The sequence below is a fragment of the Myzus persicae genome, unplaced genomic scaffold (genome assembly GCF_001856785.1).
Source record: "Myzus persicae strain clone G006 unplaced genomic scaffold, MPER_G0061.0, whole genome shotgun sequence".
Taxonomy (NCBI): Eukaryota; Metazoa; Arthropoda; class Insecta; order Hemiptera; family Aphididae; genus Myzus; species Myzus persicae.
This window is the reverse complement of record NW_019103878.1, coordinates 495,289-557,528: the sequence shown is the minus strand read 5'-3', so window position 1 is coordinate 557,528 and position 62,240 is coordinate 495,289. Positions and strand designations below refer to the sequence as shown.

Sequence of the window (62,240 nt, the reverse complement as noted above, 5' to 3'; positions counted from 1 at the left end):
TATTGGGTTAAAAATGCAGTAAGTAAAAATCGGCTTATGAGTGAATCGACCGGTTTTTTGTTTTGTTTCGTTTTCCTACATATTTTTCTGTCAAAACTTTTGCCCTCTCCATCACTATTGAAATGTACAATGACGCCACTGCATAGACAATTCAACTAAAGGTTAAAAAGATGCCCACAAAAACTGCACTTAAACATGCAGTACGTCTGTACCGATAAAAAAATATTTTTAATGTGGATTTACTTTATGTCGTTGGAGAGATAAGGGCGATGGCAGTAAAAAAAATATAAGAGTAAAAAATAGCTATTAATTAAACTTAATAGTTAGTATTATAACTATACTTTTATTGCTGGACATTTGAATATAATAAAGTAATAATCTCTATAAATGTATTGTTGAAATGTTAATTCAAAATTGTATTTCATATTTCATAAAATTCTGAGTTGAATTTACACAAAAATGTCTCTAAATATAATACGTGGAATATGTTTAAAATATTACATTTTATTCAACTAACTCTTATAATTCAATTATTTATTTAAATATTGTTATCATTTTATTTCTGATAACTTGCCATTTATGGCATCTATTAGGTATTTATATAAGAATCGCGAAAAAAAATTGGAGTTTAGACTGTGATATATTATTCGTTCGGGACGCTCCGGTTTTTGACTAGCTGTTACGATTTTTATACGAGGATACATAAATACATAAATCTGGTGATTTCAAAGGAATTTCTGAATATTAAAATTTTTGTTACGACTATTTAGTATTTAGGTATTTATATTTTCCCCAAAATGTCGACGTTTATGATGTATATTATAGATCATAATAATTAATGAATTTCAGAATAAAAATATCCCCGATCCTAGGAAAAAAATCCCCAAACTACGATTTTTTCTCACAAACACATGCAAATGATTGAACAAATATTTTTTTAAACTCTTTTTAGTGTAATTACCAACATTATGAATATTGAATTACAAATGTATACATGTAGTGCGGTAGTATATACTTAAAATTAAGAAAATGTTGGATTAGCGTTAAAAAAAATTTGTTCAATAATTTGTATGTGTTTGTAGAAAAAGTCGTAGTTTGGGAAATTTTTTCTTGAGAATGATTTTGTTCTCTAGAATATGTACACCTAAGTACTTATTTTGAAATATTGAAATTGAAGCAATAATATTATTGTTTATTTTTTGAGCGAGAAACAGATTTTAGGCAAACAAATGAAAATACTATTAAAGGGGAGAATAAAATGGTTTAGCAATACCCCACTGATTATAAATTGTAATTTATGTACCGCCCATATAAAGGCTATATTATAGTGTACACCTATACCGTGTCCAAAGTTATTTTTTTAACCTTTAATGCCATTGGTATACCGCGCATAACAAAAATAATATTGTGTTCAGCGACCGTGTTGTACTCTGATGGAACAACACTACAACAGTGTGTAAGTATAGGTACCCGGCGGAATACGTTCCGTACCAGGTGTTTTATAGAAAGGGACCTTATTCGTAAATACGAGTACAGGCGTACGGGCACAACTGGAAATACCTGTGGCACGTCGGCAAGGATCCAGCTTCGCTTTATTATGCCTTTCGACAGCTGGGCCGTGTGGAGTGAGTACACACACACACGCGCACACACGCACACACACACACACGCACGCACGAGTGTTATATTTTTTAGTCGATCGGTAGGTATAGGTGGGTTAGTATACGCATTTAGGTACTATATAATATTATACGTACGCGGTTCATGCACGAACGGTCTCCCTCCTTAAACGCACATAATAACGCATGTATGTGCGACGATACAAAGAGTACGTATGTGTATGGGCACACACTGGCAATATGAACGCGTGTGGTGTTGTACCTACTGTAGCTGATACGCAACTATAATATTATATTATTATTATTATTATTATTATTATTATTATTATATTGTATGTAGCCGGTAGTTACCTACCTATACTGCCTATAATACATGTGCCGAGTCAAATGACCAAGAAAGCCGTACCTAACAACTATTGTTGCATTTGCTCTTCATTAAGCCGATAATAGTTTATTATTATTATTATTATTATTATTATTATTATTATACTGTCGGGTAGTACGAAGACTTTTTTAATGGATTTAACCGAACCAGGCCGAAGAACACTATATATTATATGTAGTTGTTGTTGTTGTTGTTGTTGTTGTTGTTGTTGTTGTTGTTGTCATTAATTATATTGAAACTCACGAGATAAAGGCAGTAGTATATAAAATATATATTCTACTACAGAACCCTAAAAGCGGCAATTTGGACACATCTGAATTCTTAAAAAAAAAACACAATATTGTCGTATCAACTTCAGCGTGCACCTCTAAACAAAGATCGTAAAAAAAAAAAATAATAATAATAATAACGCATCGTATGTGGTTGTCGTATAGTATTTCGTGTGATCCTCGCCTCCCATAGCTACAGGTAAAATTCCGTGAAGGTCATTCGAAAGGGAACTTACCTATATAGATGCCCACCACATATTGTGCTGCAAGCATATCCGCCGCTTATTATAACTGAACTGAATGCAATGTTGTTTAAGACAAATGACGTTCCGCAGTCACGAGTGTCATAAATCATAATGTTAATATTATTATATTGTACGATACAATAATAATGTGAGTATCGTGTTATTGTTTGTATTTTAATATTACGTGAAAAACGAAATGGGCAGGACGACGTCGTCCGGATACTTATATTCTTTGTGATATACGTAACATGGTAAATCAATACGGTTTTCAGCTTTCCACTCGAGAAGTTTCTGTGAATACACAAAAATATATTTTTTCAAACGACATGAATCCATATCGAAATCAAATAAAGTAGAAACCCCATATACCTGCTATAGGTACGGTTGTACGAATTATGTTGCGTAACGGGCAGTATACTCGCATTATAGTTTTATAATAAGCTACCTAAAGTTACAACGTGTGTGTGAAGTAAGAATGGAAAATATTCACAGTTCCTACCTATATCATAATACGTACTCGCGTAAAGTGGAAATCACCTTGAATCCGATACGTTCACTGACCGAATGTTCTACAAAACTATGTGATGGGTAATTACATTCCAAATTAAGTAACGTAGAAGAAGCTTTCAAAACAAAATAATATTATACATAACGAGAGAAGGCAATAATAATAATTACTAATTAATGTATAGGTACCTAGCGTCAATATTTCATGTGAAATTACTATCGACTGCGCAGTGGCCCAACAAAAAATGTCCGTTTTTTGATAGTAATTAAATCAATAATAAATACCTATTATTCAATATTAATAAATAATAATATGGATTATAGGTTGCTCACAAATGTTCCAAAAGAAAACAGGACGTGACAGCGGAGCGGAAAAAATATAGCTGGCCCCTCGACGGCGACGCACCACGCGTGTTTTTACAATAATGTTCGAAAAAAAAATGTTTCGTAAAATATTTTAATATTATATAATATTATTATAAAATGTTAATAATTATTAATTTTACCCTTCACAATTTTCAGTCGGTATACTTTCGTTCGAAAACTTTTTATACTGTTCGCGTCGTTGACGGGTTATTTATACCAATCTAGCAGTGTGCTCCTGTTGGCTACGTCTGCAGATATAGGTAATATTAATATATTATTATTGTGTTGGTCTCCGGGATAATATTTTTTCCTCGAGTTTCTATCGACGGGAAAACCACTAAAATAAACGAGCTGAGCTCTGAATCTAAAAAACTTAAAAATGTCCACGTTTATACAGCTCGGTAAATAATATTTTATAAAATGTTGTTTCTGTATTCATTTATTTTTTTATACATACCTATATAAGACACGTATAGGTAACCGATACTTACTAAAAAGGTTTTATATAAGTATAAAAAAAAATATAAAAAGGAATATACGCACCTAAATTAAACCTATACAGGGCGATTCACCAAACATAATAACGTCCATGTTTTGCTTTAATAATGAATTTATTAAAATTCTGATTTTTGGAGTTCTCAAAGTGACTCAAAGATCAGTTTTTCAAATCCTTAAATGTGTTTGTACGGAGAGAATCCTGTGACGATACAAATTTCTACTTTTCAAATGAAAACACCCCTTTTTTAATGTAAAATATTTAATGAATAATATTTTTGATAATGTTGATGTTATATTCTATTCAAAATTCGAACGGGGAAGTTTTTCAGTAATTAAAATGTTTATACCCGAAAAGGATAATAGTCTTAAAAATTGTTTATACAAAAATATAAAATAGGACCTATAAAATAAAATATAGAACCTATTTACTATACTTGGACCATTTTTACAAATTGTTTATGTTGTAAGCTAAAATTTTCAGATCACAGTCACCCAATACTACCAAACCATTTGTCTTATTGTCCTTAGTACACAAAATTAAATAACTCAAAAACTACCAGTTCAAATTTTGATTCTGATGCGTTAAAATTTTCAGAAAAGTTATCCACAGTTATTGACAGTAAGAAATGGGACTTTTCATATAAAAAACAGAAGTTCCACAGGACTTTTTAAAATTCCAAAAATCGAATTTTGAATAACATTATCGGAGAAAAAATAGGTGGACATGCTTGGTGAATCACTCTGTATACTCCAACTACAACGTAGCCAGTGTATAATATTTTTTATTGTTCGAAGTCGAAACACAAAACGTAACATATTAATTTGTGTACACACCACAGGTTACCGTAAAATCTCAGTTTGAGAATTATGTGGAAAAAAAATCAAGAAAGTAAAAATAACATTATGCCACTATACTGCACAATATATGCTTGTACACACATATAGTAATAATATGCGCGTTTATGTACTATGTTCTTCGTCTTAAATATATTATATATTTTGTAAATATTACAAATGGCCATATAGGTATATAAGTATACGAGTTTACACCATAATATATTAATATAATATAGTGACTAACTATTTTACTTACTCTTACGAGTTTTTCTTCCTTTACATAATGTCATAATATAATAATGATATTATTATTAATAATAATACAAATATTAATAAAACTAATACACATCATAAACCTAACATTAAAACATTATACTAATTTGTATTCTCCATTAGGAACAGTTTTGACCAAAATTTGTTTAAAAAGACACACGTTCGACTGCTGCCATGAACAGATAAAAGTCAATTTTTCTGCAGAAACAGGCTTTTGAAAATTATTGTTTTAAGTTTCTAAACATAATAAGTTTAGAAGTTAGAACAATTAATATCCATTAATGTTTCCACCCATCCGTCCAACCGTTAGTTACCAGTACATAGTTACGATTGTTGATATTAAAATATTTATTTATTCATTATTTTTTTTTTTTTTATATTAAAGTTGAAGCCTTGATACAAGACCATTGGCTTTTATTACATACTTTATTCATTATTGTTTGTTGACTCGTTGTTGATTTGTTTGGTTACGATTGTTTGTGATTTGTATTAAGATGTTTGATAATATTACAATTGTTGATTTTAAGTAATTAGGTACTTATTTCATATTGTAGTACCTACAATTCTACTTACTTTACCTACTGTTTAAGTATTTAATATAGATTTGAAGTATTTAAAATATACCATCAAAATATTAATGCTACTATCAATAATACCAAATACTTAACCTAACCTAAACTCGTGTTTGAAATTATAGTTTTTTGCTTTGTATAATAAATTGTTAAAATATGTGTAGACACCGAGATTTACTATTTAGCATGCTCACAGAGTGAGGTTTCCAGGTTTCCTAACTTATTTGTTTAGTACGACGTATTTATAACACTACATTTTAACAAAAGCACAAAACAATCAAATTGTTACTGTTTTTTGTTTATCATTTCGAGTTTTAATTTTTTTAATAACAATCTATTTGGGTACATTTTTAATATCATGATCAGAAATTGAATACCTATCGAAACATTTTGATGTTGGTACTATTGGTATTAAATACATCAAATTAATATTGAATTAATATTAAATATTTTTTTCTATTAATAAGTATATTTTATTGTTTAGATTATATCGGAGTAAAATGGTAAGGGATGCTCCATAAAACTAGTGGCCCACTTACAATATTACTTATTCAATACTAAGAACATTATCTTTTAAAAAAAAATACCTCTGATTAAGAAATTAAAAATTGAATGCAGGTTGCCCACTATAGAGGCCTAAATAATGGAAAAAATAGAATTTTCTGGAAAACTTTAGCATTAAAAACAGATAGGTAGGTACTTCACAAACTGTTTAAAAACATTTTATCCAAAAACACAAAAACTGACTAAATAATTAAAATAGCAATTTCAAATTGATTGCTCCGACGCTCCGCATAGTATACAATATAATACTATACTACGACGAGCACAATAAAGATAATACCTACTTGTGAGTTATAATTTAATAATGGTGATGGTGACGGTACCTAAAAGTCCCGTGAAAAAAAATCAGTAAAAAAGGCCCGATGAAATAAAAGTTCAAGTATAAAAGTCCGGTAAAAAATGTAAACATATATTTTTATAAGTACGTAATACTCACAAATACTATTTTTTAAATTAACACATTTAACTTGTATTTGACGTTGTTCAAATACTTGTATGTGAACAAATACATATAATCATATGAAAAAAATGTTTAAAAAATAATAAAAATTTAAACGAATATCTCTTATCAACTATGAACAATTTACAGTGTAGTGTACTTGTACCTACATAGATTATACATAATATCATACAGAGTAATTTAATTAAAATAAAGTATACGGCGTAGTTGTAGTAAAAAAAATCTTTAATTTATTCTAGCGAATGGGGATGATTATCTTGGAGGACGTTTAGTAATTAGAAAAGTCACTAATAGTTGTTAGTGTGTTGAACATATTACAGAAGGGGAATGTCGAAATATCAAACGATTTATACACAAATATATTATTTACAATTTTAATGAACTCAAAATAATCTTATCGTTTATTGCCTCAAAATGCTGTTGCTATGGCTACCTCACAGTTAACACTGCAGCATGATAATCAGAATTATGTTACTAGAATCACTTAATCTACTTATAGAATCACTTAATCTACTTATATTATAAAATAATATAAGTAGGTCTGTTCAACATGATTTACCTAACTTAACAAAATCAATCACAAACAATAATTTTATATCATTATTTAATTCGGGTATTCGTAGATTTTTATTCCATTGGACTTTTTTTTCACTGCACTCATTTTACTGGTCTTTATTCATTTTTTTCGTCAGACTTTTATTCAGGTGATTCCTTAATAAGTACCTACGTCATATGACATTTACTACGTGATCCTGCACTGCGTTTCTAGTGACAAATTATAAATGCCCGTGGGCTTAACCCATCATAAACTCCGTCAAATGTAAACGGCACAGTTTTTTAACACAGTTATTTGAATTAATTTGACCGAATACAGAATACAGGTATAAAATTATAACCAATCTTAATAACTATTTTATTTTCTGTAACCAACGGCAACAATTTATAAATAAAAAATTAGAGTTTGCCATGAGTCAATAACATAATATTCAACACATGTGTTTAAAAGTAAAAAGTAAGTGATAAAAACGACACTTTGGATCTTTCTGAATCTATTGAACATTTTTATAAAAAGTGAGCAATTGCTTATCGGTAAATTATTTCAGGCCTTTGATATTAATATATTTATTTATTAATTATAGCTGATCCTACGGGGCGTCACTCGTGACAAATGATGTCAATAGATTGACCTTATCTTAAACTCCGATAAATGTAAACTTAGCAGGTGTACGCATATTTTTTACACATTCGTGGTGTTTTGACCAAACTTAAAATATAGGTCTAAAATTATATCCAATTATAATAACTATTTTATTTTCTATAACCAATGGCGACCCTATGCAAACAAAGCAATATTCGTTTTTCTTTAATCCAACAAAACCCTGTGTGAGCCCCTCTTTAAAATGCAAAACGTAAAAAATTTGTTTTCAAGGTGCACATCCTCGGGTATAGGATTACCTGTGTACCATATTTCAGAACCATTAGTGCGATAGACTATTGGATATGGATCGCTTACACACACACACACACACACACACAAACAAAAATATTGCCTTTTGTTGAAGAATAATATATTATAGACCATATTGTATTACTATAATATAGTATACCTTGTCACACGTCTCTGCTGCAGCGCATATCCGTCGGGATAAATTATTAATTTCTTTTATGCTTTTTATATAAATTATGTACTTACCTAGATAAACACTGCACCGCCTTGCGCTGTACACGCACTTATGTAATATAATAATATTACTGTTGGAAATTGGTTAACAAAGTGTACATAAATGGTACGATAAGTACCTTGGTTTGAGTGGGGGTACATTGGTAAGGGATTTACATCCACAGAAAGCACTATCGATGCCGTTGTAAGTATTTTTCACTAAACAGTTCGTCGTTCGCTCTGCATCCTGCGAGTCGCGAGACATGATGCCTTGGCATCCCATTATATCCTTTCGTTGTGACTTTGGGGGTAAAAGGACACATCGTATTGTCTATATTGTTATTGATTTGCATATACCGAGGACACTTTGCACCATGAAAATATTTTATTTTTCATATAATAATATTAGATTGTTCAAGATTTTAGATCAATCTCACGCTATTATGTTCCTATACGGCAAACGAGGTAATAAACTAATGATCCAGAATGTAGCTGCCAGATCCCACTATAGCATGCGGAATTACCCATAAGGCCACAAAAAACTGCCTAGAAAGTTTCGATCAGTGTATCGAAAATGTGGATAGTTACTTCAGTGATATAATTTTTTTTAAATAATTCATATAAAATGACATTGTATATATTTCACAACTAATAAATAAAAAATAAATGTTGATGTTTGACTTGATTTGGTTTTTTTGGCAGCACAATATAATATATGTAATACAAAAGAGTTCCTTTCTCAAAGATATTTTATATTTGGTTACTCTAAACAGTCTAAACGCAAAAAAATGTAAAGATATTATATTATTAATCATACTTAATACACTGAAGACATATTATCATAATATGTTTGTACATTAGCCAATCTGCCTACCCGCCTACATAATACATGTGAATCCTGTTCAACAAACCATTCAGGGCAGTTAATACGTACCTACCTACTATAGGTTGGCTTATACTTAAAAATTTAAATATATGAGAACGGGAGCAATCGAGTAAGTTGTGGTATTCTCCGGTTAATAATAACATAATCGTGAGAAATTGTATGCCGGAGAGCTTAGTGGGTCTCGGTCAATCGGATTTGCATGGTTTGTATTAATTACCACTTCCCGAATTCCACTCAAAATTGGGAATTTTAAGATATGTGTTATGTAATACGATTTTACAGGTGTAATTTATCATAATTTATAACTTACAACTGTACAAACAATATTACCTACAGCTATGGCATAAAATAATATTATGGCTTGCAGACGTCGCAGTTGGTGCTAACTGCTAAGTCTTCGTAGCATTATTGTTTAAATTTTTTGTTCGTTCATAACGTTTCCAAACCTCCTATAATACTTGTAGTAATATTAGGTTTAGTCGGTTCCTATATTATAACAATGAGATACGCCATGACTCATGTGAACATTGTGTGTATATCAAATATGTGTACGACCGACGACCGCCTCGCCCTGACTTGCGCTGGCCGGTCCGTGTCGGAATAATTTCGACTGCGGTAAACTCGGCAGAGTAATAATAATATTATAATAATCATTCGAACCATCGACTATAATGTATAATAATATTATCCAGTTGTTTATACACGAACGACGAAGAACGTAGGTAGATATAACTGTATAGGTAGTATAATATATAGGTAGGTTATATTATATACTTATACATATATTATTATAAGACCGTCGAATAATATTATGTGGTATCCGCATAGAAAACGTGTTTCCATATTTACCTTTACGCATGACTTCCAGCTTCCACTATCGTTTCGAGTCGATCCATCTAAGGTAAGTACCTGCGTAATTCTTATCTCAAATCGTGATATCTCCACAACAAAGACCTGCAATGTACCTATTATGATTATGTCGGTTGTACAGGTAGGCCATCGTGAACAATTATTCGTGAAAAACAAAGCAATCAATTGTTATCATAGTTTATTTTATTATTATACGAAGTATTACTTACCTTCATATTATTAGTATTATAACATGACGTTGACATATTTAAAAATTAAATCTTGTAAGATCGTTGTTTTTTCTCTTTATTACACCATCCAGTCTTTTCAAGACTTGAAACATGACATCACAATCCATTTCCATATGATATTTGTCAAACTAACTACACTCAAATGGTCGTCTCATATTTATAGAAATATATCGATTATCTAGGAATACGGCATATGTAATTATTTGCAAAAATGTCAGACGTGCTATAAAATACTTGATCAAAAGGTTACAATAAGTACATACGTAAAAAATTAGATAAAGTCATACAACTGATAGATCTGTATAGAAGGGACTATTATTTTAAAAAACATATGCAATATTACAATAATAAACTTTTAAAAAAAAACCGATGAAAAATTTAAATTAATGAATTTTTCAGTTTTTAAACCAATACTTATTAGTATTTAAATATAATATTTTTATTTTTATTAAAAATTAATTCAAATTGCCTATACTAACCCCCTTAAAAACGCTTCTGAATAACGTCATTTTAACTACTTAGGTACATCTGACATTAGTTATATACATATTAATAATATAATATTATTATACCATATCAATTATATCGATATTATTAGATTCAGTTGCTTAAGAAGTACATTTTTAAAAAAAATTACAAAATAACCATGGGTAAGGTACTAATTAAAACTTCATTTGTTTCAGGCACATTTTTAAAATTTGGTCAACAAAATACGTCAAGACAAGTAGAAAAAATGTCAACATGAAGCTTAAACCAATAATTATTCACACTTAGTACCACTTTAAATTTGAATAGACTACGACAGGCGGCGGCATGGCTGATGACACTGCCGATCATATTGTTCACGGTAAGTAGGTACTCATGATTAACGAGGAACAACGGTCTGCTGGCCAGTCTAATAAAACAGTCGTCAAAACGTCTCCTAAAATGTGTACCCATTCGTCTCCACCGTCTGCGATTCCGATCACATCATTTTCGAGTCTTTTTTTGTGCGTAGGTACTGGGCAAGTTAAGTGGCCTGATCGTGTCTGTAATAAGGGGCAATATTTAGGCAATATGCAATTACATAGCCACAGCCTATAGCAATAATTGTGTTAGTCGTCAATGATGATTAGTGTGAGTGGTGATTGTATGTAGCTATCTACACATTAGCTGAAAACACCTCACACGTCAACTGCACAGCCAACCAAAAATGGAAAAGTGTGATATCTTGCTCAAAACAATATTTACAGGAAAAACTCACAAGCATCGTAGAGTGGTATGATCTGATTAATTTTTGCCATGTCCCATCTAGCCAATACGTAGTAGAGTGCAAAGATCTAGCCACTAGTATTTGAATCTTTAATCAATCATTTTCTTTTTTCTTTTTTTTTGGGTGCGAATTGTGTGTAGTGTTAAGTAGACTGTAGAGTCTAAGAAAATTACTCATTTATCTTACGTCAAAATTTAAATCGATGCCACACCCCAGTGTCCTAAGAGATAACTTACTATACACTAAAAGTAACAAATCAACAGGTGTATAATATTTATCCAATGATCAACAGCAGAAATCAAATAATATTAGTACAACGTGTCAATAAACTATCAAAATAATAAATAATTATGTAGTAGTGGATACTGATTTTGGGTTCTCAATATTTAGTTAGTAAACTCTATCTTTGGATTTTAGAAAAAGTGTTTGTCACTTTGTTGTAACTGTATTAGCCTAGATTCACATAAAGACACTTCAAAACACACTGGAACAACCAACTTGAGAGCGTTGGAAGTGCAGACATAAAGTAAATAGCTAAACGCATTGATTTTAATTTGGGTTTAAATTATAATTCTATTTATCGTCTATAAAGCGTAATGTAATAAGTCAAGTATTGTAATATCGTTACTTTGATGAAAATTAATAATCACATTCTCGATTATATCCGCCACGATGGGGATAAGTACATACTACCCTTTCCACAGTCTTCAGGCATCCTTTACTTTTACAACTGAAAGAACCAAAACTAATAAGTGATATCGGTTAATGTGTTTAGGTTTTCACTACCGTTTTGTACCATACATTTAAAAGCTTATAAATAAAAGGGCAACTAATTTTGCCAAAATGTAAGTGAATAAATAGTTTTATACGAATTTGGAATTTCTGCTTTCTATCTCCAGCAGGGTTTTCAAAATGTTTGACCCACAAATCTAAAACGTGAATCAAGACAAGTGTCTTGACATTCGATCTGCATTCAGAATAATTAAAAGCAAATACAAATGAGTAATAAGCGATAATATGACGTGAATACGTGATGAATAATAATATAATCTCTTAAAAATATAATGCCAATATATTGTTTTATAGATAAATAAACAAACCAATAATAGCAGGTCATACAGGCCAACGACTTTTCTGACGGCGATTACTGATTTTAAAATTATATACGTGGTCAGGTTTAAGGTCAAGATGTTAGTAAGCATTTTTGCTATTAAACTGACGTAGTAATTCTAACTTCCAACTTTGTTTTTAGAAATCGTAAAAATAACGTGACGAACGTTCGTTAGTCAAATATACCTAGGTACGTTATGTTGTCGAACATTTATTTGTATTGGTAATCAACCGTTATCATCTTTTACGAATATAATAAATAGGCATGTAGCCCAATAATATTATCGGTACCTACTTGTATTTACATCGTTAAAAATGTATTATAGCCATTATAATAATATTTATATAGTTTAATTTTAATGATTGGGTTACCTATTTAATAGTCAGCTGTGTATTAGTTTCTGAGTGGATCGATGAATGTTTTGATTTTACAATGATGTGTGTTATTTTATTTTATTCGAGTATTCAGTATGCAAGATATAAGTAGTCAGAATAATGCTTCGATTTTCAACTTCAATATCTTTTCCGGTGGTAAATTGAATCTAGTTGACATTTTTAAGTATGGGAACATCCAGTAGTTTTCAAAGAAGTCGAGGGAAACAAAAAAAAAATTATGGAAAAACTGACTTTTTTACTCAAAACAAGTTTTCAACAAAATTGATTTTGTTTTTTGGTTGAACGAAAAAGGATAGGTTAAAAATGTGCGTTAGCAATCGCTGGTAAGTTTCCTTTTATTACTATTGCGAAATTCAATATAATTCAATGTTTGAATACGGTTTAAAGTCTCCATAAAATAAAATATATTGGGATGGGAACTGTCAGATATTTTGTGACTTTATTTAAAGCAAGAATGTAAGTGCCAGTAGTTTTGTTCGGGGTATGCTGAAATGATAGAGACATAGTTAACACGCCAATATAACAATTTATTGCCATTGAAATTGCTAATAGCTATTGGGTACAGAGTGTTGGTACATTTTAATTTAATACTATCTAATTTATATTTTATACCAATTATACATACACATGATTTCTTATTGCAAAAGAATGCTTAAAATAGAACTGTAACTATTTGACTTGAACACAAACGGGTACCCATTCGGCTTAACTTCATGAAATACTTTTTTCAAACGGAAACTAATTCGGCTACTGCATAATGATATGTCTGTATAATATTATATTACATGTACATATTATAATTTTGAGAGTAGGACAGATAGCCGGTTCAATTTTCTCTGAACCAACATTGTCTGTAAAAAAAATAGTGTGATATCCCAGGGCACAAAATGTTCATATACTGCACTCTTTTTAGTCATAAGAGGTACATGAATAATCCATAATACACATGCCTACATGAGTGAAAGATTCTCGAAAAAAATTGTTCAGAACCTCTGATCTATTTAATAGTAATATGGTTATAGTAACGTGAGCTATTATGAGATAACAAATTATTAGATGAGATCATTTTAAAATTGTAATATTACATAAGTATATAACATTTTATGGTGTGCCTATTATATAAGTAGTTACCATTGTTATTTATTCTATAAAAACAATAATTCAAACACTAATAATGCTATTTCATATTTTTCGATAAACTGTTTATAATGAACATATAGGACTGAATGATAATAGTTGTTATTGCAGTGTATAATAAACTATAAATTATTATACTTTAATCAATTTTTTTTATTATTTAAAGATCGTCGATGAAAAACATTTTTGACCTCATGCGATCGATAACGAGGTACGACCGTATGGGTCGAGGACGAGGGTGAACACAATGTATAATAATATACTACAAGTCCGGTTTTGACATTTCTAAGTATGGTCACCATCACCACAGGCTGAACTGGTGCCACAGACACAACAGCACGCCATCACCATTTAAAAATCACTGCTAGCACCTACATTCGGGTCTGTGTCCGAATAATATTGGTAGGTAGAGGTACGTATAATTATTATTGCATTGGCGACGACGTGGTGAAATACAAATTGTCTCCTGAAACAGTTTGAAAAACATACCTATACCTAACCGATTAGTGATTGGCCTAACCCACCGTGGCACCCAGGTATACTGTTTATTATCTTATGTACACATTACACGATAACTATACAAGTATACTGCAACCACCTTATAGGTAGAATCTGCGACCGCGGAATTCGAACGCCAGACGTGCCTACTGCTGCAGCAGTGGTGCCCGGTTAGTCTGGAATCGTCGTATTTATGTCGAGAATATTTTCAGTACCTACCATAATATAATACCTATTACCTAATAAGTAATATGCTTATATAGTTATAATATGAGTATAAGTATTAAGCTTATATTCTTAAGTATATACTCAGTAATCAGTGCGTAAATTGAAAAAAAATTAAGAAGGCAAGAGTGTAAAAACAAATTTGAGTACCATCACCTGACGATTTAAATGTCTTAATGATTAGGATTTAGCAATGGAAAGAGTACGCTAAAATATTTTTAGTATTATATTTTTTTAATTATTTTTTTTAATGACCTTCCTCGATTTAAGAACTGAGCATGTAACTATGTAAGTGTCAGTGCTGATGTCGGTTTCAAAATATGGTAGGTATCGTATAAAACTGAAATCTGAGATAAGCACCACCACTATCTTTTTCCCAAATATACCAGTTGAACCTTAACTCCCTCCCTCACATTATTACATTTAAAAATTACAAAAAAGTGACTTGCAATAGTACCTAGTTAGTTTTTCAGTAATTTTTTATGTTTTTTAAACACAAACCACTTGAAAATCATATTGACCTCCGTTTTGTGTACTACGTAACTATAAATATGAGTACAGTATGCGGTCTATCAATGGTGTTCTACTTATAGCTGGGAATCCATTTATACTTATTATCTACCAATTTATGTTTCATCTTAATTGTTCATAACAATATATATTTTATCATGTAACAATACAGTTCATTCTGATTCCTGGCTTGGATATAAAGGTTTATCTGAAAAATGCTGTGTGTATGAAACAGTTAATCATTCAACAAATTTTGTCGACCCTGAAACTGGTGCCAATACTCAAAGAATTGAAAGTCTTTGAAAGAATCTTAGACTTTAAATTGTTAAGAAAATGTGTGGTACTAATGAAGACCTCTTAGAGAGGTACTTAGCGGAGTATTGGTGGTGAGGATTAAATAAAACTGATAACATTTTTGATGCTTTCCTTAGAGATATCAAATTATGCTTTGTGGATAATTTTGTAGATCCTTAATATATCAAAACATATTTTATTTATACTTTTAAGTTTTAATAGCTATTTGAAAACTGCGTTTTAATGTAAATTATAGTATAACAATTATAAATGAATTTTCTTAAAAAATTTGAATTTTTTTTTTTATACTTTTAATATTATCACGGTAGACCACTTTCATTTTGGTAGACCGCATATTGGGAGATAGCCATAATATTCCTAGCAATTATGTCTATATATACTTACCTGATTATGTTTCTGGGAAGTTGGAGTAATAATGTTTGAACATATTATTATCTTAAAATGCTTTGAAATAACAACAATAATTTTTTTTTTTTTTAAACAATCAGCTTTCAGTGCTAGAACTGCAATTTTTAAGCAGTCCGAGGTTGTCTCTCTAGACGAAGTTTCAAGTATACTTATATCTAAATAGCTATAACTTGTACATCCTGCGACCTTCGTATCAGTGTACCACTGTCCACCACGGTACCGCCCACAAAATTATAGCTTGACTTATAGGAACTTACATAGAGTTCGGTGCCATCACTGTATCACCATCTAACCGTATCGACGTATCCATTGCTCGCCGTTATATATAAGCCACCCGTCCTCAGACCAATGAGATTGATACATAGACCTAATCTAGAGGGTGTAATATGTTCATAACCTTAATCATAGACTGCACTTGTGCAGCATCTAATGTGTTTCCAAAGCATTTAAGTAAACCGGACTTAAGTACTTTTGACACTACCGCATGGATATTGTTTAAAAAAGTATCAACATTCGTGTTTAAGATGACTACCTATTAAATAAAAGAGTTTTAAATGTAACACATTAATTGTTGATTTTAAATGAAAACATATCTTTGAATATTTTTATTTATGCAGTTTGAGCAAATTACTATATAATATAAATTAACTTTTTTTATTTCTTTTCCTCATTTTGTAAATACTGCGAATTGATCATAAAAAAAGAAAATACACAATTTGTGGTATTTTCTATAAGCTAGAGATGATAAAACAAATAAAAAATATGTTACAGTTTTTTTTTTTAGAACTAAATCCATTTTTAAATATAATGTAATTATAATTTTTGATAACACTATAGAATATTATAGTTTAAAAAATATTTTATAAAAACAAATTTATTTACCGATGTTAAATTAATTGAATTAACATCTATGTGACTATGTGTAATCGCCATGACTTTTAACTTAAAACAACTGTAAAAAAGCTGTATTTATGTTAATTTTTAGAGTTTTTAGTGACAGAATCATCCACTTAAGTAGAACCTTGTTTTAAATTTTCAATCGTGAGATATAAAATTTGATCATTTAATAAATTTTTAACAACAAAATCATTTTTCAAGAGAATTTTTGAAAAATGTTGACAATAATTGAACTTTAAATAATTATAAAACGAAAACTTGCCTATTTATTTTTAATATTTTTCAATCGCTATTGTAAAAATATATCAGGAACCTTTTAATATAACATTTGTTATAGACATTAATTGAAAAAAAACTTATAATAATTGAAAATGTTATATGCCTATAAATAGTTAAAAATGAGTCAAAGTATTTTGAAAATTGTATGGTGAATAGAAAATTCTGATACAAATATTCAGTGAAAATGTCGTGTATCTATAATAATTTTTTTAATGTTACACTAAAATCCAAAATCGGTTTTTCAAAAACTGGTACCAGAAAAGTTGCTGTTGAAGAAAATCGAATGACATACACAAAAATAGTGAAAAAATATATAAATAAATACACATCATTGTAAAATCAATACATTCATAGCTCCGCTCATAATTTTAATTTCGTTAAAAAGTCAATAGATTCACTATATGGCCTATTTTATAATAGATAACTCTGAGGCTATAAAGGTCAAGTTAAAAGAAAAAAATTACAAATACCTAATAATATAGCATAATAGGTACTTCTTTTCAAAACTGTGTATATTGATCCCTTATTAGTTGCAATTAAATTAATGTAGGTAACAGTTTCGTTAGTGACAATTACAGTGGCAGATTTAAGTGTGGCCTCCATGGCCAATCCGATGTGTTAGAATATCATGGTGTTAAGTAAGCTAATGAGTAGATTATAAAAAAACATGATAAAAACATGTTTGCCCCATCTCCCCAGGAAAAAAATCCTAGATCCGCCAGTGGCCAGGGGGGAAATGAAGATACACCTAATGCTGAACAGTGGCGTAGTCAGAATTTCTAAAACCAGGGAGGACAATAAAAAGTATCAGCAAGTATAATAAATACAATTTCTAGTGCTATATCATATAAATTACATAATATAAAATAATCGTATTATCATAGGTACTGACGTGCTCATATTTTATAAATTACTTGTCTATGGAGTGTGGACAGTGGACGTACTGATATAAATAATCAATAAAAAATATATATAAACAGCTAATGGACGGGTGGCATAACCCCTCTGTCCCGCTGAATGAAGGAAGAAAAAACTTTAAGAATCCATATCTGAATATCTCTCAAAATCAAGCTAAATGGATGTTTCTAAATGTATATATTATACTCATTATTTAAAAAAAATACATTTAAAATTACTATTTTACTCTTTATAGTATATTTTGTAATCGTATTACAATAGGTATGTTTGCAATGTGTAACTGTGTAAGCATGTGAAATAATGTACTAATGTGTAAATAAAACAGGACAACATTTAAAGTAGGTGCCTATAGGTATATACGTAAGCAGTGCTAAAAATGATGAGTATGTAATGATATGTATTCTTTGAAGTTTGAATAAGTGTTTAAATAGTATGCACTATTGCACTTGTACTAAGTATGCACTCAATGGACACCGAGGATAACAGCTATTGTATATTATTATTTAAATATACGATTCTGTATGAGGAAAGTAATGCCTACGAAGTTCTCCCTCATAAAGCGACTAAAATATAGGGGGGGGGGGGTGGAACTAGGGAAGGGCAAGGAAACGCTATGCATTGCAAACTCTATGAATTGTATTTTATTTTGCGTTTGTGTGTTTATTATAAACTTATAATGTTTTTCTACAAGTTTGTGTACCTATTAATAAATATGGCCGTCACAATAAATATTTTGACTATACATTGTGTGCATAGAACAAACGTTGAGAATAAAAAAAAATAGTACTACCTCTATTATAGCAATGTTATAACATATTTACAGTCGTGTACAAAATAATTTTAAAATTGTAATTAAACACAGGTACAATTTTTATACAAATACATCTATTCAGAGAGCATTCAAATACATTTCAAATACTTGTGAGAAAAAGTATTCAAGAACAAATACAAATACTTGTCATTTATTATAATACTTTTCAAATACTTTTTTATGAGGACGCTACAACTGCAAGTTTAGTATTATAGGTATATGTTGTAAAAATGTACAACACAGCAAAAACTGTTTTGCGCTGGATAGAACCACTCGGTCTGTAGTCCTAGTAGAAATCCCAAAAGTTTACAAAATAAAAGTAGAAGATAATATTTTTTGTGTCGTAAATGTTTTATTTGTTTGATATCATTAGTAAGAAAAAAGTTACAATACTTTTAAAAACCTGGTATACTTACGTTTTCCAAACTTAAACAACTTTTGATATATTGGTCTTATCGAAAAAATAAAAACTCTACGATTCAGTCAAAATTCTTCTCCATTCATGACGATATTTGGTTTCTCAGTTATAAATGTAGTCTTCTCGGTTCTTTCCCGCGTGAAACACTTTTTGCTATGTTTAACATTTGTGGGACGGAGACAACAAATGTAGCGTCTTCTTAACATAAGTAGAAAACTAAAGTCAGTAGTAACTATAGTAAGTACCTACTTATTTAATTGTACATCAACTGTCGTCAAGTAGGTAAGAAAATTAATTTTGGTAATTATTAATAAATAATTGAAAACTGTAATTATGTCTCATTGCATAATCTACTATAAGATATTTGTATAAGTTATACTTAATTTTATACAGAAAAATAAAAATGTGTTAAATTTTAATTCTAAAATACTTTAATACTAACTAAACAATTAAAGGTTGTTATAGCAGGACGCCGCTACCCATGCGTTTGATTTCTCAGCCTCATAAAAGTACGACGTAGAATATTGTCGTTCGCTAGTTTCAATAGTGAGCTTATTGATATTAGAGTGAATTGACCTATCATCAAACTTTTAAAAGGAACATTAGGCGCTCTTGAGCTCTAGTGATTTGTTCGATAGCATAATTTTCAAGCAAGAAATGCAGGGTAGGCTTGTGAAATATCACGAATTAAAGACGACCATATTTCGCTTAAAAATAAAATATCGAATAAATCGCCGAAGGTGTATAACAATCAGTGGCATGATCAGCTTTTGTGCATTAGTTGAGGAATGATGAACTTAATCTTATCGATAGTTAATATGATTATACAAATACAGTAGGTAGGTATATAGATACAAATAATATAATCACTGGTACGCATATTAAATTATTTTGGGTGTAAATAGGTCTCCCATAGAGTAAGGGGTATGATACACTCACCACTCTCCCAACCACGACTCACGAGGACATCGTTCATAACAACTGCAAGAGTATAATCAAAGCACAATGCCACAATGTATTATGAAGTTAAACATTTTGAAAAATTGGTTATAAATGGTGATAAATTTAATGAAAAATTAAAAACTAAATTTTAATTATGTGGTTAATACGGTGGGGTTCTTTCAATGAGCTTATAAGCTTTTGGAATTATAAAATATAGACACACAGATGTATCATACTATCGTATATACTTGTATAGCTAAATTGAGAGCAAGCGGTGCTCAATGGTTTAACAAAATAGTTCTTTCCAAATATATTCATAATAGCTGCCATCTATGTAAGGTCCCTTACATGTAGAAGAATGTTTTAGTATTTTCCAGTTTATAATACACTTCATACAAAATTGTATGTCCATAAGATTTCTGAGTAACTTTCAATCAGCTAGTTTGAGATGTGTATTGCTTAGGACTACATGATTTCCATTTCCACAATTATACAAATGTAAAAACATTATAATTTATAACCGTACCTACAAGTGTAATGGTATGAAACACGCCAAACACTATTATAGTATTAATACATTTTTATTATTTTTATATATGTACCTACATAATATCTTATATTTACATAATAATATTATATTTTAGACGATTGTGTTTTCTTTTATTTGGTATTATCACAGTTTCACCATATTGATATAACTATTCTGATTACTTAACATTTTGTATAATAATAATCATTTGGTCTACCAGATTTATGTGTATAGAACTAGTCTGGTTTCATTACTTGCCCTGTTTATTGTTTCCAGGTCATCAGTACAGTAAAATGTATTATATAAACATTTTATTTCAATAGGTGTAAAGTATACAATTTTACCCTGTATAACTAAGTGTCTCATTTATATTATTGACATCTAAATCCTCTCATTTTCCCTCATTTGGTAAGTATTAATTTATTACTATTACGCCATACCAGATATAGACAATGTTTTAATAGTTACCACATACTATATCAAGTCACACAAGTAAAATTATTAAGATTTGTGACAATTAAATCTGATAAACTTCATTATTTTGAGCGGAGTTTGTCCGGGAAAGTAAACCTGTGTTTAAGGGAACTATTCAGACAGAACCACATTGGACACTACATAGATACACTTAATTTAAGTATACAACAGTGTATATTAATGATTAAAAAATCTTAAAAACTCAACTAGGTCATTGCCAGTGCAATAAGTCAATAATTTGTTGTAGGTACTGTTGAATAATATGTATATACTATTGTATAGTAGTTCTGAGTGTACCTTGTCATCGAGTATGTCTCCGCTCAGAATCGTTTTTCATATGCAATAGCTTATCATTGAATTTTAACTAACTCATATATTACAGTACTCAATGATGAGGTATACTTGAAGAAAGACTTTCATTAGATTATAATGTAAAATAAATAATAATTTAATGATGCATGATAAAAATATAAAAAATAGTCTATAACAGACATAATATGTGGTAAATAATATTATGTATTTAATGTTACACCTTACACATAATATTATAATATTTTAATTTGATTAAATATTGTGTACATAAAATAATGGAATGATGTTTATTAAACATTGTTTAGGTAACTTAATTATGTTATATTTTTACAATTAATTTATATTTGTAGCATTATGATGTTGACTAAAGGAGTATATTCTAGTAATCATACATGGTTAGTACTAGCACATAATACAATAAATTAATAAATAATACAAATAATACTAATTTAAACATGAAAAAAAGAAAATAACTTAATAAAATTGATAATACTTTTAACAATAGACTTTATAACATTAAAAATAGTTATCAGCTTTTTTTTATTACAATTAACTATTTATTAATATAAATTATTAATTTCTTAGTGATCTAATTAAAACTAATAGAAAATATTTATGACAAAGGTAAATGGGTAATAAACAATTTTTTTTTCATAAATAAGTATGGTATTAATAAATAATATACTATCACAATTATTAACTTAAATCATCTTTGGGATTGTTATTTTCATAGTAAGCTTTAATTATATATTTTAGTTAATATTAAATATACAAGTTTTATTTGTTTTATTAGTTCATGCACCGACAATATCGACAATATATGTTCAAAATATGTTTGTTAAATATTAATAAAACTATAAATTATATTTTTATTTATTCAGAAATCATTCTTAGCTATGAAAGTGGTAGAGTTAAATATATTTTCTTTTGCATATAATTGTATTATATATTTTTAAATAAGTGATTAATCCTTAATTCTGTAGTCATACAATTCCACTGAGAAATATAGAACACAGTTAATGTGGAAAACATGGATTCATAAATACTTGATTGATTACTGAAAAAAGTGTAGCTAAAAGAATAAGCATTGTTTTGCACAATAAAAGTATCAATCACTGCTATAATTCAAAACTATAGGGAAAATATGTAAAAAAATCAGTTCTTCTTTGATTAATAAAAATCACATCAGGTTCTCAAATATCAATTATATTAATAGGCAAGGATGGCCAAAATCGGTGTGCATTTTAGATATAATTTATTTGATCAATTGATAATTGATTTTGAAACTATTTTTTGTATTTTTATACTTTAACTTTTCATAATAATTGATAATATCGACTAGCGGTACAAATTATGTCTATAAAACTGAATGATAATATGTCAATTTTTTCAATTGGTTTAATTCTAACTCCAAACGAGCACACTTAACAGATAACATTTTTGAAAGACTCTTACTACTTATGACTAGAGACCAGAATTATATGAATTTGTATATTCAAACTAAGTGTATGCACAAACACGAGGGTGTAAAATTAATTTTATTTGAAGCAAATAAAAAAAATGTCATAGACAAAAGTTTATATTTCATTTTTAAAGGGTTAAAACATATTTTGTTGGTAGAGCATACAATTTTCAAATTTTATACAATCTTATTACATTAATAAACTATTTTCTTTTTTCTCTACTATAAAGATAAAAATGTATAAATGAAATAATATTTCTTATATATAATATATAATATTCTTAAATAGAATTAGGTAGCTACTACTGAGGTAAATGCTAGACTTTTGGTTGGATATGGTCAACTTGTCTCGTTATCAAAATTGATTAACTATTTATATTTTTAATCCCTAAACTGCATATTATTTTGAACATTTGAATGCATATTTTTTTCAACTATGTTATGCACAATTGTCAATTGAATCAAATCTGGCACCTTTTTAGTGCATATAATTCTGGTCTCTATAGTTATTTTTTCTATTTCAATGACTATAGAGTATTTACACATCAATTTCATATGGGCTATATTTTATTAATAATAATTAACACTGAATATTTTTTTATATATTATATTTCAAATATACATTTTCAAAAAATGAATTTTAAATTCATGTTTCTTATAATAATCTGAATAAATAATGTAACCATTTTGCCCAATCCTGCTATTTAATTAAATTAACAAATATTTATATTTATTCTTTACTAACATTTCACAATGAGATATTAATCCACATGGTTGAGTTAAATGTGCATAATTTTAATGATTTTATACTTTTGTAGACATTTTAAGGAAGTTCTTAGTTGTATTTATAGTTGGGCTTTTATATTTATAAACATTTAGTCTGGATACGACATAATAAAAAATATTGTAAATAATAATAAAACCCAGATAAAGGTAAATAATGATATCACATATTGTCAATAATAATGAATTCAAATATTATTCAAATTCGTTTGTGATTGTTTTACCAATCAAAATAATTTAAATCTATTAATAGGTGTTTAAACATGAGATCTTATGCTTTTTAAATCAAATTAACAATGATAACAAATCAAGAAATTTTATAATGGTTTATAAATTACTTTTAAAATAACATACAACATTTGTGAAATAGAGTTATTACTTATTTGATTTTTAAATGATATAATTATCATGATGTTTATTTATATGCTAGTTTACCATATTTTATTCTTGATTTATCTTGCCAGTTAAAGTATTCATTATAAATAAGTTTGAATAGGAAAAGGTGAAATATGACAATCAAACAACCGATTGCTACCCAGAAAAATGTTGGCAATCCTCCAAGACGGTGGCCATGTTTATGAAGTGCCAATACATGATGTTCATGTGCTGGAGCTAAAATATTATTATTATTAAAATTTGTTATTATATATAATACTGATTGAATAACAAAATAAGAATCAAAATTGATACCCTCTGAAACTTCTTTAACATGAATTGCATGCTTTAAGTCTTCCATGTGTTTTTTATCATAGGTCAAGTATAATATTCCAGTCACAGGATCTGTTAGCTTAACAGGAAACGTTTTGTATTCTGGTCTGTAAAAAATATTGTTTAGATATTTGATACAATTTTTCTTATAACAATGATTACCCTAACAAAACAGGTTCATCTAAACATCCACCATCACAAGCATAATAATTCTTATCGCTGCGGTCTATAGCTACAGAGATGATGGCTTTATTATTTTCTTGGACTGAAACTGTCACATTTATATGAGTCATATTTCCATAGTTGAGACGCCTTTTCATGTAAAAATCATAATTACATATTCATAAAAAATAGTAACATATAAAATCAATATATTAAATTGAATGCTCCAATCAAAGTGTACATTTTTGAGATAATAAGAATGAAGCTGTAAACTTGGATGATTTAAAATAAAGTACTAAATAGATTTAATTACATTTTTATAAGTACAATATAGGTCATGTGAATTATGTATTAAAATAATAAATAAAAATTAGAAATATAATGTGAAATTTTATTAATTAGCTTCTAGTATGACAACTGTAATAGCTCTACAATTTTATTCATATAATAGTCGTACAATGTTTGATTTAAATTTTGTATTTAATGGTATATTGTGTACATATAATACAGTATACACTTTTTAGTTTAACTAAAAAGAGACCAGTATCCAAAATTTATATCAAAATATTTAGTGTTGCCCATCTCTAATACTTTAAATAATAATCTATCAATGTTTCACGTATTGATTGAGCAAACATTTTGCAATAAAATAAATTTTAATTTTAAATAGGATGCATATTGAATATTTTTTATATTACCGGAAATGAAAATCTCTGTGTAAAAATTTTGGATGCATATTAAATTCCAAATGTTGGTTACTAAATCGAAAATTTCCAAAGCTTAGGACCATTGCTTGAGCTACTCCAGAAGCTCCTGCATTAACAAGATTATGACATCCCTGAAATAAAGATTATGATTAAACAACATAATGATCAGCTATAATAAATAGCAGAAAGTTGCTATTTAAAAGGATAAATGTATCAACATTTACTTGTTTTTCTAAAGTAATAATCCATAGTGACACAGCATTATAGATTTTTTCAATTGAAGAAAGATTTGACCATAAGCCTACAGCTTGTCTAAAATATAAAACAACTAATGTATAGTAAAATTTCATTTTATTTATTTTAGAAAATAAAATATAAACAAATACATACAAAGTATCATGGTTTGCACCATAACAACCTTCAACATATGAAAGACTACTTGCAACTTTAGCAAGAACAACAGGAGAAGATGTTATTTCATAGGAAGGTGCTCGAACACTTGATAGAACATTATACACAGTTGCGTTGATTAAATCACCATTTAAAACGCCACTGGCTTTTGACTTGCTTATCGAAAACCCAGTACTCCATAGTTTCTCCCAAATATCAATATGTGTTTTCTCAATGTTTTCATAATGAGAGATTTTCAATATTGACTGAGAATTATGAAAATAGATATGAAACAGAATTGCATAAGTATTAAAAATAACAGTGATAAAAAGAATAAGCAAACTTACTTCAATTGATTTTTTTTCTAAAGTTGATCTAACTCCGGAAAACTCTAAGGAATTTTTCAAAGCCAAATATTCTATCGAAATAATAATTCGTAATTTATATATAGAATGTGGTGCGACCTATGAAGATAACCATAATAAATATTTCATAATTATTTAGTCATTTACCTTGAATAAATAATTTATAATAATTACCTTAACATTTATTGGAAACTGAGAGTACGTGATTGAAACACCATAAATCGGGTTATCAGATGTTGATGTACTAATGCCAGACTCAACTATATAACTTTCAGCCGGGTCAGCTAACCTAGAGCAATATGATAAAACAATTTATTTATTTAAATATGAGTTTATAAACCAACTTACTTTATGGGACGTGTGCTATACATTGACCAACCATGTGATTTGAGAGAATGTTGCTTAAGTTTAGCGTATAGTACAAAATCTGTAGGATTTGTTAGTTCTATATCCTGAACAAGAATTTTTGGTAAGCCTCGGAATGCAAAGTATTTAATACTACTTTGGAGTCTGTTAGAAAAACATTCGTATCGGTAAGCTATACCATTTTTGTAATTGACAACTGTAGCCACTTGTGATGGAGCTTCAATATCTATTTTGATTACTGGATGCCAATAAATAGGTATTGACAATGCTCTGTTCCCTTTTACGTAGATAGGAGAATCATAATCCAGTGTTATTCCAAAATAACCATTTCCTATAAATTCTTTGTATGGCTTTTCATCAACATCCAGTGGCTCGTGCTTAATGTTGGCATCAAACATATCATAAGCTTGTTTATGAAAAGATAGCTTCTCAAATAGACCATTTTTCATAAATAACTCATCTATGAATAAAAAAAAATATATTTTTTAAAATATTTGATTGAAAATAATATTGGAGTATCAATTTATTAATAATATTAATATTGTTGACAAAGTAAAATTACAGTAGAATCTACTTATAACAATCATCAAAGGATCTAGAGAATCAGATCATTATATTCAAACGTTGTTATATCAGGATTACAAAAACATACTGCACGTGATATAAAACCAACCAAGTACATGGTACCATGGATGTGAATCGCTATATCTAGAATAATATTATGCTTGGTATTGTAATAAGCAAATTCTACTGTAAAGGTAAATAGGTATTTAATCAATTAATTTAAAACGAAATCTAAGTTATCTTTTTAGGTTCAGTGCTAAGTATTTAATACTGACAATGATCATGAAGTAACTATAATATTATATATTTGTTATAGGTTTAACATTTAAGATTTTATTATTTTAACTAAAAGTAATAATTATATTATAAGGAGATATCTCAATTTTTTAATATATTCGCTGTGACTATTAGTTATAGCCATTAAATCGATAATTTAACGGTACATCTGTCAGATATAGCTGAAATCAAGTCTATTGAATTAAATTTGTTGTGAAATAGTGACGAGCTACGGTAATGTTTTTATTCGTACAGACGCCTCGTCAGAAAATTCTTGGTACTCTACTCCAATCCCTTTATCAATAATTATTTTTGCTTTTTTTTCTAAATATTAATTATAATCAAATTAGTAGAGATCTTAACGAAATGTAACATGCCTTCAACAAGTCACAATTATGTTTGAGCTAAAAATTTTGAACATTATTTGGTAATGAGGATATTAATTAATTTACTCATATTTTTATTAGTAAATAAAATGACTCAAACCATCTGTAATAAGCGAGTATTCGTGGATTTCATAATGGTTAACCCATCATATAATATTGATATAAGTATTTAAAAATTGTAATTCGAATTGAAACATTTTGCAATTTTAGGCTGGTTTAGGATTAACAACACCTATCATCTGTCAAAAATATATACTTAACATTATACAGTTTATAATAAAAAGTAACAATTTAATAATAATTTCACAGTATTATTAATGTTACTTAAGATAGATGATACCGATTACGCTTATAATTAATATCTTGCACATTTTTGTGTTAATATAATTATAGTTCTCTAATTTTAGAAAATATTTACTTTATTTATGGGCATCTACCAAGATTACTTATTCAAATAGTATATTTTATTAAAACATTTTATTAATACACACAATTTATTATTAGATATGATTAAAAACGTACCATACTCTAGACTTCGGTTGTTGGATGATCTCCAGTAAGGACTAAGATAAAATATTAAAGTGACTATAAAAGTGATCACAATGGCGATTTTCTTTGATCTGTAATTAGGTACAATGCATAGATGTTAATTTATTGACACACACATGTTTACTTAAATAAACTACAGCTTACATTTTAATTTTTTCTAAACTCCTTCTCAACCGGTACAGGAAATCTCTAGGACTCATGTTGTTGTTGCAATGTGTATTGTGTGTGTGAAATAGCAACAACAACAACAATAACAACAATAATTCAAAAGACTATAAGTGCATTTAGATACAATATTACAGTTACATGCTCGCGTCACACGGCGTAAACAAAAGAAAATTTACTGGCGCATACCTGCGTAAGTGCGTAACTAGATACCTATAATACCAATAATGGTTTCACATTGTTCTTACTACCTAATATTTATTGATAGAATCATTTTAGGCGTTCTTCAAAATTTCACGAAATACAAATACAAATAATAATAAAACTCGTACACCATAGATTCCGGCGTTTAATGATACTGTTATCTTAACGGGTGACCGATAAGATAATGACTTTTTTGTATCACTTGTGCAGTTTGTTGTAAAGACTGGAGAGTGCGGAAGAGGTTATAAAATTATATTTTCGTATTTTAGTCTGTGAAGATAACAACTGGCGCACGTACATATTTTGTGATTTGCACTGTCTTGTCACTTCTCCCATCCTGAGTAATAAATAAATAACAATAAATGTGATTGTGAATAATGAATCTGTAATTTTAAAACAGTATTCATTATACTGCCATTGCATGCAATAAAGTAAAATGTGCAAAGTATTATATTATATTGTCGATAAAGTTATGTTACAATATTGTGTTTACTATGTATGAAACGCTATTTAATAAGAAAAAATAATATAATATTAGGTAATGATGTAACTTAAAAAAATATTATTAGCGTGATATAACAATAACCATATATAGTTGGTGCAACGTACCTACTTATAAGTTAGAGGTATCATTATTATTTACAATTTAACTGGTATGCATTATGCACAATATTTAATTTCAAACATTGTTACCTATTAACATATGGAACAAATGCACTTTACCCCCGCCCCTCACGAATATCAAAAACAATTTTTAAAAAACGATCTTCAACGCTGATTTTGAAACTGTTTGATTTATTTTTGTAGAAACCTAAAGAACCTATGACAAAAAAAATCTTTAAAAATGTTGGGTCTAATGTAAAGTAGGTACATTTTCCAAAAAAAAGTAGACTACCTATGCGTTTAGTACACCATACGTTTGGCACTCTATATACGCTCCGCAAACCAAAAATGTCTCTTGATTTGTTATGAAAAACCAAGTCGAGTAAATCTCAAAAAATAACTTTAAAAAATGCCCCCTAAAATATGATATTGGGATTTGAACATGAGTAAGTATTTTTATCATAACTTCTTTATTAATGATTTCCACAAAAAATTCTAACAGTTTCAAAATTAATGTCGAAAGCACGAATTTTAAAAAAAAAGATTGAAATTCATGAGGGGACGTGGACGCGTAATAAAGTGCATATTAGCCTAATATTTATTTATTTATTTTGTTTTTCATGTAAAGCTGAAACAGTAAAAAAAAAATGTGATCAAGCAGTTTTTCGATTGTATAGTAGGTGTTGAGTGTATATTGCCATTGAGTAATAGTCACCGTATTATATTATGTGTTTAATTTAAGTTCAATAGTTGATCATAAAAAAAATTAAGTCTATCCAAGTATAGGATATTATAATACTATACAATGTCTTAGCAATTCTATATGTAGGTGCATTTCTTAGTTAAATTTCATTAGTTTGTCTTAACCTGTTGTTTAAATGGAATTAGTTCTTTAAACGCTACAAATAAATGCTTAAGTACATTAATTTTTTCATTCAAATATCACTTATGGATTTTTATTCAGATTTTTTTACAATATATTTTGGTGCACAATAAAATGTTTAAAAATACCTTATACCTACCTATCAGATATGGAATATATATTTCGGGTTAGGTTAGGTTATCAGCTCGATGAAAAGTTACTTCTGATAAGTGATCTCAAGTTAATATGTTGTTATAACTTGCACTATTTTGTTACCTACTATACCTATACTTACTTGTTAGTTGTTACTTTAGAGAAAATTCAATTGTTAAAATAAATGTTTCAATAAATAAGCATTGTCGCATTGTGTATTTCTGTGTTAATACGTACCTACCAATCAAATTTTCATTGTCGGCAACGCTTCCTGAAGTAAATACGTAATATGTAAATATTTTGACTTACCGCACTCCACACCTGCTCATTAATTTGGTTTTAAATTAGAAATTTAAGTTCGTTTTTGAACATTCTGAACAAATTAATGAATTGTTTGTACCAAATTTGTATGTAAGACATTTTGTTTAACTAATTTCCATTAAATACCTAGTGTTATTTAAGAAAAAAAGCATTTATGTCATTTTTCGTCTGTACATCGATATTCTCCATTACTAGTTATATCTTTATTCTAAGAACTTTATTTAAACAAATATGTAAGGTAGGCATTGTTAAATAGTTGGTCATATACTTCGACACAACAATCTACTTGGAAAAATAATGAGTGGTTTAGGGATTACATAGAAAGAACAAATATCCGAGGAAGACTACATCTAAAATCATGAGCCAAGTATAGATTGTTAAGAATATAGGTTGTGAAACGTACTTGGAATTAAAAAAGAAAATTAGAGAAATGTGAAGAACGGAAAATTGTTACCAACCGCCACTAGCTCCTGAGTGAGTTAACGCAGGGGGAAATAGGTAACTTGGTATATTTATTATTTAATATATTAGCCATTAGGGAATTTTAAGTCCTAAGCATTAGTCTTATATTTTCATAAATGATGCGGTGGTTAATTGTTGATAGAGTACTAAGATAGGAAATGGTTTAAAAATAGTTATAAAAAAAAACATAATTTGCTCCACTAAGAAAGTACCTAATAGGTTATTTTTCATTATATGTACATGGGAGTATAAAGAAAAATATATTGTTATTTTTAACTTTATTCTACGAAAATAAATTAATAAATAACAAAGACAAAAATTAATTGTTTTCTGTTTACAAAAATATTAATTGTTTTTAAAATATAATGATATTAAAAAGCATCTTTTATGTTTTGTAGTTGTCGAATAGCTAAGTCTGCAGGTAGATCGAAATTATACTGATTCAATTTTTCCAGTGAATGCAATGCATCGTCAAAACCTGAAATAAAATTAATTGTTGATATATGCAATAAGTAATACTTAACTTATAATGTAATATCATATTTGTGTTATAAAAATATAATAATTGTATTAAAGTGTACACAATTTGAGTTATGACGCAGCCACTTTGTGAAAAGTTGTCCATTTCATGAAATAGAAACACCTTTTTCACACTTTGTGAAATTCGAAAACATTTTAACATATTATTATTGTAGGTATGCCTATATAAAATACTTTTTTCTGCCTTTTAGAACTGACCATTTCATGAAAGCGACAACTTTTTGAATTATTTTCATGAAAAAGACATTTTTATTTCATGAAATGGACGACTTTTCATGAAAAGATCGATTTCATAATTAGGCTATGACATATTACATAAATTATAATTACTATCACTGAAGTATCACAAATCTGAAATTATCTTTCTCAAAGCTTAGAAAAATCTCTGTTTCCAACAAAGTTGATGAACATTGCAAAAACTAACTTAACGAAGATTATATTATATCGTTACTAACTGTTTGTCATATTTTTTTCAATTCGGCTGTTTAAAGTGATTCCACTTTTTTACTACAAAGTACATCATTAAAAAAATCCTTTCTAGTATATTTTACATGCGAGACCGATAGTAAAATGTAGTACACATATTGTGTTCTTAATATTATAAGTAGAAATATAATAAGTAAAAAATAAATCTAACCTGTTTGCGCCACATAACTCCAAGGTTGATAGTAAAGTTCGACCAATGGTTGACATTTGAATATAAATTTTAACCAGCTGACAAACATTTTTGAACTGAAAAAGTAAATTGTTATTAAAATATAATTTATAGAACTTATAGTTTGCACTTCGCAGACAACCAAATTTGCTACTATTTTTAGTTTAAACAATACATGATAGCAGGTGTTCAAATGTATGCAACTTACTTCAGTCCAGCGCACACGAATGCTTTAAAGCACGAACCGTAACTTCTTTTATATCGGGAATGGGATGTAATTATATTTCCAATAATAGACAGTAGACACTGTAATAATAAAAAAAAAATGGTCGGTTGTAAAAAAATAAAAAAATACTAAATTCATAAACAAAATTGTCATGTGAGTAATTATACTTGTTTATAAGAAACTGACGATTTACAGCCTTCAATGTCTAAATTGAAACTCTGAGATAGTTTACGGGCTGGTGTCGAGTTAAAGTAATCACCGTTTTTGATCTCGTAGTATTTTAATATAAGCTCCCACGCGTGCATTGTTGATTTGGAGTTGTTCGTCTTTGGATGCAAACAGTCCACAAATGGCACGACACTCGTGCTTTGACCCACCTGCATAGTGCATAATATTAAATTGTTACGGATTTAAACATTTTTGTTATCGGCTAGGTCCTATCAATAATATACTAATGTATTTAATATATCAATGTCTATAGTAATGTGAATCGAAACATTTAAATAGATATATAATAATACATAATTTGTAATAAATCCTATGTAGAAGGTATAGGTAGGTAAAAAAAAAAACAAAAACCACACGAAATTGTAAAATCAATACATTCATTATTTCGCTCAGAATTTAGAAATATATTATATAATTACGTATGTATTATATAAATACACGGAACTATACAAATAAAGATTATAAAAAATCGTGCCTATGTATTTTTAATATTTTTCAACGGCTATTGTAACATGTTATCAAGAGTCTTGCATTACAATTTCATTTTTTTTACCCAACCAATAAAATTGTATAGACATTTATAGAAAAAAAATCTAAATTGTAAATGTCTGTCAACAGCTTAAAACGAGTCAAAATATTTTGAAAATGTTATCAAGTATATCAATTGATGAAATAAACATTTAGTGTAAATTTCAAGTGTCTAGGTACAGTTATTCGTTTTTGAACTACAACAAAATAAGAAAATCGCTACAAGAGAAATCGAAAGAATATCCAATGTCGTAAAAATTTCAACTTTAAACGCTCATAAAAATATAATTTGACTTTCCGGTAGAAATTTTTTTTTGTTTTGATAAAGGTAGACAAACTTGTTATGTATCTTGTATTACATTTTAAAATCTTAGATATAAATAGCAAAATTGTTATGATGTTGCCTACTCATAATAATCTGCTCATTTTTACGAATTTTGTCAAAATTCTAAGTATAAACGTTCATAAAGATTTATTGTGGATTTACACTCAATTTTTTTTTTTTTTAACTTCCATTAACAACAACTTACGAGGAACCGTATCGACCGTATTAGTTATTACTTATTAGACCGTATCGCAATAGTATTAAGTGGGTATCAAACTAATGTCCGCAAATATTCGAAATTCTGTAATACACAACGTACAAGACCCGCTTGAGAACTCGCTGAGTTCGCGTCGTTCGACTCGGTGGCACGCGAGTTGAGTTTGTGTAGTCTACGGAAACGAACAGAACGCAACAAAAACGCATGCCGTGATAGCGACGGTTGTCGAACGAGCGCCGAGCAGTTACAGCCGCCGCCGCCGCCGCCGCCGTCGAAACCGAAGAAACGCGACGACTAGTGCATGAGACCCTGGTACTCCGACCCCACATTTTTTGAATAAGGTTTTTACTAGCGCGATCAACGCGATTCAATCGACGCCAACTTCTATTACTATTACTATTCAACGCACGGATTGAAGCCGCCGTAACCGCAGAGGAGCACCGACTGCAGCTGTGTAATATTGTATTAAATGTTTAAATTATAGTTTCGTGTTTCGTGTTGCAGGTTTCGTGTTTGTAATTCCTCTGGTGCGAGGCCTTAGATAGAAACATATTTATGAATTTCTTACTATATACTTACTCTTGATATATACTTTGCTAATTTTCGTAATTTTCACGAATTTTGTCAAAATACTTAGTTTAAATGCTCATAAAAAATATTGTGGATGTAAATCAAAAAAAAAAAACGCTCACTTTTTTTTAAATTTCCATTAGCAACAACTTATAAGGAACCTTGTATTACATTTTCAAGTTTTTTGACCGAGAGAAAATTTTATCATCGACTTTGGTTTAAAAATAAACAAATAATAATCGAAAATTTAATATGCCTATAAATAGTTCTACACCAATCAAAATATTTTTAAAATATTATGGTGCATAGAAAATGCTTACACAAATATTCAGTGAAAATTGTTTGTATCTACGGTCATTTTTGTTAGAATAACCTACACTAAAAACCAAAATCGATTTTTTCGAAAAATTGTTTTGCTTAAAAATTCCCGTTTTCCTTAATTTTTTGTTTATTTTTCCTGTTGTTTTTGCTTGGGAATTTTAAATGTTGACCTCCCGAATGCACCAACTAGATTCACTTTCTTACGAGAAAAGTTGCTGTTGAAGAAAATTGAAGCACTTTTACAGCAAGAAACCGCGATGACAGACACAAAAAATAAAATTAATATAAAAACGCAAAGAATCTAAAATCTACACTTAATTATCAAACAAATAATTTACCTCCAAGGAAGTCGACCCTTTATATAATACTTATTTTAATGTTTACAAGGGCCAAAATGTTGAAAATTCTGACAATGATCAAACATAAAAATTATGATTTATGATTAATGATTTTTTTAAATTTAACCTTACCACCATGAGGCCATGTTGAATCAAATGTTGAATGGCTGGAGCTAATCGGTTCCGGACCATTAAAGCTATTTTCCCGTTGCATTCCATTGCAGCTATAGCTCCTTCCGAGTCCGACATATAATCACTATCAATATGAATTTCAGGTAAGGCCAGCATTTCCAATAGTTCTGCAACAACTAACTCCAAGTTGGCCCTGTAGTCACTAAAAAGAAACATCGTGTTTATGATAATGTTTAAGCATTTGTTTGAAACACAACTTAGCAGTATTTAAACAATTTTGTGTTTAACATTTTTTAGAATTTTTCAGCAAACATTATCCGACTTAATAATTATTATTAAAACCTTCACCTTTATAGGTATCTATAACTATAATTTATATAAATGTAACTAATGTGAATTGATAATGTGTGTGTATGCAAGTTTGTCTACAATATATTTACTTATATATAGGTCAGCGTAAAGTATAGACTTACCCCCAGTGATTTATTTTCATTGATTTTTTCAGCGTATTCATTTTGAAATGTCTTTGAGTACATGATATTTGAGTACCGATGAACATTTGTATTATTGCAGTTAACCGTCTAACTGCACCCACTGTTTTCTGTTAACATGTGAAATGTTAAAAAATATTGATAAATACGACGAACAAAAGAAATACACAAACCAAATTCATTCATTCATTCATTCATTTTTAAAACATATAATATGTATATATTTCAACACCAAACACACAATAACTAGGTAACTTAGTTAAATAAGTTATTAAGGAGTCCGTATTCATGATAATTAGGGCTCGGGACTTCTAGGAGTTTGCATGTTTTGAATAATCATTAAAAACATAGCCAAGTAATATAGGAATTTGTTTCATAATAATACAAGTTTATATTTAAAATGTATAGTTGCAAATTTTGCATATTTGACCATATTTAATTTATAAGTGCATATTTGAACATTTTTCATTTTATTAGTGCATATTTGATGATTATTTATATAAGTAGTAAGTTTTTTAATTTTATAAAAAAAAATTAATTTTAAATATATTTCCTGGACCGGATATAAATATTTAAAAATTAATGTTTACGTTTTTCTTGCCTATCGGCTATCACTATAATAATTGTACTGTTACTTATCGGTACACCACACCCGTGATTTCCGATAGGTGATACACCGATAATGATACCAAAATAACATTTTATTGACTATGAGTAGTTGTAAATAGACGGTCCCGTGAATAGTAAAAGTTGACAGTTGGTTTTATGCGTTCTTCTTATTTTGTCGTGTTTTTTTCTTTCGAGTGCACCCATAATAAAATAATTAAAAAATGCCTAGACCTAAACCAAAACCTTATGATCGGCTTAACGATTTTGTAAAAGAATTAAATTTTTTTAAATGCATATTTTAATAGTATATTTATTGATTCTTTAGGGTATAAATCCATGCATATTTTAAGGTTTTTAAGGCCATGCAGTCCCTAGCCCTAATGATAATTAATAAAGTAATTGACATTTAAAAACCTAAACAAGTGGGTATTGCTCTGCTGTGCTGAAGTTGTAGAGTACTTATGTCATTTTAATGGATGCGTTATATTTGAATTCAAATATAAATCATTGCATACTAAAAACGATTCTGAGCGAAGGCATTGTCATCCTAGCATATACTTGTATAAATAATCAAAATTAATAATTTAAAAACAATTAACTCAAAATATCTTATAGCTATAGGTTGGGTAACTTTCCGATGACTATTTTTTCGACAAAGGTAGACAAATTTGTTGGGATTTTCTTATTAAAATATCTAATTTTAGCTATAAAAAGAAATACTTTTTTGAATTTCAAACTAAAAATAATTTACAAAATTTCGGAACTTGATGATTTTTGTCAACATTTAAACTTTAAATACATATAAAATATATCGTGTTTATATAACTTTAATATTTTTTAACTGCTATTAAATTATCTTATGATGACTCTCGCATTAAATTTGCAAACTTTTTTACTAAGCAAAATTACAATAATTTAAAAATAGTATACAAAACATGGAAAATTTCTCATTGCTATAAATAGCTCAAAAAGAGTCAAATATTTAAAAAATGTTACTTTATATGTAAAATGTTAGTATAAATATTCGGTGAAAATTTCAACCTTCAAGTGTCTACGGTTATTGGTTTTTGGGTAATAAAATAAAATCGATTTGCTTAAAAATTACCATTTGTTTTTCTCTACACTTTCTAAAACTACTGAAAATTTTCAATTTTGACCTCTTAAAAGTACCAACTAGTTTTATTTTTCCATCAGAAAAAATACTACTGAAATCGGAACATTTTATCTACCCTAAATTTAGATGACAGATAGAAAAAAACACACATCATTATCGTAAATACAATACATTCGCTGCTCTCAGCATCTAAAAAGTAGTATATAGGGTCTATTATTACTACATTATCGTTACCTACATCGTTATTGTGGTAATTAAAATTTAAAAATTATTTTATAGTTATATTTGAGTTATTTATAGGTTACATGAATGTTGTTATAATTTTTTCTAAGTAAACATCTTAGACATATTATTTAAGGTTCGTAATAAGTTGTACTTAGAAAGTAGTAATTTTAAAATATCGAAAATAAATGTATATAATATAATTTTTTTATAGGTGTTTTAATTTATATTCCAGCGTTAATGGATATTAAACGAAAAATAGAACTTCTGCCTCTAAACTAGTTGGACTAATTTTAAGCCATATTTAATATTATTAGGTATTATATCAAAATATTAATGAACTTGAGAAAACTTAAAACAAACGGAACATAGTAATGTGGGTTTTTTACACTACACTGTCGATCTTTTACATTTCTAGATAGGGACATACAATTTTTTTTCCACGAAATTAAATGTATGTTAAGTACGTATTGACACTGCTAAAAAATAAGAATTATAATTCGATCGGTTATAAATTAAAGAAATTATTGTTGTCCTATAACGTTATCCTATTTTAGCTATATCTAATCATAAAATAAGGATTTTTATGAATAATAATATTTTACTCTGTTTTAGATTTTTTAAACACTTCTATTTTTACACTTTATAATATCCGTTGTGTTCTTTGATCCGTCCTTTAGTTAATAGTACTTAGCTACATTGTTACGGTTGTTTAAGCGCGGTTCTATTCAAAATAAATTCCTATTTCATACTAGACTATATAATAAAATATCAAAATCTGAGTATTTAATGTAGACTCAGAAGTCAGAGTAGTCAATATTAAAAAAGTGGGTAAGTGGATGTCGCTCTGCTGTACAGTAGGTTACAAGTGGGTCACTGTATAATGGATGGAATTAAATTTGAATTCAATGATACAATATCATTGTATAAGAAAAACGATTCTGAGTGGAGACGGTATGTCAGTCTTGGTTTAAGACATATTAATACCAATATATCTGAGTCAAAATTCAAATTTTAAATGCTTATAAAAAAAAATTGTGCCTATGTATTTTAAATATTTTACAATTGCTATTGTAAAAATATATCAGGAGCCTTGTATTAAATTTTCAAGCTTTTTCGCCCAACAAATAAAATTTTATTGGTATTTATAGAAAAAAAAACTAAGAAAATTGAAAATTGACAATGTCCGTAAACATCTCAAAAAGAGTCAAATTATTTTCAAAATTTTATCGTGTTTAGAAAATGCTAATATCAACATTCAGTGAAATTTTCAAGTATCTACAGCCATTCGTTTTTTAATTACAACAAAAACAGAAAATCGTTACATGAGAAATCGAGTGAATATCAAATGTTGTAAAAATATGAATTTCAAACGCTCATAAAAATTTAATTTGACTTTCTAGTAGACATTTTTTTTTTTACAAAGGTAGACAAACTTATGAGGAATCTTGTATTACATTTTCAAACCTTAGATTTCAAAAGAAAAATTTTTACGAATTTTAAACTCAAAATAATTTGCTAATTTTCGTGATTTTTCCGTATTTTGTCAAGATTTGAACTTTAAATGCTTATAAATAAAAACTGTGACTAACGATTTTTAATTTTTTTCATATGCCTTTGAAACAATATACTAGGAGCCTTCTATTAAATTTTCAAGCTTTTTTAACCAACAAATAAAATTTTATTGATATTTATAGAAAAAAAAACTAAAAAAATTGAAAACTGACAATGTCCGTAAACAGTTCAAAAAGAGTCAAATTATTTTCAAAATTTTACCGTGTATAGAAAATGCAAATATAAACAACCTGTGAAAATTTCATATATTTACGGCCATTTGTTTTAGAGTTACACTAAAAACCAAAATCGATTTTGCGTAAAAATTCCCGTTTTTCCTTAATTTTTCTTTTGTTTTTCTCGTCGCTTTTGAAAACTACTGAGAAATTTTTACTTTTGACCACCTAAAGTACCAACTAGATTCACTTTCCAATCAAAAAAGTTGCTGTTGAAGAAAATCGAAGCAGTTTTACTGTCCTAAAAGGTGATGACAGACACAAAAAAAAAAAAAAAAAAAAAAAAAAAAAACACACATCATTGAAAAACCAATACATTCATCGTTCCACTCAGAATCTAAAATAGGTACCAAAATATATAGGTTACTAAAAAGTTATTTTCAAATTGCGTATAATATGGAATTATTGTTTAATGTATTGTATATACGTTTAGAAACCGGAAATTAAGCTCGCTCGCAGAGTGAGCTTTCCTAGTTTCATAACTTGTTCACATTCATAAATGTGTAATATATTGAATCCGGGTGATGGTAATTTATTGTATAATAAACATATTCTGCTTGCATGACACACCAGGGCCATAAGACTATTAGTGTTTAATCTTTCGGGATTTGAATAGATATAAGGATTCTGAGTGGGAATATATGAATAATTAATATGACAGTCTATAATATTGTACTTAATGGAATCTCTTATAATAATAATAAATTATTAACAATAAATTACAATCGTTCTCAGATACAAATATTTGAATACTATAGTGATGACGATTTGGCAATCATCAATCAGTAATCACACTAGTCTAGTTTGTAACAACATTTTGCACGATCTAATAAGTTCTATCCAAAATAAATATACTGTTAGGACATGCTCGACAAAAGTTAGGGTAAGTATATTCAATATTCATACAACGTTTATACTTATTATTATGTCGTAAAGACGAAGTGTGGAAAATAAATAATATAAATATTTATAAACTAAATGGATGGTTTTTAAATAAGTTTGGTCACTGGTGTAAGCTTGGTGCAGCTTTAAATGTGAATATAGGTATGTGAATATAGGTATGTGACTACTGACAATATAAAATTAAATATAAATGTATATAGGAATCATAGAGAAGTATTCAAATTTGAATTTCCTTATTTATATAGAACTATAGTTTTTTTTCCAACTTGTATTTTACCTATACTTGGCTCATTTTTTAACTGTAACATAATATGTTAACAAACGTTGGTAACAAAGGTTCAAACTATAAGGTAAAAAACAAAAGTACATTACGTGATTAAATTATGTAATTACCACGTCTCTCGATTTTCGTTCAAAACATTTGTCTTTAGATACTGATATTTTCGCGACTTTATCTCCCGGTGTTTTCAATTTTATTTTACCAGCTGAAAATTGTACATAAAATAAAAAATATGTTTTAACACAATGTGTCAGCTCTGAAAATAACTAAGAAAATCATATTGGCATATACCCTGTAAAACAGTGGTCGATAACCGGCGGCCCGCGAGACTATTCCATACAATCATTATTTTTTTTAAATAAAACTAAAAAGTTTTAATTTTTATCTGACTTTGCCTGTGAAACTTTTTAAATTTTTGAATACGGCCCTAAGGTCCAGAAAGGTTTCGATCACTGCTGTAGAACAATAATTAATTGACTGATTTTATACTTACTTTGTAAATATTCTATGAACCTTTCAAGATCTGCTATTTGGGTTTTTAACTGATCGACCAAATGTTCTGTGGCTTTCATTGGATTTACCAGCTAAATAAAGAGATTAAATTTATTATAGGAAACAGTCAAGGCAAGACCCAATATTTATTGGATCGATTTTATTAATTATTCAAATTTTAGGTAGAAATTAATTATTAAATTACTTGATTATATTTATATTGTATAAATAATATAATATACACATGCATCTATTAAAATTAATTGAATTAGAACAAAACTTTAATGATCAATATATTCAACGAAAATATAATCAAATAATTAATAACTCAATACTTAAAGCTTCAAAGTTAGAGACATTCTTAGACATCTGAGTGAGTACTTGACATTATATTAATAACAGTGTAGTATAAGGTATAACATAATATAGGGTCCAGCATCTTAAAGATAGACGGGTGGGTATTGATTGAAGACCAACAATGAGTTAATTAAGTATTAATTGAAATACGATTTTATTATATTAAGAAACTTCGTATAGGTTAGTATATATAGTAGAAAGTTTCCCCAAAGGATGCGTTTTACTGACGGAAAACCCTTATCTACAAAATCCCATTATAACTGTATTAAATAATAATAAATAATTCAAAAACATATTTTATGGATACAACAATTTTATCGAGATGCAGCTTTAGGTAATAGCACTGCTCAATAACAGAATTTTGTATAATATATGTAGTATAAAAATATAGAACAGTGCATTGCACTTGATATTATAATAAAAATATGATATTAATACATTTGACAATTATAGTTTTATTATGTAATAGGTTCACCTACCTACTGTTACATAATACATCAGACCCATACACCTGGAACAATCTAATTTTACATATTCTTATGTAACGGGCATTTTCTAAGTATGTATAATATGTTATTAACTTAAATAAGTCGTCGATACAAAAATTATCTAGCTTACAATGTGAACTTCAAGTGTTATACCTAACCTGTAGTCCTATATTATAATGTTTGTAAATAACAGCATAAACTTACTGTTGCAATGAATATAAAGTTTTTGTTAACATTTATACTTCAAATGACCTACTTATGACTTATGAGTGTAATGTAAGAGTTTAGGCATTTAACTAAAATATAAAATTATAATAATTTATAGACGTAGATTGTTGATTATTAATATGATTGATTGATTACGTACTTTTTGAATTGCGTTATCAACTTCTTCTTTTAGTTCTTCTACAGACATGTTTTTAGAGTTTTTGATACTCAAATTTAATTTTTTTTCTACTTGATCTAAAAATAATATGGTTGAATTATGATTAAATGAATTACTTACGTACAAAAACTGAAAAATAATAGAATATAGAGTTTAATAAAAATGATATTTACTAATTATGTTGTTTTGTCTTTCTCGGAAAACGTCTACAAAACTTTCTGGAAGATCAAATTCGTCTTTATTGTTATATATATGGCTCTCTAAAGCTTCCAACTGTTTTTTCATTTCCTTGATTACTTCAATTTGAACTTGATGTTTTTTTTCCACCATATTGTCGTCATCGTTCTAAGAGTAAAAAGGCTATACATTTTCGTTCAAAAAATGGTATTAACAAGAATCTACCGTTGTCACAAGTAAGTGGTTCAAAGAGCAATTCGTATACACGTTTGGGATGCCTTTAAATGCAAATTCTTCTAAATTTTTAAGTAAATGTTTTTTCTCTTCATCTGGTGACTCAATAATTTGATGAATTCTTAACTGTACCTGCATATTAAACACACATGTATATACAAAACAAATTTAGGTTTCTTTATCTAAGTAAAAGAAGAAGAAAAGATTCAAAATTCGAAATGTGAATGTATTTAAAAAATAGTTAGTTATCAAACCAATTTTAGCTGTCAATATTAAAATATTATGGTGCAATTAATAAAGAATCAGAATAGTGGAATATGATAACAAATATAAGTGCTTGTACTCATAAACTTGCATGCTACCTGTGAAAAATGTGAAGTCAAAGCTATAACAGATGAATGAAGAATTTCATATTGTTCTTCTAAGTATCCAACTTTATTGTTTTCACTAAAAAACCAAATTTTGACATTTCATAATTTTGTTTTATGTATAATAATATATCAATTGTAGAGTTAAACATATTATCTATTTGTTAATTTTAACTAAGCAGCTATTATCATAAAACAATACTCCACATCTAATAATTATATTAGGAAAAAAGCAAAAATTGAACAGGCCATTGTTTAGCATAAATAAGTTATAAGTAATAACTAAAGGTAGTCAATCTTACTATTTTATTATATTAATGATTTTAAATGAATGAATAGGTTATAAATCAATTAATATCAAACAGAAAAGTATGTATTTATATTTGATGTCTATACATTAAAATAATTGATAACTTGATGAGAAATTTTACAACAGTAAAAATTATAATAACAATTTTTAATTGAATTTATAGAACATTTGATTGCAATCTTTAAATTTATAACTAACCGAATATTTCAGATTAAATGAATTTAAATTTATATTAAGAAGGAGTTTTCAAAAAAAAAAACTGCGCTGGCTATTTATTCCTCATTTACTCCACTTTATTTACACTATCAATACCTAAAGTAGGTTTTTACTATTATTTTAGTCAGAATACAGTCTAGTCTAGTTAAGGATCATAGATAGTGAATTGTATTTTTTAAAAAAATTAATCATATACGCTGAGCAATAGACAACATTTAATTTTTTTGAATGTTCTAAACTACCATACTTAAATCAGAAGTTAAGGTTTTACAATTTTCAATCAAGGTAATACAAATCATATGGTGGTACTTATAAATATAATAAACATATTGTATTTTAAGACTTGGTGCTATAAAATGCTATATTTTCTATAAGTACCTATAAGTCTAATTCAGGATTTATGCAAATAACCTGTACTTACTACTAATATTTAAATTTAATAATGGGATTATTATTATTTTTTGAACTTTCATATTTTAATCATTTATTTACCTTTTCAAAACATTCTAAAAATAATGAAACTAAAAACAAAATATTTAAATAGTTTGAGTAATTTAATCGTAGAACTTACTTCCAATTCGTGTGACTCGTTTCACAAAACGAGTAAAGTGCATTGTCGTGGTCATCTGCAGCTATATCTGTTCGGTTACAATTATGGAGGTTTATGTTGCTGTCATCATTTGCCTTTATGATTTCCATCGTACAATCAGCTGACATTAAAATAATTGTTTTTTTTTTTTAAATTAACTTAAGAAAATGTTGTTCAATATGGCAATTAAATGGTTGGATAGTTAAAAATTATATTTAAAAGTGTTTTGGGTGAAGAGTTAGTTATAATTGATTTTTTGTTTTTTTGCTTTAAATTGTCAGGCTTTACGAACTTTACCCTATGCGGCGGAAAAAAATAAAAGATATTTGTCTTATATTTTATATAAACACTGGAAATTGATGTTTGCTATAACAAGTTCGCTATCAAACTGTCATACATAAGCGATTCGGTAAAAGAACACTAAATACGCAACCCACACGTTTGTCAGTTGCAGCTGTTAACACTATATAGCAGCCTATGTGGTATAGGGAGGGCCTATCGATTTTTTGTATGACGTCAGCGACGGGTTCCCAAAGTTCGGATTCGACTCGATGCATAGTATCGTATAGTACTGCAGTAGGTACCGACGTTGTCAAGCACAATTTATAATAATACGATAGTTGTATGCAACCTAATGAAGTCAATGGAAAATAATTAAATAGATTGCACGCGCGAGGACTTAAATGGAATATTTTCGTGAATAAGTGGAATATAATTTAAGTAGATATATGTTGCTTTCGCGCTTCTAAAATCACGTCAAATAACATAATTGTTTATGTAGAGTAAATAATTTATTGACTAAATTATCGACTAATAATATGTAACAATATATAATATATGATGTATATAAGTATATTTCATATCATAACTTATAAGTAGATTGTCTATAATTATTACATTTTGCTTTGGGTTAAACAAATATAAGCTAAAATCATTAAAGCGATCAGAATTATTATACTATATAGGTTGTCCGCCTAGTTATACTATTCATTTTACATTTATATTAATTTAGAAATAATAGTTAAGATACTGTTAAGACATATTATACATATTTTTTATAAAAGTACCCATTTGTATAAAGGTACTTATAAATTATTGTGGTTGGATGTGATATACCTAATTGAGGAAAAAATATACTTACTTGCTAAACAATAACTATAATATCAAAGTAAATTATAAACTACCCGCATATGTCCTTATTTACATAATTATACTAGGTAGGTACCTAGGTATATAATTTTAAGTTAAATTATATTAATTTTAAAACTAATCACTATCCATAATATTTTGGGTTCCATCAACATAGAAATGTTTTATATACTTAATAGATGCATTCAATTCTTAGATTTTGAGAATTACAATGAATTTTTAATAATAAAATCACTTAGTGTCAACATAGTGTCACTTAAAATAGTTTTTCGATCTTGCCGATAAAGTTTTTATTTGAGAATCAGTAAAAAATAATAAACTACAAACCATTATGAAGAAACCTCAGAAAGTTAGATCCTTACGGAGTTACATATTTTATAAGTATCGTCATAGTGAGTAAATTATAATATAAAACCAAACCAAACACGGTTAGGTTATTGTATTGATTTACTTCGAATTGATAAAAAAATTATTATTAACCTACCTATCTAAGATATTACATTATTTATGTTCAAATTGCATTTATTAAGTTCACAAAAAAATTAAATTATAAGAACTAAAAGATAACATGAAAAGCAAACGACTACTATATGTATTTTATAATTAAGGATCAAATTAAATAAACATTTCACCGTTGTATTATTTATTTTGATTTTAGAACTCTTAACAGACAGCATTTGAAATTAAAGTTTATTACAATAATTGTAGTGTAAAAATCAGGAAAGCCGATCTGCTGTAAAGCAGGTGCCTTCAGATTTTGAGTATGTTTGAGAAGTCTTCATCATTGATTAGGTAACTGTAATGGATATGTTAAATTATAATACAATTATAAACTATTATATAGGGTACACGAAAAACGACTGAGTAAAAACGGTATAATAGCCGCTATTTTGTAGGAAACTTTATATAGTTTATTTATATTATAAAATATAGTGTAAGTAATTTTATTCTATTAGTAACACAGTAAGTTAAATTCATTTTTTCCAAAAAGAAAAAGTATATTAGACCATGTAGAATTATTGATATTAACTAAGTTAATTATAAATGCCGAATTGCTAATGTTCCGTAAAATTATGGTGTGAAAAGATCGTGGTATAAAAAGTCAAATCTAATTACTTCGAAAATGTCATAGTGCGGTGGTGAAGAGTTTCAAGTCTCTACGCATAATAATTTTTCGAATTACAAAAAAATAACTAAAATCAGTATTTTTGCTTAAATGTTCAAAAAAGTTAAGTTTTATTTATTCATAAATTAGAAGTACTAAGAGGAAAGGTGGAACTATAAAAATGTTATAAAATATACAAAAAAAAACATGGATGTCATAATAATATATTATTACGCCAAATAAATCAGAGGAACTACAAAACCTTGTTACGAACAGTTCAAATTAAATTTGATATATTATGGCCATACATTTTAGAATGAAATACAATAATATTTTAACAATTATAATAATATTTGATAAAAGATAAATTATATTCAAACCATTTTTACCTGAATGTTGAATTATAACTTATAAGTATGTGTCTATGTATTGAGGAACCTTTATTTCTTTACAGGCGTATTTTACACCTAATGTATTTTGAATGCGTTCATAAAAAAACGTTTATATAACGCAATAAAACAAAACATTTTTACTAATATATTATGTTTAGTGTAAAATACATAAAAAATGCATTGCGAAGGTTTTTTTTATATTTTATCGAAATATACTTCTAAACGTTGAGCTTAGCGATGGATATATTGGGTTAATAATATGTTTATTTTGTGTCTGTAGTCACATTTAGAAGCAGCAAAAATGCTTCTATCTTCAACTCTGAGCGGGATTTCTGCGGTAACATGTTGGATCTAGTTGGTATCTAGTGGTCAAAAGTTTAAAACTATAAGAAATTAGCATTAGCTATAGTTATGAATTAATTTAGACTATTTAAGTGTGTATATCTAATCTGGAAATCTTATGAATGAATAGCTTACTTTTAGTCGGTGCGTGACGTACGGACTACGACGGCCTAATTCAATGACATAATATTATTATAATCATTATTGTTTTCAAACAATTCAAAATTGCATTGAAGTATGATATCGACGGACGAAACTGTACGACTTCAATAAGATAGATTTTAATTTTAATTTCATTAGACCAGCTTGTCGTGTTTTTATTCAAGTAATTTTTAATAGATTATACAATAAGTGATCCCTATAAGCTATAAGTGTAAGTTTGTTTTTGTACAATCATCAATAATATTTTTCAATTAAAAAAACAAATATTCAAAATCATTTGGATTAAAACATGGTATCTATCCTTGTTAATGAATCAGAATCGTTTTCTCAAAATTAAATCCATTTTGCTGGCTACTATATTAGTGCTTTACAATATTGTCAACCTACAATATTTCCTTTTTTATGATCTAAGATCTACATAAGTAATTTGTAAGTTTATATTGCAAAACGTATTCAATTGTTTCATCAATAATTACAATAAATGATTGTATTACTTAAGTGTAACTTAAACTGTTTTACTTAAGTGCTTATCAAAGCATATTATTATATTATGTTTCTGAAATAGGTATGAATGTATGATAATAAAGTATAGATTACAGATATACTCAAATAGACGATTGCATTTTATTATTTAGGTATATTACAATTTATAACAACATAAATAAATCGTATTATTTATAATATATTAAAATTTAAAATGTACAGTTGTACAGTTTTGTAAAAATCGCACTATTTGTTTACATAATAAATAGGTATAGGTATAGTACATATTTTGTAAATTTACAGCAGATTCAAGTGTACCAACATAACATAACATAGGTGGCATAGTATCGCAGTATAGACAAAATAGGTAGTACAAAAAATACGTATTAATATAATTTGAGCGTAGGTATAGGTGTAATATACGCTGCGATGTTTACACTTTACACGTCAATACGTGCATAGGAAATCATAATTGTAATATACAGAGTGATTAACCAAGCATGCTCACCCTCATTTATTCATATATTTCAGAATTTATTCAAAGTCTTAGTTTTGGAATTTATAATCAAAGACAATACTTTCAAACTCAAGAATTTGTTTGTACCTACTTACTATAGGCACTTATGCGTTTTGGTGATACATCTTTTATAAGTACTTAAAACAAAAAAATTCTAGGATCTTAAAAAATGGTCTTTGCCCTTTGAGTAATACATTTAAAAATTCCAAAAATTATATTTTTAACTATATTTTTTAATGAAAGTAAAAGGGGATGAGCATTTTTGGGTAATCACCCTGTATACAGTCGTAGTACAGGTACTTCAGTGTCAAGAGGAACAGAATATTTTACTTTGAAATTATAATTAATAATTAATAATACACTTATATGCATTGTACTTTATATGTATAAACATCATAAAATTATAATTAGTTATATTGATAGAATGCATACAAAAAAAATGTTAAAGAAATAAAAAAAGTTTAACGGATAACTATTTTTAAAGTATTACCTAAGCAGATTAGCAAAAGACGAAATTAATTTCAATATACAACAATTTTAGTAAAATATTTATAACACAATCTTCAAACAATAAGTGATTATTACCATATCATATAAATGTGACATAATTTTTTCAAATATGTATAAATGTTCTTAATTTAGAAACCTGTGTTAAAAATAGTAAAACATCATTGTGTTATTTTAGTAATTTATCAAATGTGCATCATGACATTGTCACAGCCAAACTCATAAATATTTTAGAAAAATCTTAAAATGTTCTCCATTAAAAGAACCTAAGTGTATATAAAACAAATCCATGTCCATAGATTTTTCCTGAGAATTTAATAAAAAAAATTATTGTGAGTGTTTTTATTTATATTTATAAGATTTTCAAATAATTTAGTTGAGTTTTTACTCGATAATTTTTTAGTGAAATATTTGTCACTTTACAACCTGCAGGTATCACATATATTATCCACTAGTCACAACCTTAAACTGTATTTTTTTAAATGTTTAATATTGATCGATCTTAGACGCGTAATAATTAATAACTAATAGTCATAATTTATAATATCATTATTATTACTTTTTAAATACTTTACACGAAAGGTAAACCTACAAGGTACACCACATAAAGGATATCGAAAATCTAATGGCAAGTATTTTCGCGATGGTGGGTGCAGTAGATATAATAATAATTGAAAAAATAATATTCTAATGATGATATTATGGATCATCTGCAGTGTGCTGCAGCACCTGCACTCTGCTGCAGTTGTGTGCAACGCGTACTGCGCTTATGGTAGGTATGCGTCAGCTGCAGGTACCATCGCAGCACGGTCGCGTTATACCTACGCAGCGACTGCAGCAACCTTAGCCTACTTCGTAGCCGAAGATGTTTTGCAAGTTGTAGTTGAACAGCTTGAAGTCGAGCTCAAACGTGCTGTACAGCCTGAGCACGGTGTCGTGGTCCAGCGGTGTGAAGTACTTGACCAGCTGCGTGGATGTGTTGGAGTCGGGACCCTTCGGGAACCGGACGTCGGTCGCGCCCACGACGTGCCTGAGTAGGTAGTCCGAGTCCTCGAACAGCGACTCGTGTTTGCCGATGAAGTCGTAGTTGACGACGCACGGCCGGCACAGCCTGTCGATGGGCGCCCAATGTTCGTTGAACACCGTCTCACGTGTGTCGGCCACGAACGAGGCGAACTCGGCGAACGTCACGTCGTCGCCGTCCCGCAGCGACTGCTCGGTGGCGTTGGCTCGGTACCGCCTTATGATGCGCCGCCCGAACCGCGACTGGAAGTACCGGGAACTTTCTTGGTGCCGCTGCTCCAGCTTGTTCCGGTATGCCGACAGCAGCCGCTCGAACGGGTGCCGGACGAACAGGAACTTGGTGTATGTGGCCAGCATGTCGGCCACCTGGGCCGCAGGGTAGTCACTCAGCCTGTCCAGCGTGCTGGGCTTGTGCACCACGTCCGCCGGGATCTGCGACAGGTCCGGTGCTCCCGGCTGCGCGTTCCCCGACAGTACCATGAACACACGTTTCCAGTTGGTGCATGCAACCTGTAGGATCACATGGTTAATATTAATAATGCACACATATAGTTATACGCTGAGGATTAACAAATCAAAAAGTTGACTTGCTTTTAACTATTAGTTACACATAACTGTATAACGAGTTAAAATTTGATCCCTTAAAAAATTAACTTATCAATACAATTAATAGCTTCTGTTAGTTAAGGGTCTACCACTGAATGGCTTCCAGGCCTCTCCTTTTGGTATTTTTTCATTTATCCTTAATAATTATGAAATATGTTTACTTTATATATTGGATTCTGAGTGGAGTGATGAGTTATGTATTGATTTTACAATGGTGTGTGTGTTTTTTTATTTTTTGTATGTAAAATATTTCTAGTAAAAATAATGATTCGATTTTCAACTTCAGCATCTTTTTTGATAGAGAAGTGAATAAAGTTTAAACTTTTATGAGGTAACAATTTAAAAACCACGGTAGTTTCCAAAAGCGTCGGGAAAATAAAAACAAATCAAATGAAACCGGGGATTTTTAAGCGATACCAGTTTTAACAAAATCGATTTAGGTTTTTTGACTAATTAAAAAACTAATAACCATAGATACTTTAAATTTTCATCAGATGTTTTGTATTAGTATTTTCTATACACCACCATACAATTTTCAAATCTTGATTCCTTTTGACTTTTGAGCTATTTAAAGAATAAGAAAATTTTGATTTTTATTAGTTTTTTTAAAATTATTATTTATATTTTCGCTCGTACAAAAAACTTGAAAATGTAATATAGGATTCCCCACAAGTTATTGATAGTTAAAATTAAAAAAATTTGATCGTAAATTCACAATAATTATTTTTGAACGTCTGAATTGAAATGTTGACAAAATCTGTCAAAATCACAAACATTTGCAAAATTATTTCGAATTAGAAATTCATAAGAATGTTTCTATTTAAAATTAAGATTTTAAAATTGAATACATGATTGTTCATAAGTTTTTCTACCTTTAACAAAAAAAATGTTACTTGCAATAATATCATAAAATACACTATAGTATTATAGGCTGTCTTCGCTCAGAATCGTTTTTCGTAGAAAATGATATTATATAATTGAATTGAAATTTAACCCCATCCATTATCCACGCAGAACACGGTACCTACTTGACCGCCTTTTTGTTTTTATGCTTATACTTTTATTAGATATACTTAATGTGCTTTAGCATGGGTGTAAATATTCAGTGTTCAAATGTAACTGATATTTAACTACTACTTAACTTACATATTAGATTTTGAGTGGTGTGATGAAAAAAGGGAATTGTTAAGTAAAAAAGAGTAACTTTATAATATACTTGAAATATTCACAAAATGTATATCATATTAATATTTATTGTACACGATCAAACGTTCAAAATATATTGTAATAGTCTTTTTGAGTTATTTGAAATTTAGTTATGTTTAGGATATTTTTTTTTTATAAAAATATTGATGGAATATTTTTTCCCTGACTCGAAAAGCTTGGCCATTTGATTAAAGATTCCTAGATAGTTTTTTGGAAAAAAATAATTCAAACTTCTGTACTACTAATAGACAATAGTAATATTACTTAAATAACAATAATACCATAAAATATACTTATTAGTTAGTAATATAGGTTGACATACCGTCTTCGCTTAGAATTGTTTTTCGTGTGCAATTATTAAACATTGAATTCAAATTTAACACAGAGGTACATTACAGTGACTCATTCCTCAATGACGAGATAAGCTCGATACTAATTGTACATTAGAGTGGTTTTAGAATGGACCTACTTTTCTCTTTTGTTGTCGTTTATTTGTACTTTTGTTTATACATTTGTTAGATTTACTTATCGTGTGCTTTGACAATCGCGGCATAGGTGTCAATACCACTTCAGTAAGTTGAATTATTATTATTATTATTATTTTTTTTTTTTTTTTTATGTTTTATAAATTTGTAAATACCTAATTATGTTTTTGACGAATTTTGTTAAAATTATAACTTTAAATGCTTATAAAAAAAAGCGGGCTCTTCAATATTTTTTAATTTCTATAATTACAACTTGTGAAAACCCCTATATTAAGCTTATAAGGTTTTTTACCCAGATAAAAAATAATTGATAGAAAAAAATTTGAAATTTGAAATGTCTTGTTTCTGTTAATAGGTCAAATTGATTTTAAATATTTTGGAAATTGTATAACATTTGGTGAAAATCAAGGATTATTCGTTTTTTAATTATAGCAAAATCTCTTAAACCGATTGAGGAGAAATAGTAAATAGTCCATTTCCAATGTCAAAATTTAAATTTCAAACTCGATTAAAAAATGAATTTGACTTTTAGGTTAACTTTTTGTTTGTTATAGACAGAAAAACATAATAGTATGAGGAATCTTGGATTACATTTTTAAATTAAAAGGTTAGGTTAATCAATATTTTAACTTTAAACTCTTAAAAAAATATTGTGACTAATATCATTGTACCTATACAAAAATGATTCTGGGCGAAGACAATCACCTTAGCGATTTCTATCACTTAGTATATTTTATTATATCGTTGATATTAAAGTAATACATTTTACTATTAGATGAATATTGTAATACAGATATACAATAGGTTGAATTAGTTTTTGAGAAAACGTTGCATTTTAAAATGTTATTGTGTATATAAAATATACACATATACTCAAGTACTTGACAACTTTCAAGTGCCCACAACTCACAAATAATATTTTTAAATTACTACAAAATAATAGTTTTGATAAATGTTGTCAACATTTTAACTTTAAATGCTCATAAAATAAATATCGGCCGTATGTATTTTAAAAATACTTTTGAATTGTTATTATAACAACTTTTGAGGAATTTTGCATTACATTTTCGAGCTTTTTGATATCTAACCTAATCTATTGAAAAGAAAATTTTATCGACATTTATAGAAAAAATAACAAAAAAAATTTCAATTTCAAATGTCTACAAATAATTTAAATTTGTATCATGTAGGTATATAAAATGATTAAACAAACATTTGGTGGAAATGTCAAGTATCTGCAGTTATTTCTTTAGAATTGAATTACCACAAATTAAGAAAATCGTTCGATGAGAATTCTTTAGTTTATGGATAAATCTACCTAATCTAATATGATAAAATGATGTGCTTTAAACGTTGATAAAATGTTTAATTTTACTTTTCAGTAAAGCTTTTTTTTAAAAGATAGAAAACGAATCTCGAATTAAATGTTTAAATGTTAGTTATAAAAAGCAAATTGTTATGAGTTTCTAACCACAAAATAATTTTTGTAAATGTTCACAATTTAATGAAGTTGTCAAAATTCCAACTTCAGAAAATTTGTTCACAATTGTGGATTCTCAGCTATTTTTTATTAAACTAATAACAACTTATGATAGACCTTTTAATCTATTTTCATGTTGTTCAAAAAATTATTTATTGACAATATTTGAAAAATTAAATATTTTTCATTGCCCATAGCTATAGACAGTTCAAAAAAAGTCAAAATCTTTTGAAAATTTCGGCATGTGTGAAAAATTTTTGTATAAACATTTGGTGGATTTTTATAATATTTACTGTTATTAATTTTTGAGTTACATCAAAAAAACTAAACCATTTTTTTCAAAAACAGGTATTCCGTAAAACTTAAGTTTTTTCAAAAACTTTCCTCAAAAAAAAAGTTCTAATTTGCCACAAAAATCACTCAGTATTTTTAGTGACCATAATAGCGATGAACAGACATAAATAAAAATTTAAAAATCTCACCATTGTAATAATATTAATACATTCATGTCCATTCAGCTTCACTCAAAATCTAATATGCGTTTAAAAAAGCCATCAAGTGAGTTACTGTTTTGCTGTACTACAGTTGTTGCCTGTATTTATCAAATGAATACCTATCAGCTATCTTCACTATAATGGATGTGTTATTTTGAATTCAATGATAAATCGTTGCACACAATGAAAAACGATTCTGAGGGAAAAGTAACTTTTTAGTAACATATTAACATGAAAGGCGCATATAAATAATTTGTAAATCGTTGATTGAATAAGTAATTCATATTTATTACGAAATAAAATTAGAACTCGTGAGATATAGAAACCTAAGTGATGGACTGCACCCTTGTTCAAGTAACGAGAAAGGTAAACAGTCTTTAATACTCCGTTATTTGTTTGTGGTTTATTTTAATAATTTGTTTAAAATTATTAATTAAAGCAACCATAGTTTATTTTAGAGAAAATATTTTATTTATTAAATATATAAAAATGCCGTTATATTTTAGTTTTTGTTACCTATTTATCTTTTTCCTTGTTCATTAAAACATAATAATCAATATTCAATATAATATGGTGTACTTAAGCAATTTGTTTACATCATATTATACGACTTTAAGACAATGATATAATAGATAACATTATGGTGATTTCTATTAAAAAAAAAATATATTATTTATTACTATTATTTTATACTTTTTTTGGACAACCAGAAGGTCATTCTACGCTCCCCAATGCACTACGGTGCGCTTACTTTGGGAATCACTGTACGAAATAGCCTGGACACGGCGGCTTAATTGCATGAGTGTGTGTTTATTATATATCACTATATTATAGTACAATATATATGTATAAATAAAAGTAGGTATACTTATCCTAATCAGTTTTTGAAGGCGACCGAAGTGGGTTAGTAGTTAGAACCATGAAGAATAAAAACTAGTTTTAATATCCATGGTTATATTATAATGTACCTAAACATATTATATACACACTGCACACTACCACACTTACTTATTATACGAGTATAATGACTTCATACCCACATATTATAACGTGTTGTCAAAATACAAACGTATAGCACAGCAAATTTACATTCAACAGAACCAATATCGTGTTATTTAGTTATTACTTATTAGTTCATTACATTTAATATTATTGTAAATATTAATATAATATCGGACTTAAAAGTAAACATTATCCGTATCATTTGTACGCCGGTATTTTATGACATATCAATTTTCAAAGAAGTTATATGAGCATTTTTAAATTTAAACAACTTGAGACTTGAGTGTACAAACAAGTGTACTTTTGTGCATATACATAGCAAAAACTGTTTTTCACGGGATGTAACCACTCAGTCTGTAGTGATAGTCAATACTTAAAATTTATACATATTATAATTGAGAACATTATCTGTGAAATGTCATTTTTATTTTTTTTTTATCAAGTATACGAAAAAAGTTCTTATATTGTTTCAAAATTCATTATTTTTGTGCTTTCCAAACTTAAATAACTCTTTTTTTTAGTTTCGGTACCCAAAAAATAAAAAGGATATTTTACAGCCAAAGTTTTCCTTTTTATGTGGTGATAATTTCGTTTCTTTGTTATGAATGTAGTGTTCTCTGTCCTTTCCCGCCCAAAACCGTTTTTGCTATGTTTTACATTTGTAAGACGGAGAAACACACGCTGGTGTAGTGTCCTTTTAAGAAATTTATATATCGTAAAAAACGACGTTTAAATACAGATAATTCTTTTGTTTGATGATTGGTAAATTAATTTTAATATTAAAAGTAACGGCATATAACTAACCTACAGACTTCTACTAAACGTAAATTTTTCATGTTACAACACGGAAACAACACATTCGGGTGTGACGACATCTTAAGATCTAATGATGTTTAACACTATTTAAGTATTAACTAACCTTTGGTACGTAACAATAGAGCAGCTTATGCCGATTGTCGACCAAAATATGGTCCAAGAGTACGCTGTCGTTAATGGCTTGCTGGTAGTCATCGTCGTCTTTTGGTAACTTGAATGAACGGCACATTACTGACACGTGCTCTTGTCTTTCTAGATAGATCAATCTCTCTAAAAACGATTGGGTGTCGTAATTTTCTTCCGTAAAATCTTCTAAGAGATAAAATAAAAAAATACAATATTATATATTTATTATTTAAAGAAGAAACAATTATACCATCGTAGTACCTATTTTTACCCAAGTTATTTTCATATTATAGTACACAACAGTTTAAACAAATTTTTTCAAAAAACCTCGAGCCTACTTAAAATATAAGTTTCAAGTCCCTTTGATATTAATAATTTTTCAAATACGACCAAATATTGATTTGTTTAGTGGGCCGATGATTCGTCGCTAAAAACCCAGATGGTCGCCCATCTGGCCTCACCAAAATATCAGACCCTAACAGGTAATGTTATATCACCTATGTGGGCATATGGCTACATATTATACACTCACATTTTGATTTAACTAAGAATAATTAAAATATTAGAGTTCATTAGAAAACCATAAAACAAACTACAAAAATCAATGACTTTAAAAAATATTGCTTTAATATATTTAATTTGATCATTAGAAACACGACTCATTCCTCGGTTATCTCGCATTTATCCAATACTGACATTAATCTATTATATATACCGGAAGGACTCCCCCTCACCCCCCAAAGTCTATACTAATTATAAATAAGCAAACAACAATAAATAGTGTGTACAAAATAGAGGCACAACAAAATATGTTATGCTGACATACTTCTAAGACACACATCCGAACACACATTTTTGATTACAAAAAGTTTCTAATATTTAATTACATTATTTTCATTCCCCGAAAAGAAATCAATTTTTATTTTCATCAATATTTATCAAATTTATTTAAGTTTTTGTTTTTGCAATTTTAATGTCTTAGAGTATAATATCTTTCATCATCTTTTGGAGCAGCATAATATATAAATGAAAACTTTGAGGTGATTTCTTGCAGCAAATTAGATCAATTTGCGAGTTGTGGGGGGGGGGGCTGTAAAATGAATCGACAAAATCGTCTTACTTAATTTTTACAGCTAACCTTTTCACACACCACACTGTTCTACGATAAGTCGGTATTAAATAAAAAGTTAATAACAATAAAATATACTACTACAATAATTAATGACATAATAATTACAATGTTTTCGGCCACTTACTGCTTCCCAATACTACTAATAGTAAAATGAATAACTATAATATAGGGAATAAAATATGCTTAGTAATAATTAATATTATAGGCACCAACCGCTCGGAACATTTTTCGTATATTATTAATTACTACTTGTCATTGAATTCAAATTTAACAAATCTATTACAGTGACCTACACAATGTCGAGGTAACTCGACACCATAATATGTATAGAATATAGATTACAAAAAAAGATTCTGAACGTTATTGTTTTTCCTTTTTACTTTTTTAAGTATTTTTAAAAATATTTTTTATACCTTTTTTAAATTTTAGAATTATACTATAAACACTATAGATAAGTTTATTTATAATCATTATAATTAATATTAATTATTAGGAGGTAGTACTGTAATACTATAGTAGTAACTAGTAAGCTAAACAAGTACATACTGAGGTTTTAATAAAATTATCTTTTGAGATAAGTCGGGTACCTAATATAAGCCATTTTAAATATCATTTGATTAACTTAATCAAGACGTGATCTATCCAAAGCCGGATTTGGAGTGGTTGAGTGTGCTGTAGAAGAGGGCCCCAGATAATTTAATTATTTTAAGGTGAATACAGAAAAATGTATTCAAAATATATACTGTATAGGGTTTGCATTAAAAACTAGGGAAGGTGCTATGCAGCTGTATAGTAGGTGTATAGTATTTAAGGAAAGCAACGAGGTCACCCTGGGTGGCTATTTTTTTTGTTTATAGCTACTGCTTTTATTTCCTACTATTATTAATAATTAATACCTTTTACATATTTACATTTTGTTATTCGTTACTATATTATTATAATATTATAAACTCATTACCTATCATTGACATAAATGTTTTAGCCTTATTAAACATCGAAAGTGATCTAACCTCCTTCATCAATTATTATAATAATATACCTATATTATTTTCACATGATCAACTTGATCAAAAGTCAAGGTTGCTAAAGGCTAAAAGTGTAAGTTACTTTCATTATTTCTAGACACTTCATAACATTTTTTTTTTTAGTTTAATTTTTAAATCTGAGTTACATTGTTTAAAGAATATTTTATTCGTCAAAGAATTATACATTATTTTATTAAAAATTCTTATTTAACACCTTTTTGAGACATGAAATTCACAGCCCAATTTATAACCAATAAGCATCTAATTAATAGATACTTTATAGCTTATGAACAAATAACTAATTAATAATTATATATACTTTTTAGTTTAAACGTCTATACATTTGATCAGTGTACCCACTTACATGTAAAAAGATATCTTACGATTTAAAATATAAACTACAATTTATTGTACAGAGTATAAATATTAACAATAAAGAAGTGCTTAGAAAAAAAAAATGTTATATTTTTTATAAAGTGAAAAAATTGTGTAGAACGTCCAACGTGCAGTATTGACATTCAGTATTTCAGTCTATAATAATGTAATATATACTTTAATGTCAATCAAATACCTAGTCATAAATTTTTAATTATTACACAAAAACTGATTAATGTAACATATTAGATACGCAGCACAATAGCACGATAATAAGAAACATACAAAATATAGACTCAAATACAGAGCTATAAAAAATATAAGGCACAGTATTATTTCATGGCAGCTCATCCTTGCCTAAATTGGCTTACCTACTGGCCCAAAATAAATTGTTTTCTACAGCGACACAGAGTCCAGACTGCAATTTCTATGCCACAGTAAATGATGTCGGCATGACGGCATTTTACATTGTTATTTGTTGTCAACATGTTATTATATTAATATCATGAAATATCATGGAATTATTTTATTTAAATTGACAAGCCACAAGCACAGGTACGAGTGCATTATTAAAACGTGTATTAAACTTATAGATACGTGAAAAACGTTCATTTAATATTTAAAAGTAATATGGTAAAAATATTCTAATGTAGTACCTATATTCTATTATTTTTAAATTAGACAGGACCCGGATCCAAACAAGAAAATCCTAACATTTTTAAAATTAGGTAACCAATTTAATCGAGAAAATATAATTGAATTGTTAAACTAATGTCACATATTAATGTAATGTATAATAATTGTAAATAGTAATTAAGATATTTTAACTAATGACCCCTGCTGCCTAGTGGTATTTAATATCAATATAAGAAGCAAATATATATATTTTTTAATTTATAATGTATAATATTTTATAAATAAGATAAGCCAATAGTCCATGAAATTTAAAAACTTTGAACTGTACTTATATTATATAAATAGCAATTAGGTTATTATTGTTTGTTTGATTAACAGTGAATCTCATCTCCGCTTCAACATCCGGTCTTAAATTATAATGTTTACTTATTTATGTGAAATTTATTGACAATATTGTCTCATTAAAAGTATAAACCTGGTCATTAATACCCAATATTTTGTTGGCAAATAAATGATTAAAATTTAACTTAAATGTATTTAGTCTCGAGTGCCTAGTCTATTCGTGTTCAAATTTTATTCGATGTAGAAGCGCTATGAAACTTTCTAAAACAGTCAGTATAGATGGAATACATATTATAAAAGTATAACATGGTAACATGAAAACCGAAAAATCTGTAACATAATATTATAATTCATAATAAATTAATAAACATTAAACAAATATTGTAAAGCGCGCTGAAACCTTTTGTCGGGACAATGGCATAGACTTTTAAAATACCAAACTTCCTTGTATAAAACGAAAAGTGAGGCCACTTTAGTCTATTGGATTACAAAATTACAGTCAAAATAAAGAATTATTTCATACATTTACGATTTTGTCGATCAAAAATAAGAAAAAAAATATTATTAAAATGAGAAATAAAGCATTAATACAAATGAAATAATTATGTAATATGCACTAACCTGTTAAATATGCAAAAATATGCAAAGTAAGATTTTGATTTGATATTTTATAAATAACATAAAACAAATTTTAATTGAATCCATTATCTTTATGATGTACCAACAAATAAAATGTAAATGCTTAAATGAAATTGGTTATAAAATATTTTTCAATACACTTATATTTAACCTTCGTATAATATGTTTTTATAAGCAAATGTTGAAAATTATAAATAATGTAATATAAAAATTATTAGTAGGTAAATTAATTATTTGTTCACAGGGTACACACTGATATTAACATGGTTGTTGGTTATAAAATATATTCGAATGTACCTACTTATATTTTACGTTCGTATAGTATGTATATGTTTTCCTAAACAAAATTCGAACAATGCAAATAATGTAATATTGTACTTACGAGTTTTAAAAATGTTTATGTAGAAATGATCAGTGTAGAATAACATCGTTGTTAAACAAATTATTACCCAACACAGTATCACAATTTTGAGTATCATAATTTATTTTCACACAGGAAGTTCTTTTGGTCGGAGGCGAAAAATCATTTTTTTTCTCGAAAAATGGGTGTCACGTAAGTACTTTTTCAATTTCCTGATTTAATTTAAATTTGTAACTAAATAAGGAACACATAGTTTAATAATTAATTGTATATAGGTATAATAGATAAAAGAGAAGAAGAAGTTGTCGTCTGTAAGCCACATAACTGAATATTCCTTCAACTATTTCAGTAGGTCAACAATCTATTGCCGCGTTACTGACCTTGACTTTAAGAAGGAGTAACGGCGACAGTACTTACCACTTCCAACGAAACTGGTTTTTCTTCTTAATATCATATTAGTATTTCATCATTTATAAAAATAAAAACGTATCAAAATGATTTCCTATATTTGAATATTATCATAAAAATAATTACTTATTGGTACACGCATAAAAAACTAAATTTTGAAGTAGATTACATAGAAGTTTAATATGTGTATTTATGTAGGTAAGAAACTATTGAGAATTCTAATAAGAATGTAGGTCAAGTTTAAATACCTTCTGAACGTCAGTTATTATGATTACCAAAAATTTTGAATGAAACTAAAGAAATAAATTATATTATTAGCAAGTATAAACCCAAATTAGGCATATAAAAAAATCACTAATTAAAATATAACAGGAGAGAAAGATCGCAACATAATTTAGTAGTTTCAACACTATGTGCTATCAAATCAAATCGTAAAATCAAAAGCGATAACAGACTATTGCCGTTTTCCCCCTGTACCCTTCAAATACTTACAAAAACTCACATCGTGGACTTAATTCTCAGCCCACATATACTTTAGAAACTAAGAATTTTTCTATTAATCGTTATGGAAAATTAAGGAGACCAATAACGGTCAGTTATTTGAACCAAATGTGACAATATGTTGTCGATGGACCTAGTAAATATAGTAACATGTAAGTATAGTAAAATAGTTACTATAGTTTAATATTGGTAAATACTTAAGACTAATTTTAACTTGTTATATTATGTCTACTTGAGATCGATCAGGCCACTTTTTCAAATTTCGTTCATCAATTCTTATACATTAGGTTTGAATACTTCAAATTTATGAAATTCTAAATGTAGAAATATAATTTAATTTGATATTATTTTTAATACAATGATTGTATATTATTTGAAATTAAATTTAAAAATGTAGCCAGATCGATCTCAAGTAAACGATAATTTACTATGTATTATCAAATTCAAAACAGTTTTCAGAAGTCTTGTCACATTTTTAGGTCCATTGGTGAGATTGATAAAATGTACAAAATATTACAAATGAGAGTTGAGCATATTAAAGTACATTCTTTACCGGTCACAAACTCTACATCGCGTAGGCGACTTGTACAAGCGCGTGCGCGATACCCAAAGAAAATTGCCTAAGCTGAACTCCTTAAATACTGTATGTTTACAATCCGAA

At 28.2% G+C, this 62,240-nt stretch overlaps 3 protein-coding genes across 3 annotated transcripts; all 3 read right to left on the bottom strand.

Annotated features, from left to right (window-relative positions):
* Positions 1-23,322: 23,322 nt before the first annotated feature.
* Positions 23,323-28,943, bottom strand: LOC111035803 (uncharacterized protein KIAA2013 homolog). Its single transcript, XM_022317582.1, has 11 exons — positions 28,535-28,943; positions 28,364-28,461; positions 26,598-27,075; positions 26,424-26,538; positions 26,232-26,348; positions 25,885-26,150; positions 25,719-25,806; positions 25,486-25,625; positions 24,788-24,937; positions 24,608-24,732; positions 23,323-24,529 (listed from the first exon to the last, which is right to left on the bottom strand). Exons 1-11 carry the CDS (start codon positions 28,588-28,590, stop codon positions 24,333-24,335), a joined length of 1,830 nt encoding a protein of 609 aa, XP_022173274.1. The 5' UTR covers positions 28,591-28,943; the 3' UTR covers positions 23,323-24,332.
* Positions 28,944-31,461: 2,518 nt separating this feature from the next.
* LOC111035802 (RUN domain-containing protein 1) lies at positions 31,462-44,393 on the bottom strand. The gene is made up of 13 exons (XM_022317581.1): positions 44,248-44,393; positions 43,145-43,229; positions 42,774-42,914; positions 42,545-42,716; positions 42,354-42,448; positions 41,143-41,233; positions 40,763-40,854; positions 35,714-35,841; positions 35,241-35,442; positions 32,749-32,958; positions 32,564-32,661; positions 32,338-32,432; positions 31,462-31,638 (listed from the first exon to the last, which is right to left on the bottom strand). Exons 1-13 carry the CDS (start codon positions 44,391-44,393, stop codon positions 31,532-31,534), a joined length of 1,662 nt encoding a protein of 553 aa, XP_022173273.1. The 3' UTR covers positions 31,462-31,531.
* A 3,641-nt stretch (positions 44,394-48,034) lies between these two features.
* Positions 48,035-60,999, bottom strand: LOC111035804 (carbohydrate sulfotransferase 11-like). The gene is made up of 3 exons (XM_022317583.1): positions 60,692-60,999; positions 56,138-56,346; positions 48,035-50,455 (listed from the first exon to the last, which is right to left on the bottom strand). Exons 1-3 carry the CDS (start codon positions 60,786-60,788, stop codon positions 49,766-49,768), a joined length of 996 nt encoding a protein of 331 aa, XP_022173275.1. The 5' UTR covers positions 60,789-60,999; the 3' UTR covers positions 48,035-49,765.
* Positions 61,000-62,240: the final 1,241 nt, after the last annotated feature.

What these genes read in the sequence shown, in the direction of transcription:
- LOC111035803 (XM_022317582.1), bottom strand. Translation starts at nt 28,590, where the DNA reads ATGAGTCCTAGAGATTTCCTGTACCGGTTGAGAAGGAGTTTAGAAAAA. An exon ending in AGTTTAGAAAAAATTAAAAT is followed by an intron (nt 28,462 to 28,534) that starts GTAAGCTGTAGT and finishes ACCTAATTACAG; the next exon opens with ATCAAAGAAAATCGCCATTG. An exon ending in GATGAACCTGTTTTGTTAGG is followed by an intron (nt 24,733 to 24,787) that starts GTAATCATTGTT and finishes TATTTTTTACAG; the next exon opens with ACCAGAATACAAAACGTTTC.
- LOC111035802 (XM_022317581.1), bottom strand. Translation starts at nt 44,393, where the DNA reads ATGTCAGCTGATTGTACGATGGAAATCATAAAGGCAAATGATGACAGC. An exon ending in TGACTTCACATTTTTCACAG is followed by an intron (nt 42,915 to 43,144) that starts GTAGCATGCAAG and finishes TTTAATATGCAG; the next exon opens with GTACAGTTAAGAATTCATCA. An exon ending in ACCACTTACTTGTGACAACG is followed by an intron (nt 42,717 to 42,773) that starts GTAGATTCTTGT and finishes TTTTACTCTTAG; the next exon opens with AACGATGACGACAATATGGT.
- LOC111035804 (XM_022317583.1), bottom strand. Translation starts at nt 60,788, where the DNA reads ATGATACTCAAAATTGTGATACTGTGTTGGGTAATAATTTGTTTAACA. An exon ending in CATAAACATTTTTAAAACTC is followed by an intron (nt 56,347 to 60,691) that starts GTAAGTACAATA and finishes TTTATCTCTTAG; the next exon opens with AAGATTTTACGGAAGAAAAT. An exon ending in TCTATTGTTACGTACCAAAG is followed by an intron (nt 50,456 to 56,137) that starts GTTAGTTAATAC and finishes GTGATCCTACAG; the next exon opens with GTTGCATGCACCAACTGGAA.